Source organism: Peromyscus californicus, unplaced genomic scaffold, assembly GCF_007827085.1.
Source record: "Peromyscus californicus insignis strain IS unplaced genomic scaffold, ASM782708v3 Scaffold_1__1_contigs__length_55948999, whole genome shotgun sequence".
Taxonomy (NCBI): Eukaryota; Metazoa; Chordata; class Mammalia; order Rodentia; family Cricetidae; genus Peromyscus; species Peromyscus californicus.
The window spans coordinates 43,057,628-43,129,716 of NW_026294492.1; the positions used below are offsets into that span (position 1 = coordinate 43,057,628).

Here is a 72,089-nt window from a genome sequence, read left to right on the forward strand (position 1 = left end):
CTCTTCCCTTTGATATTGTTTACTTTGTCTAGTACCTCATATTTTAATCAAAATTAAAGTTGCACTGAAGTTTCAAATTTCAGCTTTTACACCATGATAAAGATAAAAACAAACATACAACTTGGCTGTCAGGTTTCTTGAGATGAATCCTTTATATTCTTCAATAAAATGCTACTCACTTGCTTCTCATTTTTCCTCCCACAACCCACTAATGAAAAGTTTTGACTAATTCTCAGAAGTCATATAATTGGATGTTCACTATTCATCTATTCTGTTGTGACCTAATAAGTCCTTGGAAGATGTTGGCTTATTCATCATTCTTTTATAGTGACTCACAATTATCAAAGTATGTGATATACTTGAATTAAGGAATAATTCAAGCCAGGATTGGTGTGAATGACTGTAACCCCAGTATTCAGGAGATTGAGACAGGTGATATGACAGTTTGAGATAACAGTGGGCTCCATAGCAAATTCTTGGCAAGGATGTATTCCATAGTGAGAGAGATTTTGCCTCAATAATACAAAAGATAATAAAAATAATACTTCACAAATTATTTTCCTGTTTGTTATTCCGTATAAATGCATTAAGCCTTACATTGCAACTGACTTTTAAATTTGGACTCCTTATTACACTATTAGAATTGAAGTAGTATTAAGAATTATAAGCAGCCGGGTGGCGGTGGTGCACGCCTTTGATCCCAGCACTTGGGAGGCAGAACCAGGTGGATCTCTGTGAGTTCGAGGCCAGCCTGGTCTACAGAGCAAGATCCAGGACAGACACCAAAACTACACAAAGAAACCCTGTCTCGAAAAACAAAAAACAAACAAACAAACAAAAAACACACACAGACAGAATGATTTCAGTGTTAATTTTAGAAGGCTGAAGGTTAATGTTTAAAATTCTGAAATGTGAGTATGTTGTTTGAATATTACATGCTAAATATTGAAATTGAAGCTTATAACTATACCAATGGCAACTTTGTGTCTAGCCTGTCAGCTCTCATACAGGGCTGTGAAAAGTGAAAGAATAATTATGCAACAATAGAACAAATCGTATTTTCTGAGTCTACTTACTCCTAATGAGCATCAACCTATGTGTGTGTTGAGAGTAACTGAACTGGTGCCATTTCTCCTAAAAACACTTGAAATATCAACAGTCTTTCCCAAAAGAAAAGGAATTTAATGAACATTAAATGAAATTTTAATAAAGTTAAGCTTGAAGTAGTGGACAACAATGCTATTGAAGTTTAAGGAAACTAAAAATAAATAAATGAATGAATAAATAAATAAATAAATAATAAAATAAGAAAGGAAGTTCTACATTCACAAGTTAATTTCATTTGAACACTGCATCAGTGAAACTATATGGCTCTTATAGAATATCTTGAATGGAAGAAGGAGACAAGTAAGAGAAAGTATTAAATGCAGCTATATGTTTGTAATGAGTCCAGGATTCCTGCCTACAATTCCAGATGCATCCTCATTTGTCTTTGTGTTCATGTCTTCTCCAGTTACTATTCAGTTGTGGGTCACTGAACACTCCATTATGCTCCATGTCTCTTAAGTGTTACCAAGTTACCTACTCTTTACCCCAGGTTTCCTAGGTCTAACCAGCTAGCCTCCCTTTCCTCTAATGCACAGATGAATCTACAGCACATATTTTACATAAACTTTTTCAGGGGACTGACCATTAAGCATTTTTCAGTCAACATTGTAGTGTTTAATTTATGTATCCATTTCTTCCCCTGGATTATGATATCCTAGGTAACAGAATTGTAGTCTCTAACTTCTTATCTCTACACTCAACTGTATCTCTGAAAAATTCACAGAAGTGTGCCTCTATGTCCAGTTTAGTTTGACATGTGCCATCTCTATATTCAGCATAAGAATTGAATGACTCCATATTCTCTTTCCAAAATGTCTGACATTTGGAAACTGTTCTCACTTTGGACTACTGATTTTTATTTCCAACATTATAAATTGCTAAGTGTGAAAAACAGCAAATAAGATTGATATAAAAGTCATAGCTGCCTCTACAGTGAAATATTCATTGTATGCCAACATTTAGTCCTTTCACAGCTAAGATTTTGTTTTGGGTTTGCAATTACATTATTTATTCATTTAAGAAACATTAACATTTTCCTCTGTTCTTGCTGGCCTATTTATTATGTTTAGATTTACAACTTTAATTCATTTTTTCCTAGCCCTGTTTTAGCAAGTATGCAGTTTTCATTTTATTGTTCTGAAGCACCATTGAGAAATAACATAAGGGGCTGACAATATGGCTCCACAGGTTAAATTGCTTGCCACATAATCCTAATGACCTGAGTTCAACCCCTTGAATCTCAGAAGTCCTGGTAGAAGGATGCATTCTTAGAATTGGACAATTATATCATTTTATTGTGGAAATAGCTTAGAGTATATGTGCATAAACTAATCACTATTATTAGGCAACACGATCCTGTGAAATTATATATATATATATATATATATATATATATATAAATTGAAATGCTACTATGGAGCAATATGCTTTTGTTAAATTGACTGTAGAATTATTCAGAACATAAAAACTGAGTATATAGTCCATTATGTTTTTGTTTTCTGTTTAATTTAAAAAAAGTTAAAACTCAACTTAAACTTGTAGAAAAGCATGTAATTCTTAACAGCTGAGTAGACTACATAAATAAATTCATCAGCCTCCAAATGGGCAAAAAGCACATTACCATCACCATGGTAGCCTCCATACCTAACACCTATCTCTTCCTTCAGAAATAGTCCTCTTGATTTTATATTAACTAATTTTGTCTACATTAAAAATCACAAAGATGGAACTAGAAAATGTCTTATTCTGTTTTTTCACTTAGCATAATATTTTTGAAATTGTGTGCAGTTGTGGATCAGTCATTCCCATAATTACATAGAAGCATGAATATGTATAACTATATTAACCCCTGATACTACAGATGTGTAATTTATACAACGCTTACCATTGTAATGCTTACCATTGACCATTGTAAATAGAATAATGAGGATTGGGGCTGGAGAGATGGCTCAGAGGTTAAGAGCACTGACTGCTCTTCCAGAGGTCCTGAGTTCAATTCCCAGCAACCACATGGTGGCTCACAACCATCTGTAATGAGATCTGGTGCCCTCTTCTGGCCTGCAGTCATACATGCTGTATACATAATAAATAAATAAATCTTAAAAAAAAAAAAAAAGAATAATGAGGATTATTCTGTTAAATGCCTTATAGTAATATATGCCCTTTAGTGGTTAATCTTGATTATCAACTTGTTAAGTTTTAGAATTATCATGGAAATAAAGCTCTGAGTTTCCTATGAGGAATGATCTAGATTATATTAATTGAGGTGGGAAGATCTACCCCAAATGAAGGCAGTATTAGTGTACAAACTAGGCTCCCTGGACTGAACAAAAATGGGAAAGTGCAGTAAGCACATGTATTCATCCCTCTATGCTTCCTGTTTATTGACCCAACATAATCAGCCAGCCACTTCTTGTTCCTGCGATTGTGCCTTTCCCACCATAATGGACTGTATCCTCTAAAGCTGTAGGCCAAAAGAAACATGTTCTTTCTTAAATCATTTAGACAAATAACTCACACACTTCTGTCTATGGAACATATCCCTAGAAGTTGAGTTGCTAAATTAAAGTTTGCATGTTCTAAGTTATAATGGAGCTAGACAAACCACTTTCTAGAGTAACAATATAAACTTGACACTTCAGCTGTATACTCATTAAGTATCACAGCTTAAAATTTTTAAAGTAAACCATGCTTTCAGTAGAAATTATAAAATTGCAACTTACTTGTTCTGCTGAAAATTGACTTAAACTGCCTGAAATAAACTTTCAAATATGAATTTTTTTTTTTAAATCACAGATTGGGAAGATTCAGTGTACAATGAGCTGCCCCTGAGGTTTGGGATCCTGTTATGAGGTAGTATATCATGCACAGGGCATGTTACAGAGTGAACTGTTTACCTCATGGCCAGGGTAGATAAGCTGTTGGCATTTGATGGTTACTAAGGGAGGGAGCATTAGTTTTTTTCAGGGACATGTCCTCTGATAGGCCGCCCATGATGTCTATACATCCATGAACTTATTAGTAACATTAAATGGACTCATTGGGTTAACACACACACACACACACACACACACACACACACACACACACACGTGCGCTCACATGGGATTGAAAGAGGAAAAATGGTGTGATTTGAGTATGGGAGGATTTGGGAGAGAAGGAAGAATGGAGGTTATTTAATTAAGTTATATATTGAGGTTCTTAGTTGTATGAGGCCCCATGTTTCATTGTTGACCATAACTACTAAACAAGTAGAGTCCTATTCAGAAACCCCTTTTTTTTAATCGATATACTGTATGGTATTATTTATATTTTTTACAGCCTATTTCAGCATTAAAGGTGTCACATTGGGGTCTTTGAGGCATTTGAAGTTGACTTTTGTGAGGGGTAATAGATATGGGTCTATTTCATTTCTGTTACGTGGGCATCAAGCTTTCCCAGTATCATTTGTTACTTGTTGAAGATGCTGTTGTTTCTCCAAAGTGAGTTGATTTTATTGTTTTGTTTGTCTTGTGTTTTCATTTCTTTTGTTGATGCTGTTGTTTTTATTTTCATCAAATATTAGTTGACTGTAATTACAAGTATTTATATTTGGGTCTTCTATTTGATGGCTTTGATATACATATCTGTTTTGTTTTTTTCTAAGTACTATGCAGCAAACAGAGATCATTATAGAAAGTCATAACTAGTCAAATTGTCAAGACTGTAGGGTACTGGTCATCAACTGATTCATATACAACACAAACCCTATTCATCCATTCAACTGTTAAGTATATAACACAATCCCTACATCCAAAGCCCAGGAAAAATCATGAAAGAGGGACAGAAAGATTTTAAAAGCCAGAGGAAAAGGATATCTGCAGAAAGACAGTTTCTTCTTAAAAAAAAAAAAAAAAAAACTAAAAGTGGACAATACATATTTTTTATGAAATTCCCCAAAACTTAATAAAAGCATTATCTCAAAAATGCATTATAGAGTTGCCACCAGGGGGCAGGGCTCCTGTGGGAAGGTTCCCCTTCTCCAAGACCCCCAAGCTGACCCTGCAATCTACATGCCCTGCCCCCAAACCCATCTGCCTGAGACCCTTGCCACTTCCTGAGACTTGGAGACCAACCCCCAGCTCCCATCTGGTCCAGAGAGCTCCCATCCAGCCCAAAGAAAGAGAGAGCTCTCATTGGACACAGAGCTGTCATTGGACCAAGAGTAAGCTCAAGAAACAGGGAATCTGTCAGCCCTGGTTAGACCAAGAGTGGCTTTCTGAGAAATAGAATTCACCACCTCTCATTGAACCAAGAGAGGCTTCCTAAAACGCAGAATCTATCAGCTCTGATTCGACCAAGAGCCCTGATAAGACCAAGGATGAATCTATGAGTCACAGAACCAGCTAGCTTGAGTTGACCCAAGAGCAGCTCACTGAGATACAGAAGCTGCCTGCTCCAATCAGACCAAAAGCTAAGATTAGACCCAAAAGGGCCCCCTGAAACACAGACACAATAAACACAGAGTGGACCAACAGGACTCACTCAGACACAGGTACCTCTTATACCTATTAGATGAGGAGATGGGCAGATGTCAAGGCAGAAGTACATGCAACAACATAAAGAGCAATACAGCATCACCAGAACCTAGCCCTCCTCCAACAGTAAAACCTGAACATCACAAGGTGGAAGAAGCAGAAGAAAGCAACCTTAAGAACAGCATCATGAAGATGCTAGAGGCCTTTTGAGAAAAAATGAAAAATGAAAATGAGGAAAAGATAAACAAAAAGTGGAGGAAATCAATAAAGAAAATGAGAAAAGGTCAAACAAAAATCAGAAGAATTCTATAAAGAACTAGAGGAAAAGACAAGTAAAAAAGTGGAAGGAGGGCTGGAGAGATGGCTCAGAGGTTAAGAGCACTGACTGCTCTTCCAGAGGTCCTGAGTTCAATTCCCAGCAACCACATGGTGGCTCACAACCATCTGTAATGAGACATGGTGTCCTCTTCTGGCCTGCAGTCATACATGCTGTATGCATAATTAATAAATAAATCTTTAAAAAAAAGTAGAAGGAAACAATAAATCCCTTAAAGAAAACATGAAAAAGCAATGAAACAGGAGAGGGAAACAGTTCAAGACCTGAAAAGGGAAATAGAAACAATGAAGAAGACACAAACAGAGGGAATGCTGGAAAGAGAAAATCTGAGTAAACAAACAGGAAACACAAATGGAAGCATAACCAACAGAATACAAGAGATGGAAGAGAGGATCTCTGGTGCAGAGGATACAATAGAGGAATTGGATTCGTCAGTTACAGAAAATACCAATGTCAAAAAGACATAACACAAAATGTTCAAGAAATCTGGGACACCATGAAAAGACCAAACCTAAGAATAATAGAGATAGAGAAAGGAGAAGAATACCAACTCAAAGGCACAGAAAATATATTCAACAAGATCATAGAAGAAAACTTTTCCAACTTAAAGAAGGAAATGCCTATGAAGATACAAGAAGCTTATAGAACACCAAACAGACTAGACCCCCAAAAAAAGCCCCCTCGCCACATAATAATTAAACAACTAAACGTAAAGAATAAAGAAAGAATATTAAGAGCAGCAAAGGGAAAAGGCCAAGTGACTTATAAAGGCAAACCCATCAGAATAACACCTGATTTCTCAATGGAGATTTTGAAAGCCAGAAGGACCTGGACAGATGTAATGAAGACGCTAAGAGACCATGGATTGCCAGCCTAGACTAATATACCCAGCAAAAATTTCAATCATCATAGACGGAGTGAACAAGACATTCCAAGACAAAGCCAGATTTAAACAATACTTATCCACAAACCCAGCCCTATAGAAAGCACTAGAAGGAAAATTCCAACCTAAGGAAGTAAGATACACCCACAAAAACACGGGCAATAGATAACACCACAGCAGTAAACCCCAAAGAAGAGAAGTACACACACACTACCACCAAAAGATAATAGGAATGAACAATCACTGGCCATTAATATCCCTTAGTATCAATGGACTTAATTCACTTATAAAAAGACACAGGCTAACAGAATGGATATGAATGCAGGACTATCTTTCTGCTGCATACAAGAAACATACCTCATATTCAAAGATAGACACTACCTAAGAATAAAAGGCTGGAGAAAGTTTTTCCAATCAAATGGTCTTAAGAAGCAAGCTGGTATAGCCATCCTAATATCCAGCAAAATAGACTTCAAACTAAAATCAATGAAAAGAGATCAAGAAGGGCATTACATACTCATCACAGGAAAGATCCACCAAGATGAAGTTTCAAATCTGAACATTTATGCCCCAAACACAAGGGCACCCACATATGTAAAAGAAACATTACTGAAGCTTAAATCACATATAAAACCCCACACATTAATAGTGGGAGACTTCAACACCCCACTCTCACCCTGGACAGATCTGCCAAATTGAAACCTAACAGAGAAATAAAGGACTTAACTGATGTTATGAATCAAATGTACTTAATAGATATTTACAAAACATTCCATCATAACAAAAAAGAATATACTTTCTTCTCAGCACCCCATGGAACCTTCTCTAAAATCTACCACATACTTGGCCACAAAGCAAATCTCAACAGATACAAAACAGTTGGAATAACCTCCTGTGTTCTATCAGACCACCATGGTTTAAAGTTAGATTTAAGCAACAACAAAAACTACAGAAAGCCTACAATCTCGTGGAAACTGAATAATGCTCAACTGACTCACCAAAGGGTCAAGGAAGAAATAAAGAAAGAAAATAAAGACTTCCTAGAGATCAATGAAAATGAATATACCACATACCCAATCTTATGGGACACTATGAAAGCAGTGCTAAGAGGGAAATTCATAGCATTAAATGCCCACATAAAGAAGTTGGAGAAATCTCACACTAGTGACTTAACAGCACACCTGAAAGCTCTAGAACAAGAAGAAGCAAAGTCTCCCAGGAAGAATAGACACCAGGAAATTATCAAATTGAGAGCTGAAATCAATAAAATAGAAACAAAGAGAACAATACAAAAAAAATTAATGAAACAAAGAGATGGTTCTTTGAGAAAATCAACAAGATAGACAAGTCCTTATCCAAACTAACCAAAAGACAGAGAGAGAGCATCCAAATCAACAAAATCAGAAATGAAAAGGGGGACATAACAACAGACAATGAGGAAATCCAGAGAATCCTCAGGTCATACTTCAAAAACCTCTACTCCACAAAACTGAAAAATCTAAAAGAAATGGATAATTTTCTGGATAGGTACTACATATCTATGTCAAATTAAGACCAGATAAATTATTTAAATAGTCCAATAACCCCTAAGGAAATAGAATCAGTCATTAAAAGTCTCCCAACCAAAAAAAAAGCCCAGGACCAGATGGTTTCAGTGCAGAATTCTATCAGATCTTCAAAGAAGAGTTAATTCCAATACTCTTTAAATTGTTCCACACAATAGAAACAGAAGGAACATAACCAAACTCCTTCTATGAGGCTACAATTACCCTGATTCTCAAGCCAAATAAAGATGCAACAAAGAAAGAGAACTACAGACAAATCTTCCTCATGAACATTGATGCAAAAATGCTCAATAAAATACTAGCAAACAGACTCCAAGAACACATCAAAACAATTATCCACCATGACCCAGGGATGCAAGGGTGGTTCAACATATGCAAGTCTGTCAATGTAATACACCATATAAACAAACTGAAAGAAAAAAAAGCACTTCATCATCTCACGAGATGCTGAAAAGACATTTGACAAAATCCAGCATCCCTTCATGATAAAGGTCTTGGAGGGATCAGGAATACATGGAACATACCTAAACATAATAAAGGCAATTTACAGCAAGCCAACAGCCAACATCAAAGTAAATGGAGAGAAACTCAAAGCTATTCCACTAAAATCAGGAACAGGACAAGGCTGTCCACTCTCCCCATGCTTATTCAATATAGTACTTGAAGTTCTAGCCAGAGCAATAAGACAACATAAAGAGATCAAGGGGATACAAATTGGAAAGGAAGAAGTCAAGCTTTTGCTATTTGCAGATGACATGATAATATACGTAAGTGACCCCAAAAATTAGACCAAGGAACTGATACAGCTTATAAACACCTTCAGGAATGTAGCAGGATACAAGATTAACTCAAAAAAAAATCAGTAGCGCTCCTATATACAATTGACAAACAGGCTGAGAAGGAAATCAGAGATACATCACCCTTTATAGCCACAAGTGATATAAAATACCTTGGGGTAACTCTAACTAAGCAAGTGAAGGACCTTTAGGATAAGAACTTTAAGTCCCTGAAAAAAAAATTGAAGAAGATGTCAGAAAATGAAAAGATCTCCCATGCTCATGGATAGGCAGGATTAACATAGTAAAAATGGCAATCTTGCCAAAAGCAATCTACAGATTCAGTGCAATCCCCATCAAAATCCCAACACAATTCTTCACAGACCTGGAAAAAGCAATTCTCAACTTCATATGTAAAAACAGAAGACCCAGGATAGCCAAAAGAATCCTGTACAATAAAACAACCTCTGGAGGCATCACGATCCCTGACTTCAAGCTCTACTATAGAGCTATAGTAATAAAAACAGCTTGGTACTGGCATAAAAACTGACATGTGGACCAATGGAATCGAATTGAAGACCCTGACATTAATTCACACACCTATGAACATATAATTTTTGACAAAGAAGCCAAAACTCTACAATGGAAAAAAGAAAGCATCTTCAACAAATGGTGCTTGCATAACTGGATGTCAACATGTAGAAGGCTGCAAATAGATTCATATCTGTCACTGTGAACAAAACTTAAGTCCAAGTGGATCAAAGACCTCAACATAAATCCATTTACTCTGAACCTAATAGAAGAGAAAGTAGGAAGTAGTCTTGAATGCACTGGCACCAGAGATCCCTTCCTAAATATAACACCAATAGCACAGACACTGAGAGAAACAATTAGTAAATGAGACCTCTTGAAACTGAGAACCTTTTGTAGAGCAAAGGACACAGTCAACAAGACAAAAAGACTGTTGCTAAAGTTTTCCTGCCTGGCCCACAGTCAGGACAAATCTCTCTCACCTGACAGTCCCACAGCCACTCAGACCCGACCAAGAAAACACAGAGACTTATATTGATTACAAACTGTATGACCGTGGCAGGCTTCTTGCTAACTGTTCTTACAGCTTAAATTAATCCATTTCCATTAATCTATACCTTGCCATGTGGCTCGTGGCTTACTGGCATCTTCACATGCTGTTTCTCATCATGGCAGCTGGCAGTGTCTCTCTCACCCAGCTTCCTGTTCTCTCAATTCTCCTGTTAGTCCCGCCTATACTTCCTGCCTGGCCACTGACCAATCAGTGATTTATTCATTGACCAATCAGCGACACATTTGACATACAGACCATCCCACAGCACTTCCCCTTTTCTTTTCTTAAAAAGGAAGGTTTTAACCTTTACACATCTCCAAAGTCAGCTTGGTATATTTGGGAATTTGGGCGTAGCTTCTCTTACTACTTCCTGCTGGAGGGGGGCGCTGTATCTTATGGGGACACAAAGAATATTTTAGGGTTATGGAGTAGTCCATGAGGGTGTATCATCTGAGCCAGTTGCCTTGAAACGGTTCTGGATGTTGGATCATCTGGGCCATGGTGTCATCGGAGACCTTTCAGGTGGTCTTGGCTGGTCAAACCTGATGTGTCTTAATCTGGAACAAATCCATAGCCTCTGGCTTTCTGTGGAAACAAAAGCAGAGCCTCCTTTCCAAAGCAACAAATCCTTACATCCAAATTTTGAAGTCAAGGTACCTTTAAAATATACATTTTGGCATAACTCAACAGCTTTTGTAATCAAATGTTTTTCTTCAGCTACGAATATCAAAGAGAACATAATCCGGATTCTCTGTGTGGTAGCCATCTTTACGTGGCTTACTTTTTTATATTAGTTTGAGCCTATTGCTTTAAACTGCAGCATTCTAAGCCTGAAAGGGTGCTGGCACTGCTGGCTCCACCCACTTCAGCTTCCCAACATGGCGGTGATACGTTTTCCACCAGCTCTGGGAGCCATCAACTCTCAGAAATATTGGGTCTATGCTTCTATCAAAGCAGCATGTAGCCCAGAAACCTCTTTTTTTTTGTTTTGTTTTGTACTAGCAAAGGCTAAATCCACCACACAGCTTAATGTGCCACTTGCAGAGGCCTCATTCCCGCCATACTGCAGGTCGAGCACACACGCTAGGAACCTGCCAGTAGCTCAAACCGGCAGCTGCCGCTCATTTGAGAGAGACAATTAGGAAGCTGTTTTTAGCTCCGTTTTAGAATCTTTTTACTCAGGTTTTAGGTGGAAACTCTTGCCAACACGTTGGGCGCCATTTGTTGCTTGAGTTTTCCTGCCTGGCCCACGGTCAGTGCAAATCTCTTACCTGCCAGTCCCACAGCCACTCAGACCCAACCAAGTAAACACAGAGACTTATATTGCTTACAAACTGTATGGCTGTGGCAGGCTTCTTGCTCACTTTTCTTACAGCTTAAATTAATCCATTTCTATTAATCTATACCTTGCCACATGGCTCGTGGCTTACCGGCATCTTCACACGTGGCTTGTCATGGTGGCGGCTGGCAGTGTCTCTCTGACTCAGTCTTCCACTTCCCAGCTCTATTCTCCTCCTTGTCCTACCTATACTTCCTGCCTGGCCACTGACCAATCAGTGATATATTCATTGACCAATCAGCAACACGTTTGACATACAGACCATCCCACAGCAAAAGACAGCCTACAGAGTGGGAAAAGATCTTCACCAACCCCACATCTGACAGAGGGCTGATATCCAGAATATATAAAGAACTTAAGAAATTAGACATCAAAATGCCCAACAGTCCAATTGAGAAATAGGCTACAGAGCTAAATAGAGAATTCTCAACAGAGGAAGCTGAAAGACATTTAAGGAATTGCTCAACATCCCTAATCATCAGGGAAGTGCAAATCAAAATGACTCTGAGAGACCATCTTACACCTGTCAGAATGGCTAAGATCAAAAACACTGAAGACAGTTTATGCTGGAGAGAATGTGGAACAAGGGGAATACTCCCACACTGTTGGTGGGAATGAAAACTTGTACAGTCATTTGGAAATCAATATGGCACTTTAAAAAAAATTGGGAAGCAATCTCCCCCAAGACCCAGCTATACCACTCTTGGGCATATACCCAATTAATGCTCAATCATACCACAAGGGCACATGCTCAGCTATGTTCATAGCAGCATTAATTGTAATAGCTAGAACCTGGAAACAACCTAGGTGCCCCTCAACTGAAGAATGGATAAAGAAAATGTGGTACATATACACAATGGAGTACTACTCAGCAGAGAAAAACAATGACATCATAACGTTTGCAGGCAAATGGATGAATCTAGAAAAAATCATCCTGAGTGAGGTAACCCAGCCTCAGAAAGACAAACATGGTATATACTCACTCATAGGAGGATACTAGATGTTGAACAAGGATGACTGGACTGCTACTCACAACTCCAGGGAGGCTACCTAGTAAAGAGGACCCTAAGAAAGACAGAGATCACCCAATGACAGAGAAATGGATGAGATCTACATGAGCAAACTGGACATGAGGGGGTGGGGTCTGGGGAAAGAGAGCTTAGGGGAGCTGGAGATCCCAGCTGGATCAAGAACAGAGAGGGAGAACAAGGAAAGAGATACCATAACAAATGAAGACCCCAATGTGAATAGGAAGAAGCAAAGTGCTAGAGAGGTCCCCAGAAATCCACAAAGATACCTCCACAATAGACTACTGGCAATAGCCGAGAGAAAGCCTGAACTGACCTACTCTTGTGATTGGATGGGCGAACACCCTAATTGTCGTAATAGAACTCTCATCCAGTGACTGATGGAGGCAGATGCAGAGGTCCATGACCAAGTCCCAGGTGGAGCTCCAGGAGTCCAATTGGCAAGAGAGAGGAGAGATTATATGAGCAAGAGATATTGAGACCATGACTGGAAAAAGCACAGGGACAAATAGCCAAACTAGTGGAAACACATGAACTATGAACCAATACCTGAGGAGCACCATGGAACTGGATCAGGCCCTCTGGATAAGTAAGACAGTTGATTTGCTTGAACTATTTAGGAGGCCCCCAGGCAGTGGGACCAGGACATGTCCTTAGTGTATGACCTGGCTTTTTGGAACCTAGGGCCTATGCTGGGACACTTTGCTCAGCCTAGGTGAAGGGAGGAGGGGACTGGACCTGCCTCAACTGAATCTACCAGGCTGAGCTGAATCCCCAGGGAAGTCGTTGCCTTGGAGGAGGTGTGAATGGGGGGTGCATTAAGGGGAAGGCTGGGGGCTGGGAGGAGGGAGGACAGGGAAATCCATGGCTGATATGTAAAATTAAATTAATTATAAATTTTTTTAAAAAAGAATGGAAAAGTAAAAAAAAAACACATTATATACACATATGAAATTTCCAATAAATTAAAAATTTCAAAACAAACAAAGCTACCTAAATAAATTAAATAATAATGAAAAAATATAGAGGAAGAGATCAGGATCCCATATCTATCCCCAAAGATAAATTTCCAATGATACAAGATCTCCCTATAGACTTCCAAATGGAGACTGAGTCTTTAACACTTAAAGATTTTAGGGACATTCCACTTCTAAACTATAACAGATCCTCACTTTTGAATTTACTACACCTGAACCCAGCAATATATTTTTTAAGATCAATGAGCATGTAAATGTATTGTCACTTCATTCATTGCCCAAAGTCTGTAATTCATGTAGAAATCATTGTTAGTATTGTATATTTTATGCAACTTTAATGTTGATTAGTTTTTAAAAAATTCAGATTCTCATAAAAATTAAAATGAACGTACAGATTTGTCGTATCCCCCTGTACTTACACAGGCAAACCTTCTCCCAGTATCAAAATTCTTCACCATTCTGGTTGTTATGTTTTTCAGTATTATTTATTAGTATGTATTTCAGTATATTATTTACTTTAATTTTTCTGAGAATATTGAGCATGATTTTATATATATTATACATATTTAGATACTTTTTGTGACATTCTTGTTCATCTTCATTCAAGTGATTCAATGAGTATTTTTCATATTTATTTGTAGAAATCACGTGTACAATAGGGATATGAATTATTTTAGATAAATGTATCAGAAACCTTCTGTCCAAAAGTTTCATGTTTATCCTATAACTTAAAACATCTGGGTTATTTGTGGCTCATTCCTATTATACATATATATGTGTGTGTGTATATATATATATATATTGTGGTTTTCTACATCATCTGGTCCAGCTTTCTGGCAATAAAGTAACTCTTTATTGAATATTGTATGCTGTCTATAAAAACTGCAATGGCAGTGAATGGCTGTTATGTTCCTCAAGGGAAGGTTTAATTTTCTTCTCTGTAGCAGATATAAAATGAGCAGATCACTTTGATTCCAGGAAAGCTGTCCTGTTTCTTTCTGCTTGATTTTGCTGTTGTTGTTTTGATTTGTTTTTTGTTTTGTTTTGTTTTGATGTTGTTGTTTTGTGTTTGCTCTAGAACAGTTTAATTGACTGTCTGTGGTATTTGCCTAGGCTTTAGCTCTAAGGATGGCCTCTTCTCTTCTCCTATTTTCTTCTCCCTAATATCACAAGGCCAGTAATTTTTCAGCTTACAGACTGAGCTTCTCAGACATTTGTGTTGTGCATAGTATCTGTCCCACCTGAAGCACATATAACACAAGGATGTAAAATAGCTTTGCGAAGAAACTTCACTTGAAGACTGTGGTGCCTTGTTGTCTAAGTCCCCTCTATTTGATAGCCTTGTACTAATTTTATCTTCCCAGATCAATGAAACAGCTACAATATCTAGGGATCCATGTTCTTTTCAGTTTCATACCATGTGCTAAAAATGGCAAATATGCTAATGGAGAAACATCATTATTAACTTGTATGGATTTGTAATTACCTAGGAGAAACAACTTTTTGCATGACTATGAGAAAATTTTCAGTGAAATTTAAATGTGGAGGAGAATCTCACCTTAAATGTGTGTGGCATCTGTACATGAGAACCAGCATTGAATAAAGGGAAGAGGGGAAAAAAACTGTGTGGATACCTATTTTCTGGTCACTGTCATGAATCAAACTATTGCCATCTTTTCTGTCTTGGTAGGCTGTAGTCTTCTGAACTATGATGCAAAAGAACCCCTTCTACCAATGTCCTGAGAACTTGGGTGTGTCTGCATTCTAAAGTAATGGACTAAGTTGGTTGGACAGAAAATTTCAGGAAATCATGACATTCAGTATGTGTCAGTAAGGAATATGGAATTTTCCCAAGTTCCTGCCCTAAGAAAATTATTCCCAGAGTCCTGGGAAAGACGCTACATATGGCATGAGATATCTGAGGGAAAGGAATCTCCATACACTATGCTCTTTTGTCCATAAACTTTATTCCTCCATGACAAAATTCTATTTATACAGTTTCAGCCCTGTCCTTGAATTCAGCTCCTCCCTGTGCCATTTTCCTGTTCTCATAGTTTCAGTAAGATTCTATGCTTTTGCCCTGATCTATGTCTTCTGTCCCTTCGTCCTCCATCTTGTCTTCCTAGCTCCTTACTCCTGGCTCTCAGAAAACTCTACCGAGATCTGCTTTACCCTCTACAGAACCTGTCTTCCTCTTCTCTCTCAGGTCATGCAGTTCTGTGTGTGTTGCTGGAATTCCACTCCAGTCCTTACTGCACCTGGTTTTGCAAAAAACCCTGTTGTCCCAAGTCAATCTCTCTGTCATGCCCCTAGCCTGAGGGAAGGAGATAATCTGAACTTCATTTGCATGAGAAACAAAGCTATGTGCCTAAAAGCCTGCTTGCCTCCTAGGCTCAGCAGGGGAGTTAGTTACCTAGTGGAACAGTGTCTGAGAAGCTTAGCTGTTTGCCAAAATAGTCTGGAAGTATTTGGGCACACAAGAATTTCATAGGAGAAGACAGTTGAAATATTAAAAACTGTATAACACCAAATATTCCATGATAAATGGCTTCCCATTTGATGAACCCTTGGCTGGTCAAAGTATAACTTTAACACACAACTGAATCTCTATGATATATTCTTGTGGCCGGCAAAATGTCAGGATTGCATTTCACTGCTTCTAACTAGATCTGTGGTGAAAGACAGAAGATGATGCAGAAGAATAATATGAAAAGTATTTAAAAGAAAGGAGTGTGAACTACTTTCCTTAACAGTTATATTCAGTGATATGCACTTTAAAGAGAAGGGCTTGAAATTAGGTAAAATTTGAGGATAGCTTAGAAAAAGTTGACATAATTTAGAAAGATATCTAGTAACATTATGGAAAAAAGTAGGACTTTGACTGTGGATGACTGGAATGGTGGCCTATACAAGCAACTACCCATCATTTCATTCTGTTGTGCCCAGATCATGACCCCCAGAGAGACCACCAAAGACGAGTATGCCGGAATGCAAAAGCAAGGTTTAATTCTGGATATCCAAAAGTAATACAAGCCTAGGCAGGGACTTCGTCCAATACATCCAACGCAGTGGAGGCTGGATGAAGCACCCGCCTGTCCACAAGCTCAGTTTTTAAAGGGAAAAATCACAAGGTTACATCATTTAGGGGTGCTAGTATGGGTACAATTCTGATTGGCTCGCTTCTAGGGGCTTCTAGAAATTACTTCTAAGGGAGTGGTTGCCCGCCACCATTTCTCATTGGCTGCCCTCAGGTGGGGGCATTTTTATGGTCAGTTACCTTGGAAACCAGGGAGAGGACATTCCATAGTCTGGCAGGCATTACCTTGTGACTATCTTGTGACTCTGTACTTTTATACTTCCTGGTTTCTGGAATCTGAACTGACTTGTTTCAGTAACTATTGGCCTATTCCTAGAAGGAAAAATCTTAGGCCTTAGTTTTTGGGTGAAGGCATTTTGGTCTTATTTCTAAGATGGCTCATTTTGGTCTCACAATTCTTCTATGGATAATGTGCTCCTATTTCCCACCCTGAAGTTACATAGAGGCCCTGGCAAAGTCTATGTTCTAGCAAAGTCAAGCTGCATCTCAAACTGACAACACATCTTGGTAGGATTCAGCGAGTACTCTTGCTGAATGTGTATAGAATACAAGAGACAGAAGGTCATGGATTCAAGGATATATAGAGATGAGAAGTCCACACAATGTGCAGAAGGGTGAGATTCTCTGCAAGAAGCCCTGAGATATGCTAAATCAAACTGTGAATTTGATGTTATAAATGGTGGAATTTAACAAGGAAAACTGCAAGCACATCATAGATCTGGTCCAAGAGAGAGGCTACATGACTTCCTGGTGATATCAGTTGAGTGGCAAAATTACCAAGACAGTTGTGCATAGATTGTTACTAAGAATACTAAATGCTAAACACAGAGCTTCAGGATTGATATCTGACATATTGCATTTATGTATGGCTTTGGTTCAACTTTTCCTAGATATGTTCCATACCTCCCTTTTGGAATGGGATGTTTATTCTGTGCGTGATACATTGAAAATACATAACACATGTTTGATTTTACAGGGATGCAGATTTTATAGTCAGCAGATTGCCTAGAGTCATAGAAAAGAATTTGCACTTTTGAAAATTGTGAAAACTATAAAGAATTTGTGGAGTCTCACATGAAATCTATCATGAGATGACTGTGAACCTCAGCGGACCAGTTTTTTAAAACACACTTTAGAGTGATTTGTTTGAGTGTAAGGTGACAAGGACTTTTAAATTCTGATGGCTAATCTTCATTGTCAACTCATGAGGCACACCTATATAAATAAATGTGAGAATATTTCCTGAGATACTAAATGAGGAAAGAACACATACCATGAATGTGAGGGTATTATCCCATGAACTAATATCCCCTACTATGACAAAGGGAAAAGAAGAAAGATGAACATCAGGATTCCAATTCTTCCAATTACAGGTCAGTACCATAACCCAGGTGATCCAGTTATTATGTTTTCACCACCACAATAGACTTATTAATCTGAATTGTGAATCAAGACAAACCCTTCTTTGCTTTAGTTTCTTTTTGTTTGGCATTTGGTCAAAACCACAAGAAAATAATGACTAATACATCTTAACCCTCATAACAACTAAGCAGGTGAATTGTACCTAATGGTTCATAAACACTGAATATAAAAGCATTAAAACATGAAAAATAAATGGCTCAATGTATTTAACAATTATAGCAGAATAAATTATAAGTGAATGAGTTTATGTGGTATAATCTTTTCTAACTCAGCCTGCCTAAATTCTCCCTGCTATATGAAACTCAGTCTGGTGGCACTTCTTCCATAATTTCTTTCTATATATCAGTTATTAATATTTAACATTCTATTCTTCATAAATTATTACTTCATTTACAGACTAAGAAAGCAATACTAGCCCAATGGTCATATACAACCTACTTTCTGAATTATGCTTTGCCTATCCTAGACAATAGAATTCCCTGGTCAAAAAACTGCAAACAATGTCAGATTTGGATGAACCCTTGGTCTAAATGCTTTACAGTGGAAAAGCAGAAACAACCATTCAGAGTATGAGCCAGCTGGCCTGAATTGTGAGCCATAGGGACTTGCTTGTAAATAGGATTATCAAATTAAAAGCAAGAAGTATCATAAATATAACGAAATAAATCATGAGATATATTAATTTTAAAAGACATTCTCGGAATTTTATATTCATATTTGTCAGAAATTCTTTTAAATTTGCTAAGTCTAGCAATCCTACTTGCAAGAGATGTCAACAAAAGTAATTTTGGAGGGATAAGGTGTTGATAGCCTCAAATTACAAGACAGATATGGGAGTGGAAAGAAAGTTAGCTAGGAATGTAAGCAGAACACAAGAAGTCCTTGAAGAGTCAGGGACCTGGCAAAGATGCTACCTGACCAGTTATGTTCCGGAATGAAATGCTAAGAAATCTGTGCATTTGGCCTTTGAATATAGTCCTCTAGATTATTATGGAACTATCTCTCAGAAGATTAAGGGATGGTCTATATTTAAATGAGATTTATAAATTTAATTAACTTGTCTACTTTAATAATTTATCCATTAATTTTTAATTATTAAATCTATATATTTATATATATGGGATCTCTGTATGGCATGGATTCCTTAATTTGTACAGCAGTCTAGACCATGTTAGGGCAGGATTGTTGCCTCTATCATTGTATTTACATCACATCAACTTCAGAATGAATTAATCTTCATAGTCTGTTCTGTTTCCTTTATTTAGTCATGCAAAGCATTTAAGATCCTTTGGAGCAAAATGTGACAGCTCTTCATGCTCACTGAAATGCTGAGCAGTTTACAGATGAGAAATTTGGACAAAGGGCATAAGTAAGTGAACACACACCCATGGACAGCCTGACTGGAAGCTGTGCATATCCAATAGATCTTGGACAGATTCCATGAATCACCTTAGTGCTTCGGTTGTCTTATTTATGAAATTATAAGAAGGAACAGGACTCTGTTTTTGGTTTTTAAAAAATTTAAAGAGGTTAATATTGTTAAAGCAAAAAAAAGATTGTTTAGCAGAAGACCAAGTCTAGTAAAATGTAATCTTTATCTGCAAGCAACAATGTAAACTCCTACAGAGATAGTCCTGACTGTGCATGATGCTATTATTATTAGAAACTCTGTTAAATCTATGTGCTTTTCAGAGAAAGACTGAAATTATTTCTTTATGACTCTGAAAATTGCCATTGTGTTTATCAGTACTTCAGAAATATTTCATGTACTCCACATGTAGAAAAAGAAGGGCTTGTACACAAATTAGGGGAACAAAAATCTCTGAAGAAAAGAAGATGTGGAAGTTTGAAAAGTCCCCATCTCAGTCATGTACCTGAGGAGTACAGCAAGGAAGTTTGAAAGAGGAAATATCTCTGCTTTACAGAAAATCACTTTGTACTCCGGGCTGTGTTCTTGCAATAATAGTGTTACATGGATATCCTAATGGGTTTCTTTGTGCTTTGACTAGAGCAGATTTCCAAATAGATAAGCATTTATTTAAAGAGACTAGAGCAGATTTCCAAATAGATAAACATTTATTTAAAGAGACAAATGGAAATTACACTTTAGTAGTTTCACAACCGACATACAGAAAACTTCCAGTGACTATTCTATGCTAGGATCTTGTCTTGCTTTTTTGGCTGGTGTCTAGAGAAATTCAAGCTTTGTTTTTATCAAGATTTCTGTCAGTCAGGAGATTGATTCTTTGACCTGGCAACCATCTAACAAATTCCCTGAAGCTGTAGCTATTTTGCAGATTCCATTAATTCTGAGAACAGCATCCATAGGGGATTTCCTTCTTCTACACACTGCTGCCCTCTTGTTCCAGTAGTATGCTAAATGTCAAGCAAGGGAATGGAGATTTAAACAAGCAAACAAAAAAAAAAGACAATTGTCTTTACCGTAAAGACCATATAGTCTAACTGAAAACTTGAAACATTTAATTCTGAAAGTAATTTTGGCTTAAACCAATGAGGATTTATGTAATTAATATTCATTGTCAGAAAATATTAACAGTATAGAAGTTAGTAGTAATGCTGATAATAGAGGTAATCCAAAATTTAATCTTTGAGTATTTACAATAGGCCAGTACCTAGTCTAAGCCTTAGTGCATCATTACGTTGGATGAAATAGTGTAGTAGGGCTTCTATTATGAAGTATCACAAACTAAATGCCTAAAACAATAGAAATGTTCTCTCATAGTTTTGGTAGGAAGATATCAGAAAGAGCAATCTCCTGTTCCTGATAGCTTTAGGAAAGAATATGTCTTTGAATCTTTCTACCATGTAGTGCTCCCACAGTCCTTCTCACTCCTTGGCTTGTAGGTGTATTATGCCAGTTGTTGCCTTAGTCACATGATCTTATGCCCTGGATTTGTGTGGCCTCTCTATTTTATGTAAGGGTAACAAATGGGTATTTAGACTCCATCCTAAGCCAGTGTGACCTCATCTGAATTAAAAAAGATTTATAAAGACTATTTCTTAATATTATATTCTGAGTTTCTAGGTAGATAATTTCTTTTTTGCATAAACGTGAATTAGTACACTACAGAGGCAAACTAATTAAGACAAAAATTGAATATGAATTCTACAACTTGAGGTGGAACCTCAAAGTGGAAGAGAGCTTGGGTTTCAATTCAACAAATACTTATTCAGCTGTGCAGGAGTGCTGCAAGCCATAGAAACACGTAATGGAATTCAGCTACTATCACAAAAGCTACTACTTGAAAAAGTCAAGGATTTCTCCAAAGGTCAAGCCATAGCTTAAGAAGTCTTGGTGATATTTTAGCTTTTGTTTATATATTAGCTGGTTTCTACATTGATTTTCTTGTATTGCTATGTGTGCTTCCAAGAATTCCTAACAGTCTATTTATCTAAAATACCTATCAAGCATCCAAGGCCAAACGAAACAACACCTGTCTCCAAGTCAGGAGGATAGCTTTATTTCTTGGGCTATTTAGGATGAGAACCTCCTTCCTTATAGCCTTACTAATAGACTTCTAATTTCTTACCTAACCATCTCTAGGAATGTAGATTGAGCACATAAATTCTCTTCTAGACTAACCAATCATTAGCACTCATTTGGGTTGTAGAAGAAAGCCTGACAGGCACTGCATGAGGAAAATTTTTACCTGCTTTATGACCCCATAAGAACTCAGGCCTGGTGACCTTGCTCTGCCAGAAGATCACTATGGTCTCTGAACACCTCAGAGACTGAGGGGAACTGAGATATAAGGAGAACAAAGAGAGGATATTGAGGATTTGGGCTGGAGAGGATTTTTGATTAGAGAACTGGTCAGGATGGAAGATGAGGAAGAGCCAGATGGGAAAGTACTAGATGGGTAAGAACGAACTGAGAAGGACCTAGATGAGGCAGAACTAAGTTAGAACTTAGAGGGGACAACAGATAAAGGCAGAGACAAATCAGGCAAGAAGTAGCTAGGCATGAGAGCAGAATAGAATCTGTGTAGAGAGAGAACTGACTGAGAAGAATAAAGTGTATGAACTAAGGAGTTTCCTGTATGTAGATTCATTTCATATTATCAGAGATTAAATTATCAGCTGGTTGTAGATTCTTCCCGGACCCTGGGAGGGGACTATCAAGGGGCTGGACCCCCGTAGCCCCCAATATAGGAGTAGAGAGATTCCACATCCAGTGTTAGTATTTATTGAAATAGAGATTTGTATTGCAAATACATACAAATTTAAGTAAGACTTTTTTTTCAGTAGAATAGCTTTATACAGTAGATGCCCAGAGCAGGTATGTTACCTCTGTGCTCTGTCCTTCACCTCACTCTCAGAACTGACATCTTCAGAGACAGAACAGGAAGGTTGAGAGAACAACCCTATTTCATTGGCAAAGGAACAGGTGATAAAAGAGACTCTTTTGGTAACTAACTCAGTATTCAGGAGTTTTTCCTGAGGCCTATCCCTTTTCATAAGTTAGCCATGTAACCACACTTAATTGCAAAGGACACCGATCTCATTGTATTATTACAAAACCAAAACCAAAAATTACAACTCTGTTACCAAGAATGGAGAATAGATGTTAGAACTCTGTTTTTCTACCCAGAGATACAGGAACTCAAAATATGTTTTGGAAAGAATATGTTATTATATGTATTAATTTTCTGTTGGTTGCCACTGTAACTGAATACCACAAAATTCTAGTCTTAAATTAATATTATTTCATTTTCTATCATTCAGGAGGACAGCCAAAATGATACTAGCAGAGATGTGTTTCTTACAGTGGTTCTCAATCTGTGTGTTGCAACTACAAATAGACCTTCGGAAAACACAGATATTTACATTACAATTCATAACATTAGCAAAATTGCAGGTATGAAGTAGCAACAAAAATAATTTTATGGTTGAACATCACCATAGCATGAAGAACTGTATTAAAGGGTCACAGAATTAGGAATATTGAGAACCCCTGTTTCTGGAGGTCCCAAAGAAAGACCTGTGTCAACCTCTTATCAATGTCTAGAAGGTATCTGCATTCAATACAACATGATCCCCATCCCTTCATCTCTGATGACAGCATGATTGCATCTTTCTTTTTGTTCTTCTGATTTTTCATGTCTCTGTCTGACTCTAAATTCATCTGGGAAAGTTCTTCTCTTAAGGTGTTAGTTTTGGTTCCTGTGGGTGATCCAAGAAACTTTCTCCATCTAATTAATTCTGAAAATAACCATGCATATTTCCACATAAATAATATGTACACAGACTCCAAAAATTAGGAAATGGACAATTATGACAGGGTAGTCATTTCTTTTTACTTGTCATTTGTGGATAGACAGTTAAAATGCCATTGGATAAGTCTTACAAAATAAGTGCAGGTTGGCATACAAAGAGAAGCTCAACTTCATAAATGGATATGATTTTCAGAGATGCTCCATGTTGTCCTTGTAGGGGTTGTCACTGCTTCAGTGAAACACCCTGGCCTAAGACAACTTGGGGAAGAAAGGGTTTATTCAGTTTATACTTCTAAATCACTGTTCATCATTGAAGGAAGTCAGGATAGGAACTCAAACAGGGCAGAAACCTGGAGGCAGGAGTTGATACAGAGTCCACGGAAGAGTACTACATACTAGTTGCTCCTCCTGGCTTGCTCAGCCTTTCTTAAAGAACCTAGGACCACCATGCCCGGGATGGCACCACCCATAATCGACTGGGCCCTCCCCCATCAATCACTAATAACAAATTGACCTATAGGTTTGCTTACAGCCCCAGCTTATGAAAGCATTTTCTTAATTGAGGTTTCCTCCTGTGAGATGACTTCAGCTTGTGTCAAGTTGACATTAAACTAGTCAGCACACATGTATAAAACAGAAACTTCATAGAAGGGATCACAAGAAATTTATGCATGATTGGAAAGTTAAGGAATATGATCATTACTGATTGCCAGCTTGACAGAACCTAAAATAATTTAGACAAGCTTCTGGGTACACCTATCAAGAATTATTGAGATTAGGTTAGACTGTGGGGAATGCCTATGAGGGATTATTTTGAATAGGTTAATTGATAGCAGATGATACACTTTTACACATTGACTGTATTTGGCACCATTACAAGAGCTGAGCTCCTGGACCGAATGTAAAAGAGAAAGCCTGCTGAGTGCCAGCACTTACTGCTCTCTGTTTCTCAATGGTGAGTTCAGTGTTATCAGCTGCTTCAAGCTCCTGTTGCACTGACATCCTTGCCACTGTAGACTGTGCCCTGGAACTATGAGACAAAATAAACTCTTCCTGCTTAGAATTTCTTTAGTCAGGGCATTTTATCAAGTGACAGGAGAAGCAAACAAGACAAGAGGCAAGTGTGCAGATTCCTAAGTGACAGGCCTAGGTATTGGATATGAATGTGCACACAAGGGAAAAGTAGAAGAAAATATTTTATTGAAGGAGTGATGAGAGGAAGACAACGATTGGGAAAGATAAATTTGTTCACATGAGCATGAAAAACAGCCAACAGATTAAAGGTCCACTCTAAAGATTCATATGCAAATGAAAAGATTTTCATTAAGCTTGAGAGGGAAAAGGAAAAAAATATTTTTTTGTCATGAATAATGGAAAGAGCAGAACAATCCAGTGAAAATTGATTCTGAGATTTTTAAATATGAGCAAAGAAGAATGCAGAGAGAAATAGTTTACAAAGCAGGGAAATCAAATTGTCATATCAAATATATATATACTTATGGTAACATTAATCCTCATCTAGAAATATATATACTGTTAGGTAGTATTGTAGAAAAAATAAAAAGCCTCGATTTTTGCATTTAATGAATGAAGAATGGTCATAAAATATTGAGTTATCTGGACTTCTTTAATTCATATTATTGGGCTGCCTGTTCATTTTTTTCCTTTGAAGATGAGAAACATTTCTTCCTATCAATAAAATAAATATACCAATTTCCTGTCAGCAGACAAAGGCCATGAAGACAATGAAGTCCTTTTTATATACACACAGTAAAATACAACTGAAGTGGGAACATTTTAAATCTGCTCTATAGGATGGGTGGAGACTAGGCTGCCATTGTTGCAAAGGTCAACTACAGAGAACACTGGTGTCAGGGAGAAAAGAAAAACAATTTATTTGATAAAAATTATTTGCATTAAACTGAAGTTTTAATAGATTTCTATAGAGTATTACATTACCAGAAGAAATTGAGTGAGATCAAAATTGTATCTGTTAGAAGTTCTTGTTGGGATCATCCTCAAGTCTTGCCGGGGTCTTTTATGCTTTAACATCCACGAAGATTTCTGAACACAGTATAAATAAGGAACAGGTCTCAGAGCAGCATCAAAAGTTGACCTATAACCGTTGTATTTGTGATTTTCCAATAATCTCTCTTCCTCAACTTCATCACTCAGGAAATTACAGCTTCAGCATTGAGTGAGCTCAGGATAACACACATGGGAATTACTACCAGAGCAAGAGCAGGCTATGTTGTTTGTGGTGCAGAGAAGGTGAAGAACCCTGGAACAATCAAACACCATGCATATTTGTGAGAACACATAAAACATTTATCAAGACTTCTAAACTAGTGTTTATTCTGATAGAGGCCATAAACCATAGGAAGCTGGCCAATTTCCTATAGTCTGAAGTCATCTATAGCCTCAGGACTAGGTATTATAAAAGAATTAGATAGTAATACAAAAACACACACTGCTACCTAGATGAATACACATAGTGATGGCAAAACCTATTTTGATTATGTCTTTAAGGAAAGAGGGACCATTACTTTGAATTTCTATGTGTATGTTTATGTAAATGTGGAGGTACTTGTATAGTTAAGTGCATATGATGTCAGAGGTCAATCTCAAAGGCCACTCCACAGGAACTGGGATCTGGGGATTGAGCTGAGGTTCTCATGCCTGCACAGCCAGGGCTCTGCCAACATAGCAATCCCCCTGCCTCCATGCTCTCTAAAGCCAAATTCCAAATAAACCATACCTCTTTCATAGTTTATAGCAGCTTCAAATATCAATTTCTCTATTATGAGCCTGAATTTGGGCAAGTTACCAAGCTTCTCAATGCCTCTGTGTACCCATTTAAAAAAGGAAATAAGAAGCATATGTTCTCACAGGTTTTATTTTTATGAGGTTTTAAAGAGACAACCCCTGTAAAATACTTAGTGAAGTCTTGAAAAGACAATACAATAGTCGAAAACAAATGTGAAAGAGAAAAATAAAATCTGCCATAGAAGTTTAAGACAAAGTTCCTCATAGAAATACTACTGTGCATTAAAGAGACAGTTAAAGTCAAAGACAAAGAAATATAGAGGAACACAAAAAAGCTATGCTCATTCTGCCACCTTGTTTTACTCAGCAGCTAACTCATCCCTAGCTAGAAGCCTCCTGTATCCTCAGTGACAAAGCTGACAGCTGGTAGCCTACAGATGTGGAGCTCATGAGAAATGCTTTCCTGTCAGCACAAGTGAATGTTTACCTGCCCATGTCTGTGGCATCTTGTGGCAAGGGCATTCAGGAGTAAATATTGGTTTTACCTTCTAGAACTACAGGTTATAATTATAAAGCAGGGATTCCATATAACTTAAATGAGCAGTTTAATTAATTAGAAAGCCTTTTTAAAAGTCAAGCCTGCTTTTATATTAAATAGCTATCATATGGACTCATAATTTATTTGAGAAGAGAGATTCTTCTCCCCCATCCCTGCCCCTTTGTTTAGTTATTGACTAATTCTTACCCAAGGACAGCATAAACATTAACCAATTTGCCACTGGTAAAGAAGGGAGAAAGAATATTTTAGTGTTATGATTAGCATCATATTATGGCTTCAGTATCCCTTGGTGTTAGGAAACACAAGATTCCATCATAATTTATCACTTTCACTTTTAATGAGTTACTAGAAAAATAGGTACTTGATGATCAATGAGCTGTTCCAAAGAGTGAAGCCAAGGTCTTTTATCTTTGGTTGAATGAAGAGTTCTAATAGCCATGCTGTAAAAAGGTGGAGTAGACTAATGAGCACGCACACAACAATAGTGAAGGGCTCTACACAACTCCTTGAGAAAAAGTTGGAAGTATACTGTCAAACTGCTTGCCCAATTCAGAGAAAGTAAAATCCTTAGAATAAATGAATAAATAAATATAATTTTGAAGGGCTCATAATGTACTTCAGGTGGTAGAGAGTTTATCTGGCATGCTTGAAATCCTGGTTTCAATGCCCAACACCCAGAACTTCATGAACAAAGAATGGTGGTGTTGTCCTGAAATCCCAGCACATAGGAAGTGAAAACAACAAGTATATATGCAGAGGGATGTTGAGTCAATTGGGCATAATCCTATGTATTTAGGAATATTTATGTATACATACTTGCATGCATATATATTTGCATGTACCAATTAGTGAAAAAGAAGAAATGGATTTGAAAGAAATTAATGAGGGTTACATAGAAAGGTTTAGAGGAAGGAAATTAAAAGGGTAAATGATGTAACTATATTCTCCAAAAATATAAGAAGTGATAAAAATTACACTTTCTTAAACACTTGAAGAACAAGTAAGAGTCAACAGCCCTGGCAGCTTTACCAGAGGCGAGGCTGTTCCTTGGGACCCCAAGTAAGACACCATCAAACACCCAGTAACACTCCTTAAAGCCTACCCAACAACCCCTGCACCCCCTTCTCTGGACTTCATCTTCCTACCTACCACTTCAGAAGAAGACTTAGGCTCTACCAGAGGTCAGGCTGTTCCCAGGGACCCCAGGTAAGACACCTATCTGCTGCCCATTAACCCTTTTTAAAGTCTGCTCAACATTTTTAAGAAAAATCAACAGATAAACAGGTCTTTAGCAAAAATAATTAAAAGGTAGAGAGAAAATATCCAAATCAACAAAATCAGAAATGAAAAAGGGGACATAACAACAGACACTGAGGAAATCCAGAGAATCATTAGTTCATACTTCAAAAACTCAGAAAAATCTAAAAGAAATGGACAAATTTCTTGGTATAAACCACATAGCAAAATTAAATGAAGATAAGATAAAATATTTAAAGAGACCCATAAGCCCTAAGGAAATAGAAGCACTCATGAAAAGTATATCTTGACAGAGTGAACCATTGAGGGGTTAGGGGAAAATCTGGAGTACAGGAAATCTTCAGGAACTCACAAGGATGTCCCCAGCTAAGACTCATAGCAATGGTGGACAGGGTGTTTGAACTTGCCTTCCCCTGTACTCAGATTGGTGTCTACCCTAAATGTCATCATAGAAGCCACATCCAGTGACTGATGGAAACAGATGAAGAAACCCACAGCCAAGCAACTTGAACTCCTGGAGTTCAGTTGAAGAGAGGAGGAGGAATTATAGGAGCAAGGTGGGTCAGGGTCATGATGGGAAAAACCACAGAGATAGCTGACGCAAGCTAGTGGGAGCTCATGGACTCTGGACTGACAGCAGGGGAGCCTGCATGGGACCACACTAGGCTCTCTGAATGTGGTTGACAATTATGTGGTTTGATGTCTTTCTGGGTACCCTGGCAATGAGACCAGGACTTATCCCAGGCACACCAACTAGTTATTTAAAGCCAGTTCACTATGATGCAATGCCTTACTCAGCTGTGATGTAGTGCTGAGGGACCTGCCCCAACTTGGTATGCCAGCCTGTGTTGACTACCCAAGGGAGGACTTACCCCCTATGAGGAGAGAATAGGGGTATGATAGGAAAGAGAATAGGGGTATGAGAGGGAGCAGGAGAAGGGGAAAGAGGGAGAACAGGGATTGGCAAGTAAAATAAAAAATAAATAAATAAATAATAAGTCTACCAAGCAAACTAGCACAGAGTCAGATGGTTTCAGCACAGAATTCTACTAGACTTTCAAAGAAGAGCTAATACTAATATTCTTCAAATAATTCTACAAAACAGAAACTGAAGAAATATTGCCAATTTAGTTTTATGAGGTCACAGTCACCCTGATACCCAAACTACACAAAGACTCAACAAAGAAAAAAAATTACAGGCCAATTTCTTCATGAACTTTCATGCAAAAATACTCAATAAAATCTCACAATCCAAATCCATAAATGAATCAAAAAGATCATCCACTATATCATATAAGCTTCATCTTAGAGATACAGGTTCAACATATGAAAATCTGTAAATGTAACCCACCATATAAACAAACTGAAAGAAAAAAATCCATATGATCATCTCATTACATGCTCAAAAATTCTCTGACAAAATCCAACAACCCCTCATGAGAAAAGTTGGAAAGATTCAAGGACCATATCTAAACATAATAGAATCAATAAATAAAAATACAGCAAGCCAACAGCCAACATCAAATTAAATGGAGAGAAACTTAAAGCAATTCCACTAAAATTAGGAACAAGAAAAGACTGCCCACTCTCTCCATATTTATTCAATATAGTACTTGAAGATCTAGCTGGAGCAATAAAAAAAACTAATGGAGATAAAGAGAAATTGAATTAGAAAGGAAGAAGTCAAAAGTATCATTATTTACAGATGATATGAAGCATACATAAAAGGCCCCAAAAATTCTCACAGAGAACTTCTACAACTGATAAAGACCTTTAGTGAAGTGGCTGGATACAAGATTAACTCCAAACAAACAAACAAAAAAAAATCAGGCTGAGAAAGAAATCAGAGAAACAATACCCTTCACAATACTCATAAATAATATACAACATCTTGGTGTAACTCAAACAAAGCAAGTGAAAGACCTGTATGGCAAGAATTCCAAGTCTCTGATAAAAGAAATTAGAAAAGATATCAGAAAATGCAAAGATCTCCCATGCTCATGGATCAGTCCATCTTACCAAAAACTATCTACAAATTCACTGCAATCTCCATTAAAACCCCAACATATTTCTTCTTTACAGACCTTCAAAGAACAATACTCAACATTTTATGGAAAAACAAAAAAAAATAGATTAAAAAAATCCTATAAAATAAAAGAGCTAAAGATATCACAATCCCTGATTTCAAGCTCTACTACAGATCTATAGTAATAAAAACAGTATAGCATTGGTATAAAAATCATACAGGTGTCTCAATGGAATCTACATGCTTATGAACATTGGATTTTTGACAAAGAAGCTAAAATTATACAGTAGAAAAAAGAAAGCATCTTCAACAAATGATGCTGGAATAAATGGATGTTGACATATAGAAGAATGAAAATAGATCTCTCTCTCTCCATATATATATATATGTGTGTGTGTGTGTGTGTGTGTGTGTGTGTGTGTGTGTGTGTGCGCGCGCATAAAACCCTGCACAAGGCCGGGCGGTGGTGGCGCACGCCTTTAATCCCAGCACTCGGGAGGCAGAGCCAGGCGGATCTCTGTGAGTTCGAGGCCAGCCTGGTCTCCAAAGTGAGTTCCAGGAAAGGCGCAAAGCTACACAGAGAAACCCTGTCTCGAAAAACCAAAAAAAAAAAAAAAAAAACCCTGTACAAAACTCAAGTCCAAGTGGATCAAAGACATCAAAATAAATCTAGTTACACCGAACCTGATAGAAGAGAAACTGAATGCACTGGCATGAGAGACTACTACTTCTTGGATATTATTCCAGTAGCATAGATACTAAGATCAACAATTAATGAAAGGGACCTCCTGAAAATGAAGAGCTTCTGTAAGGCAAAGTATACTGTCAATGGGACAAAACAGCAGTGTACACAGTGGGAAAAGATCTTCATCAACCCCATATTTGACAGAGGGCTAATTTCCAAAATATATAAAGAACTCAATAAATTAGTCATCAAAATGCCAAATACTACAATTAAAAATGAGGTACAGATCTAAACAGAGGATTCTCAATAGAAGACTCTCAAATGGCTGGAGAACAGTTAAAGAAATGTTCAGTATCCTTAGCCATAGGGGAAATGCAAATCAGAATGAATCTGAGATTCCATCTTAAACTGGTCACAATGGCTAAGATCAAAAATACAAATGACAGCTTATGCTGGAAAGGATGTGGAGCAAGTGGAACACACCTCCAGTGCTGCTGGGAGTGCAAACTTCTACAACCACTTTGAAAATCAATATGGTGGTTTCTTTTAAAATTGGAAATCGTTCTACCTCAAGACCTAGTTATGTCACTCTTAGGCATATAACCAAAAGATGCTCAATCACACCACAAGGACACTAGCTCAGCTATGTTCATAACAGCTTTATTTGTAATAACCAGAGCCTAGAATCAATCTAGATACATTTCAACTAAAGAATGAATAAAGAAAATGTAGTACATTTACACAATGGAGCATTATTAAGCTGTTAAAAACAATGACAACAAAAAATTTTAAGCCAAATGGATGAAACTAGAAAAAAAAAGTCTGTAGTGAAATAACTCAGACCCAGAAAGATTAACATGATATGTATTCACTTATAAGTGGATACTAGCTGTAAAGTAGAGGATAACCATGCTACAATTCACAAACTAGAGAGGCTTGGTAACAAAAGGGGGCTCAAAAGGCTTTCCCTAGGAAGGAAAAATAGAGATCTCATGGGTGGACTAGAGGCAGGTGGGGATGAGAACATGAGGAATCAGGTTGGTGGTGGCTGGATGGGGAGAGTACTGAAAGAGATGATGACAAAGGGGTACATTTTAGGTTTAGATAGGCACCTGGTGCAAGGAATACTCCCAGGAATCTACAAGGATAACCTCAGCTAATATTCCTAGCAATACTGGATATGTTGCCTGAACTGGTCATCTCCTGTGACCAAGCAAGACTTCCAGGGGAGGAATTGGGATACTGTTGCTATTCTGGCTCTACTGACACATGTACCCTGGGGGCAGGGAGTGAGAAGATGCAAAGTCAATGACAGACTCTGGGAGTTGCAAGCAAGCTTGTTTATTAAACAAAGGAATGAGGTATTTATGTGTGGGCTGTTTGGCGGGCTTTGCTTCCATAGCTATTGTGGCTTTTCTTGATTTGGCCCTGGGTCAGCAGTTGTCGTCTTGGGGGTCCAGTTTCAGGTTCCTCTGGATCAAGGTGCTACTGCGAATGTCACAGCTTTTTTTGCTTGAGGCTTAGTCAGTTCATTTGGCATGTGGGCCTTATCTGCCTCAGGATACCAGCCCAGCCACATAATCTTCAATCTACAGTCTGTCCTGCCTATGGGATTTGCTGGATTAGGGATAGTGTAGAGATTGTGGGAGTGGCCAAACAATGACTAGTCCAGCCTGAGACCCAGGTCATGAGAGTGAGCCCACCCTTGGTACTGCCTGGAGTGCCAGGACCCAGAGTCTGAAATGCCCAAAGATGTAGGATAGAATCAAACTCAATTGGAGAAAAAAAAATTGTCCGTATAATGATAACTAACAATATTCTGCTATACTCATAGATTGGTTCCTACCCCAATTGTTATCAGAGAGGCCTCCTTCAGCAACTGATAGAAACAGACATAGAGACTCACAGCCAAACATTAGGCAGACACCAGGGAGTTCTGCTGAAGAGAAGGAGGAAGGACTATAAGAGCCAGAGGGGTCAAGGATATCACAAGAAAACTCACAAAATCAACTAAACTTGGCTCATGGGAGCTCACAGAGGCTGAACCAACAACCAGAGAGCCAGCACAGACCAACGGAGGCCCTCTACATATACGTGAGAGTTGTATATAGCTTGGTCTACTTGTGGGAATCCTAACAGTGGGAGCAGGGGCTGTCTCTAATGCTTTGGCTGGCTTTTGGGAATCTATTCCTCATACTGGGTTGCCTTGCCCAGTCTTAATAATAGAGAAGGTGTTTAGTCCTACCTCAACTTGATATGCCATGGTTTTTTTGGTATCCATGGCAGGCCTGGCACTTTCTGAACAAAAACAGAGGAGGAGTTAATTAGGGGTCTGGTGGGGAGGGGCGGCAGAGAGGAAGTGGGGAGATGGACTGGGGGAGAGAAGGGAGGGGAAACTACAGTCGAGTTGTAAAATAAGTAAATTTAATTAATAGAAGAAAAAAAGAAGTGGAATTTCAAAAGTGTATAACTGAAAATGACCATAGTAAAAATACACTTCAAATAAAGTAATGATGGCCCTCTGTAACAATGAGAAAATGAGAAGAAGCTAAACCCAAAATTAGTAAAAAAGCAACAACAGCAAACCAATAAAGATTAAGGTAGAAATTTGAAAGGTAGAAATGAGAAAAAAAATTATCAATAGAGCCAGAAGTTGAGTCGTTATGAAATAAGATAGAGAAGTATTTAGTCAAACTAAACAAATGAGAAAAATGAGCAAATAAAGTTAAAATTGTAAATTAAGAAAATATAACAAAGACCATGAAATTTCAGATCATTAAGACATATTTGAAAGACTTTCTCCTAATTAACTGGAAAATTAAAAAATCTGATAAATTTCTAGACACAGGTGACCTTCCAAAATTAATTCAAAAGGACATAGCCATCTTAAGTATATTACAACAAACAATAAAATTCAAGCACTAGTTAAACCTCTCTTCTGAACCTAACAAAGGAAGTGAGACATCTACAATGAAAATTTTTAAATGCTGAAGAAATTAAAGAAGACCATAGAAGATGAAAGGGTTTTTATGTTCATGAATCAACAGAATTCATATTGTGAAAAAGATTAAGTTGCTAGATGGAATCCATAGTTTCAGTGCAAATCTCCATTGATTTTCAGAAACAACAACAACAACAACAAACAATCCTCAAATTTATAGGGATGAAAGTAAAATCCTGAATAGCCAAACCAATCCTTCACAAAATGAATAATAATAGAGGGATCACCATATCTGATTTCAAGTCATAAAACAATAGTATGTGAGTGGCACCAAGTAAGTTGTGACTATGATCAGAACAGAATAAGAGGAGTAAGATGCAAACTGTATATATGAAGACCTGATTTGTACAGCACCAGTAACATTTTCTCATAATATTTTTATATTTTAGGCTTGAATATTTTCATCTACAGGCCATTTTGAAGTAATGTTTGTGTTTATTACAGGGGAAAGAATAAGGTAATTTTTTTCATTTATCTATCTAATAGTATCTCCCATTTACTTTTCTTGCCTGTAATATTCTAAATAAAGCGATCATATATGTGAGCATTTCTTTTTTTAGATTCTGTTTTCTAGACCATCACCAGTTTTTGCTTAAAACTGGTGAGCAGTCATGTATAGCCTGTGCTCAGGTATCTATATGTATGTCTGTATCTATGTAGATACAGATAGATGATAAAGACAGATAGATAGATGATAGATAGATAGATAGATAGCCTTATATACAGCAGATAAAAACAAGGTAAACAGGCAATTCTTAAATTCTTTTGTTTTGCAGCAAAATATATTTCCCTGTGAAAAATTCACATGTGTAATTTAGAAGACATGCTGCCCAGTAGCCCTTTTACATGACACTATTGAGCTGATATGCAGATTTTCATCACCAGAATCTGTCCTACACAAATTCTATAAGATTTAGCATCAACAAAATTACTAGTGAGGGAAAGTAATTGGTCAATTATTGGATTTCCCTTGTCTGTAAGGTGCCACTTAACACACTTTATTATACACATTATATTTTCAAGATTAAGCAAACTGAAGCTACATCTAATCCACTTACTTCAATCATGCCATTGAAAGGGATACAGGTGGCACTCATGATAATGCAGAAAGCTTCATTTTTTCACTTTGATGCAATTACCAAGAAAATTTCCCAATTTTGTGACTATGCTCCAATAATTTACATTTTTTGAATTGTTATCATTTTATGGACATTTACAAACTCACAATTTCTTACCTACAATTATAAATTAAAAAAAAATCTGAAAATTAAAAGTGCTTAACAACTTTCTTGGTAACAAAACTTAACTTGAACTGGCATTTATATAACTTTTAAAAATCTAACTTCATGTGGTTTCAACCAGCACAGGAGATATAACTCAGAAGTTAAGAGTACTTGCTGCTCTTCCAGAGGACTTGGCTTCAGTTTTTAGTATCTACTTTGGTTGTCTCTCAACTTTTTGACAACTCCAACTCCATGGTATCTGAAATCCTCTTTTGGCTTCCTCAGGTATCCTCACATGTGACATAAACATAGACATAAATATAATTAAATCTTAAAAATATTTCATTGTCTACAGTTGAGGCCTCATGGTCTTTCTCTTGTTCAATTTAACATGTACAACTGTTTTTGTTGGTCAGCTCGTGTTTTGATAGTCATGCTGGTGAGACTTTAAGGCAACTAGAGAATGCTGATAGTAGGAAAGAGCACACCAATTGGTTATCCATTACCAAATGGTGAACCCTGAAAACATACATATAAGTAGCCTTACGCACACTGAGAAGGTTGTATTTAGGGATTTATATGTATATACATGTGTATATATGTATAAAATAACAATTAAAGAAAAAGAGGCCATGAATTTGAAAAAAATAAAGAAAGGGTATATGGGAGGTTTTGGAGGGGGGAAAGAGAAGAGATAATTGATGTAATTATACTAAAAAAACCAGAATTAATAAAAGTTATTTTTACTGTATTTCAAGGTGATTGATTTGGGGATCTATATGGAGTTATTTGAAATTCCCCAATTTCTCATTTATTTAATAAGAATAATCTTAACAAATGATAGAATTCAGAGAAAAATAGTCTATAAACTCTATTTTAATTTGTATTATAAAGTAACTTGTAACCTAGAGATAATTTATTCACAAATTCAGATAATTTCAAATTAAATGAATCTAAATACTTAATATTGACTTGCAGCTTATGATTTTTTCACTGTCCATACATATTTGGCTTATTATTAATAGTTTATTATTTAACTGATTAATAGAAATTTGGACAATTGATATTTATTTTGCTTAGGATGTAAGTACACAGGAACTAGCAGCCAAATGATTTTTAGATCAGAAATTTTCTTTTCACTTAACCACTCTGACAATGTGACTGTAGCTGATGCAGTATTATAGGCTGGTGCTGTGGACCTTGAAGAGAGCAAATGAGTATCGACTGTAGCGATGGGGATGACATGTCTCATGGGGATCACAGTGTTCACAGGAGACAGAGACTGAGAAGTAATGACATCAGCATCACTCTATGAATGTAATGAGGCTGTGGGATGTCAGGAGAGGATGTGGGTTGCTAACTGTATATTGCACCCTCCATGGTTAAAAGGAAAGGAAGTTATCTTTGAGAGTGAGCTCTCCATCTGAGAAATGAGAGCGCTGGTCTGGAAGCCCAGAAATTACAATGCTGTAAAACTTCACCTGGGGGTCACAGTTCTAAAGAAGGCCTCTGAACAGAAGAAATTAAACAGCTTTCAACATTCTCAGCAAATAGAAACTGATAGTGATTTTTAGATACTTACTCACTAACTTGTGGAAACACAAAATTGATTTTTTTGGAAAGGCAACTCAGTTAAAAGAACACTATGGATTTGGATTTTATTTATTTATTTAATTACTTGATACCCCTTCTTGGAATTTTAAAAGCAATTATTTGCTGCCAATAAAATTGATTAAGTGTGACTAACTCTTGTGTGCATCATTGAATTGATACTTAAGTGTTTTTTGTTTTTCTGTTTTTTTTTCTTTTTGGCATCAGCCCTGTGGGTAATGAGTTAATGGAACAACCACACACAAAAAGAATCTCAATTGTCCAGAGTTATTCCTAATATAAAAGCTGGCTATAGGAACAGATTCTATGTTCTCTCTAGATTTTAAATCAGGACAATACGATTTTTAAGTAGCCTTATTATTCACCTCACCTTTATTTATTTAGTTTTATTTATTTATTTATTTATTTATTTATTTATTTATTTATTTATTTATTTATTTAGTCAGTTAGCTAGTTAGTTTTTCTATAGGCATTCTGAACATATCTTTTGCAGTCAGATATCCACAAGCTAGCTGGAAATCCCCAATTATGCTCAGTATGAGTATCCACTGCCTTTTACAGATGTCTATGTGGTTCTTAAACCATGACCTGGAAATTTTATATAACTTCTTAGACTCCATTAGAGGCATTTTGATTTCAGAATTATGACTGGGACCTAAGTAATGTGTAGCTGAGCAAATCTTCCAGGTAAAGAGGCATGCTCAGATTTGAAATCCCCTACCTGGTTTCACGGAATTTTATTGAAGTTAGGGGTTTGCATCAAGAAATTACCTGACTGGTAGAGTTATTTGCCAGTTTATCACTCTTCTTGTATAATAACCCAGAATAGGTTCGATTGAAGCCATCCTCCACTTTATAGAATCCTGGCCAAATCCATGAACAAAAATTGTCATCCTTCTCTGAATGAGGTATGTATATTTCATGAAGGACCAAGATAAATCCAGAAAGATGCCCCAGCACAGCAGCAAGCAGAAGATCCATTTCTTCAAAGCTGTAGTCTATGGTTCTGGAGGAAAAACTACTTAATTTGCAAACTAGCTAGTGATAGTCTTTGTAAATTCTGTAACTACTGTTTAAGTATCCATTATCATTTGTAATATTATTTTGAAAGTTTCTGCCTGTCTTTAGATACCAAATAGAGATGGAAATCACAGTATGATAAAGAGCCTCATGATCCTGGGCCAGGAGAGCAGTCACATGAAAATCATGCTACTAAATACTAAGGTGAAGACAACATTCAAGAAGACTGGTGTCACAAAGTAAGTGACTATGATTTACCAGATTTTTAAACCTATGTCCAACCATGTCTTTTCCCATATTTGTCTTATTTTTAGCTGAGCAACATTCCCCTACATCTGACAAGGTCCAGAAAAACCTACATTCCACAGTAATGAGGGCCAATCAGCTTTAGCATTACAATGAAGTAGTATTCTGGTAAAGCAACTAGGCTAGAGGGTAAATGACGTGGCCTTACCTGTAAGTAGAGAGCAGGCCGGGTTCTCAGTTCACTGTGAATTCATTCCACCAACATCTGTGGCTGCTTGGTGAACATCAGACCTTTCTCTATGCGACTGGTTTCAATCTGACTAAGAAAAGAAATGAGACTGAACCTTTAATGAAAGTTCACAAAGACAAAATCATGGGGAAAGAAGTCACCTTAAAAAGTGGAGCAGCCTTGGGCCACTTTCTTTCAGGATATATAAAACTGTCATGCCAAAACGACCTCAACTATTATCATATCACATAAGAGCAAAATAACACTTTTATAATAATGTTACTTCTTCCACAGAAAGTGATGAGAGGTAAAAATTAAAATGTGAAATCAGACAGGAGTACTGTAGCTCAAATTTAGGTTCTAAAATAATTTATGTTTTAGAAAATTATGGTTTTAAAATCTTAAACTATAAGAATGATCTTGGTATATGTCAGGATTCTCTAGAGGAACAGAATCGAAGAATATAACTATGTTTGATTATAGGGGAAGATGTGTTAGATTGGCTGACCCCCTCAGAAGCCAAATAGTCCCATAGTGACCATATTCAGGTGAAAGAGCTAGGGAAAACGTTATCTGCTCAGTACAGAAGCTGACAGCCTCAGAGTGAGAGACACCAGTAGTTCTGCCCAATCTAAGCAGAAAGCATTTTGAGAAGAAACTGTGAGAACCTGGATGTTAACCACTGAAAAATCTGGAGTCTGATGTGCATGGGAAATACAATCACATAAAAGAAAAAATAACTCATTTAAAGAATAGAACTTTAAGACATGCAAAACAAACTTTCCTTTTCTTCCACTTATTATTAAAGCCAAGCCCAGCCTCGTATACATTGCTGCCCACATTAGGGACTGTCTTCTCCACTCAGTTTTCTGTGCCATATGTCAATCTTCTCTGGCCACACTTCTCTGAGAGTATGTTCAAAGAAGATTGATGTACACACCCAGAAATGTGCTTTGCTAGTTTTGTTTTATTTGCTTGCTTTTTTGTTTGTTTTCAGAGACAGGGTTTCTCTGTGCAGACTTATGTGTCCTAGAACTCTCTCTGTGGACCAGATTGGTCTCTGAGTACTGGGATTAAAGACATATGCCACCACCATCCTGTAGCTTTGTTAGTGATCTATACATCCTTCTACACAATCACGTTAACAAGAAAAATAATTGTTTCATGCTATGTCAAGAAATTAAGATATTCAAAACAAGCTGTAAATATCAATGTAAAATCATGACCATAACCAGAATATTTCCGAATTGTCATTGATTTTCCTAGCTTTAAGTATTTTATCTAGTCCTAATAGGCATACACATTTTTCTACATGGTTTTCTTCTTTAATTCATTTTCTCTTAAAAGAAATCACTGATCTTTCAGGAGTTGTTTCCATGTACTTAAAAGGAATAAAAATCTAGATGGTCTTGGAACATTTTTGTGATTGTCATAAAGTCAACAAAATAATAAGGTTTAACACTACTTGAAAATGTATCAAAAGGAGAAATAAAATAAAATAAATGAATGTTCATCTACTAACCAACTTACCAATTTAAATGTATATTAATTAGAGTAGTTATTTGGGTAAAAGATTCCAGTCAACATGATATAACATGATAAGTATAACATATAACATAACAAATGTTATATAGTTCATGAAAAAAGTACAGAATAAATGTTTCAAAATATATTCACACACATAAATTATATTCAATTCAAATCACAGCCCTCCTCATCTAGGAGAAAGTCCAAGAATTTCAACAATACTAAAATCTACACTTATGTAGGTTCCCTATGATAAAGTGGAGAGCATTTGCAAGTAACAGGTATACTCTCTCATATGTTTAAAACTGTTTCTGGTTCACTTATAGTACCCAATATTAATTACTATGTAAGTAGTTGCAATAGTGCATTATTTATAGAATAATTACAAGAAAAATCTATTTATGATCAGTACAGCCTTTTCTATATATTTTCTATCAGTATTTGATTTAATCCATGTATTAAACCAATAGATATTTAAGGAAAAACACATCCCAATTAGTTTACGACTAGTACTATAAAAAATCTTCAGTGATTAACTGAAATCAGGAAACCCCAGAAAGTAAAACATTCTTGATTTAATATTATTCAGTCTGAAAGAGAACTCTTTCTTCCCAGGGATTAGTAACATTTCTGTGACAAATGTACATCCACATATAAAACCAATTCAATGACAATAATATTTATGTTTCAAATCTACTTGAGATAAAGAAATAATATAGTTTATGAGTTTCATAAGACTTTATAAAAGGTGGTGGCGCACGCCTTTAATCTCAGCACTTGGGAGGCAGAGGCAGGCAGATCTCTGTGAGTTCGAGGCCAGCCTGGTCTACAAAGTGAGTTCCAGGAAAGGCACAAAACTACACAGAGAAACCCTGTCTCGAAAAACCAAAAAAAAAAAAAAAATACATTTTATAAAATAAAATACTAATTATAAACTACATTAAATATTTGTACTTTTCATTAATAGTTTTACAATAGTTCATTTTCAAGAGTTTTTAAATTTAAAAACAAATAAGACATACTTGTGGCTTTAGCAAAATGTGATTTAATTAGTTTAATGTTTAAAGTATAAATGTCACAGAAAAACTGATTCATTGGCTACATAACCACAATTTTTTAAAAAAAAATTTTACTTATTACTTATTGAAACTACAGAACTAGTTCATTGGCCACATGATGGTTTAGAAGGCACTGTGGAAATCCCTCCCCTATGAACAGAAAACCGTGAGGCAAAGACCTGAACAATAAAGAGGAGCTCTAAATCCCTATAGCTGCTGTTTCAAAGATGTTAAAAAGTAAGGTATGTTTGTAAAGAAATAATTCCTAGAAAAAGAAACCAAAGCAGATTTGTGAATCTTAAAGAAGTTTGTGTCAATTATTGAAAAATTCATAATTATGAAACACTTTGTTCCCTACAGCATGGTATAAACTTGGTTTACAGAAGCTACCTTATAATTGTGTTTTTTTAAATCAGTCTATTCATCTGAAATGATTAAAAAGTTCCTATAACATTTTCCAGAACTGTTCTGGATTTCTAGACAATGTGTACGGACTCTGAAAAGCACCAGTATTACAAATGAGAAGAAAACATATTCTCCTGTTCTTATAAAATCATTGCAATCCAATAACCTCACTCTAAAGATGTAGCAAAAACAATGAGATAAGGAAAGTTGAGTTATTTATTCATGCTTTTCCAGCTAGTTACTAAAGAGCATCTGAGCACCACAGGACTCCCAATCTCTTGACCAGAAGTCCTTGTCTTAGTTTCTATGCTGCTTTCATTTCATTACGATTCTTCTTCACTCTATTGACAAAAGAAAAGAACACACACCGTGAGAAAATATGTATTGTTCAAGAAACTGGAAATCTTCAGTTGGGTTATAAACCTCCTCAATTTCATGTTTAAACTTCCTTTAAAAAATGATGTAATCATAATAGTAATCAGAGTAATGATGATTTCTGTCAGTTTCTTGTACCATGCACTGTGTTATTTCCACACATTCACATTTCTGGTATCCGTAATTTGATTTTAGCCTCCAAAATTTCCTATAAGATACCAGACAAAACCTTCATCACCAGTTTATAGATGAAACAGAAGTTAGTGACCTTTCAGAATGGAGACTCCAGATTCAAATATCTCTAGAGACACAGAGACAGAAACAAATATGCAGCAATGCCAACTGAAAGAAAAAAGGATATGGTGTAAGTTTGAAACCTGAAGAATTTGTGAGAATAAAGAAAAATTTAGCTTTATTAAATAAAGTTGTATGTATGGATGCATGTGTATATATACATATACACATTTATATAACTCATCAAATACACTTGTTTAAATTAACATAAGTAAATAAACACCATTCGGGCTGAATGCAGCATTTCACAGATGATCTTGTTGGATGTCAGAAAGGACTATATTAAAAAGCAGTTTTCAGTGTTTGTTTGTTTTTCTCCAAAATATTATGCACTGAGCAAGCAAAATGTTTCAGTTTGTTAAGGCCAAACCTGACAACCTGGGTTCTGTCCTTGGAATCTGCATGGTGGGAGGAAAGAAATGACTCCTCTGACCTTGACACCTATGCCACTGCATGCATGCATGCATGCATGTGTGCGCGTGCGCGCAAACACACACACACACACACACACACACACACACACACACACACACACACAGTCAAGATAAATAAGTACAACAAAATTCTTTTTACATATTGAAGATCCCTTAAATCTTAAAATGTACTGAAGACTCCAAAGTGCTTTGGTCTATACAAGTTATAGCTGTTCATAATTTATGAAAATAAAATATAAGCAAAGACTATATATATTTAAGATGAATAATCAACAAGCTTCAATATAAAGAAAAATGACATTTTATAAAAATTAACAGTAATTTCAAAAACAAAAAAAAGAAAAATTTCATGGTTTATATTTTTGAAAGTATCATTAAAATTTGTTTTAATATAAAGTAGATTTTTCACATTTGCTTCTATATACAGTCTTATTTTTTGTTTGTTTGTTTGACATATATGAAAAATTGTCCTCATATGATAGTTGATAAAAGGAAGACTTACCCACCCCTGAACATGTCTCTTGGAACCCTTGAACATTCTACGTAGCTCTCAGGAATTTCCGGTCACATATGAAGAGCAAAACCAAAGCAAAACTTCCTGTTACCACAGAGCAGCTTTGGATACGCACCCTGAACTTTTGGAATGGTTCAGATGAAAATCACAATTGATGGCACACACGTGGCACCTTTTAACTGATTTGGAGTCAGGTCTACCACAAGCCCGGATCTTCCTGAAGCCTTTCTGCTATGTTTGAGACTCTGATAATCCACAGTTGCTGCTGCCTGAGCATCTCAGAATCTCTAGGTCCACAACTGCCTCTGTCTCTTCATCGTCATCTAACCTCAGAGCTGTAAAGAGTAGACTGTAAACTAGGATGGGGTTTTGCATATCTTTTAGATAGAATGCCTCTGTACCGCACACTCTGATTTCATTGATAATAGCTCTGCTAAAGTGAAGATGTAACAAAATGAGCAGCTGAAGGATGACAGCTTAAATGCATATTGCAGTGAATGCAATTACAGTCTTTTATCATCAAAATCCATCGCTCTGTTAAAGATGATAGAGTGAGTCTATGAATACAGTACAGAGGAGTTGGCTACCGTGTCAAAAGTCAGGCAAGCTCATAGTCTTACTCTTTCTGTTAAGGCTTTATTATGACAGCCACAATTACATGCTTTCTAGGTCTCAGTCAAGGCTGTAAGCCTTCCTGTAAAGATGAGCTATAAGAAAATTCAAAGCTGCTCAGAGACTGCAACAGCTTGTTTCAATTCCTTTTCATCCGAATAGACCATGCTTGACAAAGAAATAGGATATAGGTCTACTTCTAGACTACACACACACACACACACACACACACACACACACACATACACACACACACACACACACACACACACACACACACACGTACCTACAAACATACACATCTCACACTTAAACAACCTTTGGTGCTTTCATCTTGGGCTGAAATATCAATTCCTTAAAATAAAAACTGTCTCTAGATGTTACTCTGTAAGTTTTAGACATCAAGGGTTAGCCAGCATTTCAACAAAGTGTATTTGTCATTGTCAAACCTGTTTACATGAATCAAGCAGCAATGTTACTGCAGAAGAGCTGACATTTTTATTTCCCCTTCTTCCATTCCTGCTTTGCATACTGCATCTATAATACTGAGACGACCTTTCTTCTGACTTAAAAGGATGTATATTTTTTGTTGGTTTGTTTTTCCAAAGTGTGTGGAATTTAATTTCATCTCCCAACTGTCAGACTCTTGCTTCTGTATGGGCAGAATGTGCCTGTCTACAGAGGTAGGTAATATGTAGCATGCTTGCAAAAGATTATGCATTTGTATTTGTTCAGCTGGGCTGACACATCATATTTTTACTTAATTACCTTTGTATTCTTTTGTAAATATATAAAGAAGTGCAAATAACTCATACATGCAGATTTTGCAAGCTACTACTAAATGAAGATTATTAATTTATTAAATCTGACGAGGAAGAAAATTCTCAGCATGTTTGGGTGATGTGTAAAATATGCCTATGATACAGTATTTCTCTGGCATTTTATATGACCTGAAATAATTGTCCAAAAATGTTCAAAACATATTTGTCAAACATAGAATTTGACTGTTTTCCTTAAAGTATATAAAATGACAATTTTTAAATTCAAGGATACATAGACTTTTTATCATTTTAGATAAATTTTGTGTTTGACAAAAATTACAGATATAAATGTATAAAGAAATAATACTTGGCATTACATTATTTTTTGAGAGAGAATGTTTTTGGTCCACTCTGTATTTTGAATATTAATTTATTTCAAGTCAAATAGACATTCATAATAATAATTAGTTTTTTTCCTCAAGTAATTTAATAGTATTGAGGTAAATATCTGTGACCCCTATGTATGTTACTTATGCTACTTAGTAGACACTTGACTTCAGACAATAATAATAGATTGAGCAACTATAATGTGCTTATGGCATAGAAATTCTGTTTTATTCATTATTTTTGCCTATTTGTATATTTTGTTTGCTACTGTCAGACAAAATACAGAAGGTTCGTTTAAATTTGAATTCCATGAGAACCATCTTTTCAGTATTTATGCCTCTAGCACATTTTTATTTACCACATCAAACAACTCTATTGTGGAGATAATTTTGACTGAAAAGTCAATGCAGTCTTACAATACTACCACTCTACTTGTGGTCTCAAAACCTCAGTATTCAATTCCTAGTTAGAATAAAATAAAATAAAATACAGTAGGATGGGCCTAATTATCAGAATCTTCCATTTATTAGAAATGAGATCTGATGAGGGTAACATGAACTAGTTCTACAACACTCAGAATGACCATATTAGTCATAGTTATTGGTGGTAATCAATAGAATCCATCTTACTTAGCTATCTAAGCAGGGAGAGAATGCAAAGACAGTTTAGAGGAAATCTCAGAACTCACAACATGAGGCTTTGGGGCTATAAAACCAGGAATAGTCCTCAAATCCATCATTGTGACTACCTTGTGAAGTCTGTAGTGACACAGCCACTGAGACAATGCTCTGCAACCTGTAAGGTCAACACCAGCACAAGACATCCCTGCAGACATGGTCACAGATGCCTCTGCAAGTGCTCTGTGTTCCCACCACGCCTTCCCTCCTCAGAAGAATGAATTTTATACACAGCCTACTTCTGTATAGCGTGCTTCTCTAAATTGAAATCTCCTGCTATATCAAAGTGTTATTGCTAAGATCCTATTCCTATGTCTAAACTCAGAGGAGACCTGGGAAAGTATTTGTCTTTTATGCTACACAGGCAAAATTTGCCCTGTGGAAAATCCTAACACTTAGAAAAGGTGTTCAGTAAAATTCAGTAAACTGAGAAAGTGTGCCCCAAGATGACCTTAGAGGCACTTTAATGCTGTTAACTCCTGGCCAGAATTATTGTGCTCATTGTCACAACAGCAAACATATTTATTGAAACCACATACTGGAAAAGACCAGCTACCAAACAAGCATTGAGAGACATTTCCTTTCTTCTCAGATCCTCAGAAAGATTGATATTTTACTACACAATGAATCCTTATCTGTATAGTGCCAGCTAGTTATTTCACATTGCTATCCATTCTATTCCAATAGCAGTGAATAACCCACAAAGTTTAGAATTATCTCCTGGATAAACAAATCTTAATTCTATAAAGAGTAGGAATATCCTGTCCTAGGAAAAGTCTAATCACTTTAAATTCCAATACCCCGTGCAAGTTCTTTGCTTTTCAGTCAGAATCAAGAAACACTATTAAAAGAACTGACAGTTGGAAATTTTAATAAATTATGAATAAAATATACATTTTAGATATAAAGCTAGGGAGTTTTTCTATGTAAAATATACTCTGAAAGCTCCTGTGGTTTTATTTTACCTAATACTGATATTGTAAGAGCCATAGATAGGTTATAAGAACAGAGAAAGGACACATTCATTTTAATGTAAGAAAAAAAAAGCAAGCAAAGACTGCCTTCTTTCTGTATAAACCACCAACTCATCTCCCACTTGTCTTCAGCAAGTTGCTCCCCAATAACCCAAAACTACTTTACTTTCCCCCTGATGTTGATGTGAAGTGCTTTGGTTGAATGATTTCAATATTTAAAGAAGATCCATGGACATTATGAAAGTAAACTTCAAAAGCCACATGTTGACATAAAACCAAAAGCTCTCATCTTAAAGGGAATAAGATATAGTTTATTCTGGAGTCATTTTGAGTGAATATGACTCTGGAAAACAAATTTATGTTACCCCTGTTTCTATGTTGCAACATGAAAGTATTTTGATGAAGTTGTATAGCTCTGCAGAACTAAGAAAGTAATAAATCAAGTCATTTTAAAAAATACATTGATGGGTACATTAAAGAGGTAGGCACATCAAGATGGAGAAAGATTTTCCTACAGGCTCAAGTTCCTATCTGATGGCATTCTTGGGTATGGGGATGGTGGAAGCTAATGGTCTGCTAAGTTAATAGATTCTGAATGGTTTTTAATCCATTAGTCACAGGATGCTAGTGCTAACACCGAGGTGGGCAAGGGAATGACTGTTCTAGAGGGCTATAATGAGCCTAAGTTGAAGTAATTAGCCTCTGAACCTGCAACATTGCATCCTCTCCACAGTGCTTCATTTCTAGTCAGTCAATCAGTCTCTGCAGACACAGCTTCTCTCCTGAAATTGTCTTTCACATGTACATATATTTTGGTGAATTTTATCTAACTAAAATTAATTTTTGATTCCTAAAACTATACTAGGAAATATATGTATCTGAGAAAGCACAAAGCAATTTCTTACAAAAACATGCACAATTCTCTTCAATGTGTCTTTATTTATGGTATAAAATACTGAGTACTGAGTACAGTATCCCCTATCATTAAAACATACTCAAAGTCAATGATACTTAGGGAAAAATCCTAGTCTTATTCATAGCCTTATTTTACCAATTTTGATATGGGTATAAAAAGTAGAATAATTGCATTCTATATTTTTGAAGGTGGGTACATTTTGTCTATGAATAAAAGAAAAAAAAAAGACCACTACTTAGCTCAGTTAGTAAACCATTTCTTTTAGTATCTCTAATTCAATGGGAAATAGCCACCGAATTACTCCCATGTAAGTGCTTCTTTTAAATGCATTTCTATTCTTGTCATGCACAGCTGCAAGTTAGCACTCCAACACATAACCATTCCCTATAAAACATGGGATTTGTCATGTTTGTTTCCTTTTTCAAGTGCAAAATGGAGTTTAAAAAATTATTTTACGCATTTTTTATTCATTTGAATCATATAATCCTTTAGGACAAGCAAGTTCAATAAATTTCACAAAAAATTTTATTCCTCAAGATGATCTTGAATTAAAAAAATTTGAAGAGAGTCTTGATGACAGAAAATGTTTTAGAAAAAATCACCAGTCTTTTATTTTATTTGCTAGACTATACAATTTTTTTTAGTTTAACATTTTCTGAGTATTTTTGTTTTCATTTTTTTGTTTTACTTTTGAAAGTTTTGAGTTTGAGGCCAGCCTGGTCTACAAAGCGAGATCTAGGACAGGCACCAAAACTACACAGAGAAACCCTGTCTTTAAAAACAAACAAACAAGGGGGCGCTGCCCTCGGGCGCCCGCCACCCATGCCGCCCAGCCGCTCTGCCGCCCGCCGCTGAGCCCGCGTCCACCCTTCAGCTCTCAAGATGTGGCACAATGTGGGGCTGACCCTGCTGGTGTTCGTGGCCACGCTGCTGATCGTCCTGCTGCTGATGGTGTGCGGTTGGTATTTTGTATGGCATCTCTTTTTATCTAAATTCAAGTTTCTACGGGAACTGGTGGGAGACACAGGATCCCAGGAAGGAGATCATGAGCCTTCAGGGTCTGAAACAGAAGAGGACCCTTCAGCTTCACCACACAGGATCAGATCTGCTCGTCAGAGGAGGGCGCCCACTGATGAAGGCCACTGACCAGACACCTGCCACACTAGAATATGGTCTAAGGCAGTTATGAGCCTCTGTCTTTAGTGACCTAGCTTTGAAAGTTATTAAGTGACTGAGGAACATTTGTAATTGGATTTATATCCAGTTCAAAAAAGATTTACATGTAAGCCATATAGAAATAAAAGGAATTTAAATCAAATTGGACCATTACAGATTTCATCTTGGATATTTTGCTTCACTGGGTCTACTTAACATACTTACTCTTTGGCTTATTTTTTTTTGCACTGGTGTAAATCTGTAAACATTTTAGGCTTGAAAAAACATGTTATTAGTCATAAAATGTACCCTTTTCTTGACACTTTGACTTCTCATAAATTGGGGAGCATCTCATTACTGTCAACCAGGTGATGGTCTTGTCATTATTCCAGTTCATGCATGTGTGAATTTGCAGCTTGTTACAATGTCATTACCTCAGCTGATGTGGATATTGTTGGTATCAAATATATCGGGTTTAATTGACATTTTTAAAATATCTTCAAAAGTACTATGAATCGGCATTGAAACGGAAGGTTGTTGTATATGCAGAAAACCATGCAGACAGCAGTGGAACGTGTTTGATGTGAATGATGCCAACATTTGCTGCTGGAGAAATGATCACAATTCTGTATTCCCTTGCAAAGAAACAACAAAAAGCTTTACAGGACTGAAGAAAGGAAGATACCCACAAGTTGACGAAGCTATGCTACATTTTGTCAGTGGGGCACTTGCAAAACAGTTGCCTGTCTTCTTCCCGCCAAGCAATTGCAGTCGAAGGCAGGAGAAATTGCCAAAATCCTCAGAAATGATATATCAGAATTCAAAGCAAGGAGAGACTGGTGTGGCTACTTCATGGAGAGGACTGCCATTAAGACCTCAAACGTTTTCTCCGAAGCTGCCTGCTGGTGTTAGACGGAAGGCAGTGGTAAGCACCCCTTCAGGAAATGCCGAATTGCCAGCACTCTTGACATGTTTGGGAAAATATGCAGATCCCTATGACTAATTTGAAAAATGGTTGGGAAGAAGGGGACTTGGAATGTGAAGTTATAGTTATAACTTAACCAGTTTATTTCACACATTCTTTACATAGGCATAAGATTTATGTGATAAAAATATTTTAGAACACGAATAAATACAAAATAAAACTTTTTTCTGTGATACAAGGCAAAAAACAAACAAACAAAAAAAACAAAGAAGAAAGAAAGAAAGAGAGAGAGAGAGAAAAGAAACACAGTATTCCAGCAAACTCCTGATTCTCTAGCTCTTAACAATCTTCCTCTTGCTCTTACTATAATGTTCCCTGAGCCTTAGATGGAAGGGTTGTTTTATAGATGTATCCATTAGGACTTGCATTTAAAACTCTTCATTTTAGTTTGCTAAGCTTTTTTGAAAAGAGATGTTTTCTTAATGAAGGGTGAGATATAAGGACAAATATGTAGAGTGTAGTAAAATGGTGGTTGTAAATTATCCATGGTGGTTGTAAGGTCCATGTCTTCACTAGCACAGAGAAGTTGATATCTAGTTTGATATTCATGTTTTTCCTCGTTGAGTCAAAAATCCAATTAGAAAGCTGTTGGTTACTGTGAAAGTACTTGTGACACAATTGCATCTTTAGGGTTATTGTGCCATCATAGCTAATTAGCACTGTTAGTCACATCCCTTCTTTGCTAGCATGCATGGCATCTTCTGGTACCATGAAAACTGGTCTCCAGGGAGGAGGCATTAAGGTTAGCTTCAGCTTAGAGATCTCTGGGCCCTGTTTCTTGAGTGTACAGTGTCTTCAGTCAGGATTACCTCCAACTTCTAGGGGCTAACCAACGACAAGACAAATAGTCTATAACATATGGGGAGCTTCTTGGCCAATACTAAGGAACCACTCAAAAGAGGGCCTCTCAAGATAGAGAACACTAATAAAACAAGGCCCTGTAAACCAGCATAATCAAAGCTCATATGAACTCAGAGGCTGCAGCTTCAGGCACAAAGTCTGCAAATGTCTTGCACCAGGTCATCTGTGCTTATATTACAGCTTTCAGTGTAGTGTTTTTATGGCATTCCTGAATGTGCAAATGAGTGAGTCTTTCACTCTTTTTTTCTCTTGGGCTCTTTCCTGATGCCCTGCTGCCAGTTTCCTTCTTCCTGAAGGCTCACTGGAGGTTCTTTGTTTGTGTATCCTGCATTTGGTGTAAACAGCTTAGATGCAAGTATGTAGAACATCGGTAGTGAACTTCTGCCCTCCGGGGATCCTCCATTGTGCTGTAAGCCTGTATTTAAGGTTTCTTCCCTCTTTCAATATATGGCATTCGGCATTCTGCTGAGACAAATGACCCGATGTCTTCTCTCTGTTTTTTGATCCACAGCCCCTCCCTCGGACATGGTAAACGGGTGGTGGTAGCACAGGCATTATCGCTACATTGTTCAATTCCAATATGTTCATTTTTGTTTTATTAAATTTTACTATAGTATTATCCCATAGGAGCCTGTTTGTTTACTAATGAGGGACAAAAAGGGAGTGGATCTGGACAAAAGGGTAGATGATGAGGAACAGGGAGGTGCAGAGATATGGGAAACTATAAAAAGGATATGTTATGTGAGAAAAATAATCGATTTTCAATAAAAGGGAAAAAAGAGGTCTCTCTACCCTTGATTTGGAGCCTTTGTCTCTTAGAGGCAGCATTACCAGATGAAAAGAAAATTGTTTAAACTGTACATGTATATTTATTCATAGATTTGTGTGTTTTCTTTTTAAGTTAATAGTATTGTTTCTTTTTGTGCTTATTTACTTACACATATGTATAGATGTATACTTTTTCATACAGTCACCTGATATTTAATTTTTATTTAAGGGCTTATAATAAAATAAAATAAGATAAAAAAAATCTGTCAGTTATAATAGGACAAAACACACCAATAGAATGAATTGAGTTCAAGAGAAGGCAAAAGAAACAGAAATCCACTCCTCCAACACCTAGAAATGCAATAAAAACACTGAACTAGAAACCATAATATGTACACAAAGGAAATATAGGCTAAATAGAAAAAAGAAAAATAAACAAACAAAATGAAATAAAAATTTAACAAATAATAATATAAAAATTTTAAATAGGGTGAGGAGCCTAGGCACAACATTATGAGACATGGAATCTAAGAAGATGCTGTTGAGTTTGTTTTCTGTTGAGCATCTAGTGCTCAGCTTATAGCCTACCCTTAAAAGTAGTTTGTTCACCAGTGAAATTCCCTTGGAGGAAACTAAATATTCATTTTAAAGTGCTTAGCGACTAGGGATTGCTTCTGAGTTAGGGATGGGAACATGTCTCAGCCCTTTGACACCATCTGGTACAGACCCATGCAGGCTCTGTACATGTTGCCATAATTTCTGTGAGTTTATATGAAGTTTGAGCTTGTTGATTTAGAGAGTCTTGTTTTCTTAATGCCATCAATACCTTCTAGCTTTTTTAAAAAAAAAATATTATTCTTTGCCATTAACTCTTCCACAGGATTCATGAGCCCTTAGGAGAGAGATTCAATGGAGAGTTTTCCAAGGTCCTTTGCTCTCTACATATCTGACTGTGGATCTCTAAGTTTGTTCATATCTGCTTCAGGAGGAAGCTTCTCTGATGATGGTTGAGCAAAGCACTAAGGTATGGTATAGCAGAATGTCATTAGGAGTCATTTAATCCTTTTTATTTCTGTTCCTTCCTTCCCTCCTTCTTTCCTTCCTTCCTTGCTTTCTTATTTGATTTTAGACCCTAGATACCTGGACTATTTAGTTTCAGGTTCTCAGTCAAACCAGCAGGTGTGGGTTCTGACTTCTTCAGATATCCTGTTAATTAACACTCCCCCCTCCTTCTCCTGTATTTATCTCCCTTCCCTCCCTCCCTCCCTAAACAGATTTTCCTCATTTTTTGCCATCTCTATGATCATAATAATTGTACACTATTGTTCCCCTCTCAATTGACCCCTCTAAACTCTCTACCCCTGCAGTGGTCCTTTGTTGCTTTCCTGATTTCTGTAGTTACTACAGGATATATACTCACATCTCAAAATTTGGAGCTAGGAGATTGAGAATGTGTGACATCTCTTTCTCTGTCTGTATCACCTCACTCAATATGATTTTTTCTAGTTACATCAATTTAGCTACAAAATCCATGATTTCATTTTCCATTACAGCTAGAGAGTATTCCATAGTGTATATGTATGGCATTTTCATTATACACTCATGAATTGAAATACATTTAGTTTGTTTCTATTTCCTTACTATTATGAACAGAGCAGCAGGCTGTGGAGTTGGATGTTGAGTCCTTGGACACAATCCAAGGAGTTGGTATTGCTAGGTCATATGGCACATTAAGCTTTTGGAGAATTCTCCACACTGGTTTCCATAGTAGCAGCATTAGTTTGCAATCTCGCCAACAATGAATGAGGGTCCCTTTTTCCCCATATCTCTTCCAGTATTTGTTGTTGGTTATTTTGTTGATTTTTCCCCATTCTAATTGGATTTTGATGAAATTTCAGTTATTTTTATTTGCTTTTCCTTAATAGCTAGGGAAAATGAACATTTCTTGAGATATTCATGGGTCCTTTTCTTGAGAGTCACTACTGTTTAACATGCTACATAGCCAAATATTTTTATTGGAACATATAGTAGAGGGATCATTGTTATGGACTGATAATATGAGTTATCAACAAATGTCTTTGTTACCTGTGGTATCCTGAGCTGCTCTCTACTCCACAGGTGTTTATATATATCAGATAATTTCCAGGGATATCTTCACAAAAACATCTTGCAAAATAGCACACAATAAAAACCATACATGTAAATTTGTTTTCCTGCAAACATTTGACATAAGGTCTTTATTTATGAAGTTATGTATTATAAAAGAGAGATGTAGGTTCCACAACCGTCCTATGTAAAACCAAGAACTTTAGAAAGTAAAGGTTCTTAGGAAGTATCATTTCTATATCACTTGAGTACTCTACCTTCTCAGATATATTTATTGGTAATTTTTTCTTGACTTTGCTGTATTTTCAGAAAATATCACAAATTACCCCAAAAGCAACTAAAAATATAATTTAATCACTAATACCTGCCAATATTTACTTTATTGTCATATTGCCAGACATATATAGAGAGGTTACAACTATGTATCTAACAAAACACATTCCTGTTCAAGGAGCAATCTGGAATTAAAAAAGATTACTACACTATGGTGATGTTTTATTTGTGCTGAAATGTGATTTTATTTGTATATTAATAAATAAAGTTCCCTGGGGGTCAGAGATAATAGCAAGCTATTTAGCAGAAGTCTGGCAGTGGTAGCACATGCCCTTAATCCCAATCACATGACAGGCACATCTCTGTGTGTTCAAGGATACAGCCAGCATGGAGACACACGCCTTTAATCTCAATACCAACCATGGAGACCTGGAGGTCTGTATATAGACAGGTGGTGACAAGGAGGTCATGTGGTTGGGTTTACAACCAATGAGAAGGCAGAACAGAAAGTCAATAAAAAGACAGACACACAGGAAGTGGGTCTCTTTCTAAGGGGAAGGATGGCAGCGGCAGCAGGTGGTAAGAAGGCAGTCTTGGTCTCAGCTCTTAGCTACTGCTCTCTGGCCTCTGGGGCTTTTAACGCTGCATTTGGCTCTGTGTTTCTTATTTAATAAAATCATTCAGAATTACATCTACACTACACATTCTAATAGACAATGACAGACAGCTAAACACATTTGAGCACATCAAGCTTAGGCACTATGGAAAGAATTTAATACTGGGACAGCATCCCATTTCTGAAGTTGGATAATTCATTTGAACTTCTACAGGTTTTGTCATTAATAATTTTTCTACATAAATACTGAGAAGAGTGTGTATATTTTTGTTTAGACTGGCAAAAGTAATTCAAGCTACATTCAATATATCTCTTTAAATATGTGAAAGGAATGCTGCTATGTAGTGTATCCAAAGAGACTAACAGTACACTATGTTTCACAGGGACATGCAGGGAGATGCAGTGGTAGGTAGCCAGTCTTTTGTATTCAATATTTCTATGAAGGAGGGACAAGTGCTGATTGATTTTTAACTGCAAAGTCCTGATTTCCTGTGCCTCTCAGTCATTTGTCTAACTATCCCAGCTCAGTGTTTATCAATTCCTTGAAAGTGAAAGACCTGATTGAATGTGCATTAGAGAAAGCTTTGGAGATTATTAAAGTCCAATTGTCAGCTCATAAATCACGCTAAGTTTTTATATTACATGACTCTGAGGCTTCCATGCTGCTAATTGTGGATTTCCTTTCCAAAGCTTCTGTGATAGCCAATGTGTGATTCTCAATCTGTCTGTGACTTATTCTGTCATTTAGAAGCTGAGTAATGTCATCAGGCAGGTTTTAAAATGTTAAATTTGTCAAGAAGCCTAGGCATATTGTTGGGAGAAAGAAGCTCTGTGTACCCACAGATCTCCAGGGAAACCAGGAATGTTAGACATGTTTAGAAGAATGTTCTTCCCTCTGGAAGAGTCGGAATTGGAGGTGATTAACAGCCTGATCATTTGGTCCAGGCCATATCAAGATGCTACAACCAGGACAGGGGTTGGCCATTAGTCTAAATGACCTTTGCATTATCTGTATAATCAGGGGCTCCCACAACCAGGACCTGAGGTGGATAATAGTCGAAAGGACCTCTAAGCTACATGTATGACCAAGACCAGGCCAGATCCTTCCTTAGGCCCTTAAGCTAATACAGGTAGCTCATTGCTAGAACCCATCTTCTTGGTAGAAATGACATGTACTTTCAGGTGTAATTATGCCTCCTTGGGCTCCACAGATTGTGTTACACCAGAAAACTCTTTTTTTCTCCTCAAATTGTAATGTGTTTAAATATGGTGGCAATAAACCGCCTGGCATCAGACTCTTAAAGTTTGATTTAGCCTGCTAAAGTCAGGCTGATCTGAGTTTTCATTCTCACCTGTTTGTGGTTTGTTTCTCCTGCAGTGACACCTGCAGGGACCCCACAGCATATCAGGACTATTTCCCTGCCTTCGGTGACACCTGCAGGGTTCCCCATGGCTAATGGAATATCATGACTAATTGGAATACCAGTCACCCAATCTCTCAATAATTCACATTATTAGTTGTATAACTAGAACCATCATGCTATTTTCTGTCTTTTTATTTTTCTTTCAATTATTCCTGAGGCTTATGACTTTTTACTTTTCCTTAAAATATTTATTAACACAATATCATGTTATTCAAGGTAATTTAAATTATAGTCAGTAAACATTCATTAAAGTAGAGTATGTTCTAGGCAATGTCCTGGGATAGAACTGTTTACGAAGCAAAATATTATAAATGTTTATTTCATTGCCTGGCAGATAATAGTTCAATAACCTTTCATTGAAAGATTGGTTGATGCTAATTATCTTTTAAACATAATAGCTGTTCATTACAGGAGGATGAGAAACTGAAGGAGTTATAAAAATTTAACAATTAAGTAAATATTAGGAAGACAGAGTAGTAGGAGAGGTGGCTTCAGAGCCACAAGCACAGACACACACACACACACACACACACACACACACACACACACACTATAAGATCCCAAAAGTTTGGGGAGTAACAACAATAATAAATGGACCATGATCTATATCTCAAACATAGGAGAGTTAAGACTGAGAGTGTCTGCAGAATTGATTACTGTATTCATAAATCTGTAATATATAAACTAAATAAAATCAGAATATATTATTATGCAAATTAAAATTGCAAAGATGTCTTCAAGACTTATTTTGTGATTAGATGGTCGACTTCATTGTCTTCCAACATAATAAAGCTAGGACTATTCCCAACGTCTAAATTCATGGGCCAAATTAGAGTACAGGTTAGAGTAAAAACTGTCAGCTGAAGCACACAAATAACATTATATGGACTCAACCAGTTGTGTTTAGAAATATATATTTATATACATATACAATATGAATCCACTAACAATTATTAGCAAAAGATGATGTGAATATGAAGGACAATGGGAAGGGGTATATTGCAGGGATTTGAGGGAAGAAAGGAAAGGGATAGATAGTGTAATTAAGTTATAACCACAAAAAGAAAAAATGTTAAGGGCTAAGGTCTTTTAATCAGAATGTCTGGACACAGTAGATGAGATTCAAGGAAGAAACAGATGAGTATAGAACACTGCCAAAGAAAACTCTTATAAGGGACTGTCCCTACCTGTTCTTACCAAGCAATGATGGTGTCACTTACTATGCTTCTCATGCTATCCAGGTTCAGAAAGGCCTCTTTCTCATGGTGGATAGAAATCAATAAAAGCTTCTGATAATTTATGGAGGCTTATGGATGACTTCTCAGTATCCATTCAATTTGGATAAACTTATGCTAAAGCACAGCATTGAATGTAGCCAATATTTATAGTGTATTGCCTCTATGTCATGCACAACTCAATGTAACAGTAGAGAAGGAAGTAAAATACTTACTCTCTAGAATGTAATATGTGTACATTAGAAAAAGAAGTTTTAAACATCTTCAAACACATAAACTGAGCAAAACAATTTTTTAATATTACATGTTAAACTGAAAAAAGTGATAAAGTGGTGAAGAAAAAGGACTGCTTAAGTTGAGAATGTCAGGAGAAGTGATGCTGACGAGTTCAAATGCTACAGAGAACTAGTGGATAACAAGGAAGCAGCCATATGTGAAAGGCAGAGGTCACAGAGGGAGCAGAGTTCCCTAGGCAGGAATGAATGTTTAGGGTGGCTAGGTCACAGCAAAGAGCATGTAAGAGGGTAATGTGCTTGAGGAAGAGTGAACAAGGTGGAAAGGAGTGTGAGATAAGGGCAAAGGAAAGACAGAAAATCATTTCTGAAAGGCTGTGCAGCCTATGATAAATGGTCTGAATATTGTCCTACCTGAAATAGGAAGCTGCTGAAGGTTCCAGCAGAGGTGTGATATCATCTGATTTATATGTCAGGTTGTGACTTTTATTTGAGAAAAGACTCAGAGAAGAAATAAGGAGACTATTATTAGGCAGTGTGACAGTAGTTCAAAGGACAGTTCCCCTGTCTGAAAATGGTGAGGGGTGTGAACAAAAATGAGTGAACTGAAAATGTATTCAGAGATTGAGAACTGAAAGGATTTTGCAATTGTTTAGGTAGGGAAAGGACAAAAAGTGAGAAATTAAAACACAATTTCAATGTTTTATTTTGATAAGGGTTTAATTTTGATGGGAGGAAAGCTAGCCCAGTTCTTCCAAAGAATGTTGAACCCAAAAGGTAAAAAGGGTTCAGCAACAGGAACACAAAATTCCATCACAAGTAGAGTGAACAAAATATAATTGTGAGCAGAAGTTCTTTTCAATGCTTACCTTGTGAGATTAAACTTTGCTCTAAGCATATTCTTGTGCTTTTTCATCTAACAAACCCAGCATCATACCCAGCTATGTGGACTTGACTTAAAAAGGTCCCAGAAGTATGTACATTCTTATATGCTGTCATTGGTCTGTTCAGTCTTTGCTAGGCCATTGCTTAGCACCCTCAAAAATGTTTCCCCTTCGAAATTGCTAAGCATTGCCAGAGTCAGCTTTATAAACCAAAGTTTGCATAAATGTAGAATAGGAATCAGATAAGAGCTGTTTCAACTCCTAAGTTATTAGAAGTTAAGACTCAATTTCCAGGTCTGTAATAAAAATAGATTTTTTTCCAAAGTACAATGCCAATCTCTGACAAATTTTACTGATCTAAGATAGAATGATAAAAATAAGACAATACTATTTTGACCCCAACATCTATGTATATATCTTTTTTTTCCAATTTAGTTCTATACTTTTGCCAATTTTCATTTCTTGAAAAGGTCTGGACATTATTTTGATATTATGTCCTTTGGCCCTGTTCAAGACTCCAAGTGCCTGCTGAGAGAGAAGATATACCCTATTAGTAAATGTCATATCTACGGGAGTTTGAAGAATCTGGTAATAAGTGATCTCAAAGAATGACACTACTCTAGTCATAGATGATACAGGAAAGAATGACCCCAATTAACAGAGAAGTTTTTATTAAAAGAATGTGCCCAATTCTGGAAATGTCTCTTTCTGAGACACTTAAAGACCATGGGAGTCCAGGCCATCCAACTAGGGGGTGTGTGTGTGTGTGTGTGTGTGTGTGTGTGTGTGTGTGTGTGTTTATGCATGTCATCTGAAATCTGAAAGGACCAAGCAGATGCCATAACAGGCTGCTCAGTCTTCTCTCAGAGATCAGGCTTCAATTTCAGTTTCCTGAGACTTGAGCAAGCAGTCTCTGGGAGGGCCGTGAACAAAAGACATAGTCCTTGCAATAGCTCCCTTTCTGCATGTACTCTGACTGCTCAAATTTCAGCCAGATGTTTACTGTCTGTGACCCCTCGCCAACTTAGAGTTATGTGCATGAGTCAAGGACAGAGCCTAGACCACTGAGCCAGCCCCCACAGTCAGTACGTGCTAGGCCAGCCAGCCCCCATGGCAGCTCAAGGACAAAGCCTGGGACTTGTGCTGGACTGCCCCCAAAATGATAATTGTAACCCCCAACCAGTAAATAAACTAATCAGAGTTGCACCCATGCCAAACCCCCCCAACCACCCTAAAGGGCTTGTGGGTTTTGCCTTTAAATAGCTAGCCTCACAAAGAAAGGGCAACTTCTCCCTGCCTCACTGTATTGAGTGTAGGAATGAGTTCCCTGTCTAGACTTGTATCTACAGAATAAACCTTGCTGTTGCATTCTGGACACCTTGGTCTTCGGTGGTCTCTTTGGGGTTGTGATCTGGGCATAACAAAATCCTGTTTTAGTAGATTATTATATTTTCAGAATATAGTCAATCACTTTATAACAAATCAGCAAAGGTGAGCCTTGTTATCAAATATAATGCCCAATCTTTCCAAAATGGCAAGACATCAAATAATGCTCATAAATAATAAACCTATAAGAAATTATAGAAAAGCCTTCCTGAAATTAAAACAAAATAGGCTTTGAATACTTACAAATTTGTTCCTAAGTTAACTTCACAAAATTGTCTTCAACTGAGAATTTCATAGTCACTCCCACAATGGGTACACATGGCAGCCACACCAGATAATTTGCATCTTTCAGAATTATATATAATTGAAACCAGATTCAGGTATTATAGTAAAATTTTTTACTCTTGAGTCTGACTTTAATCTCAAAGTCTATGGATTGCCCAGAGTTCAGGGAAGACACTATGTCTGGTGAAGGATATCAGAGGGAAAAAAAAAATCTATGTACTCTATGCTCTTATGTCTGTTAACTTTACTCCTCTAAGACAAAATTCTATTTATACAGCTACAGCTCTCTCAGGAATTCAGGGCAGGAATAAATCTAGATACACCAAACTCTGTCTGTCTACTTTATTTCTCTGGGATGAAATCCTGTCTACATAGCTTCAGTTCCGTCCTGACACTCAGTTCCTCTTTGTCCCCTCTTTCACTGCCCTCTCATAGTCCTGCTAACAACTAAGCTCTTATGCTTCCAGCCCCATCTTCATCCTCTATTTCTTCACCCTCCATCTCCACTTGCTCTATACTCCTGGCTTGGATGAACTCAACAAGAGTTGTGCCTTACTATCTACAAAGCCTCTGTGTTCTTCCCTTCTCCCTGGTCATGCCCTTCTGTCTGCCTCTACAGAAAACACCTGTCTCTTCTCCCCCTGGCCACACGGTTCTCTGCCTCCTCAGGAATGTTGCTCCACCCTACCTTCCACCTTGATATTTACAAATCTTTTATGTTCTCAGTCAATTTCTCTTGAGAGCCACTAGGCCTCAAGGCAAGGAGATGGTCTGAGCTTCATTTGCACAAGAAACAAAGTTATGCATCTACAGCCTGCTTGGCTTTACCTACAGGACCTTATCCAAGTATTGGCTCCAGCAGGAAGCTCACACACACACATTCTATGGGAATTGTGAGCATAGAAATTCACAACAAGGCACAGCTGTGTAACACCAAACAGTCCATGCTAGATGGCTTCCTACTTGACTGACCCTTGGCCTGGTCAAGGTATAGCTTTAATACACAGCTGGACTCCTTATAACATATTCTTGTGACTCATCACAAAAGTCTAATTATCTAATCAGAGCAGTTACCAGTGTTGAATGAACCCATTATCTAATGGAAGATTTGGCAAATGCCAGTCATCCACCACATATTGACTGAAAAAAAAATCTAACCTTGGATATGAAGTCACTTTTCTAAAATTCATCTTCAGGTACAGAAAATCCACTTAAAAACTTAGTGGAAGTGGAGATTATAACCATCAAACACAAAATTTCTCTACACAACTTAGCAGGATGGCACAGAAAGCACTTCCCATTTTTATATCTTTATGCCAGCCAAAAGTGTAAAGGAAATTTGCATTCAGAATGTACAGTCACAGAAGCAATATGATCTAAAGTCTTGTCATGTGTTAAATAGCTGAGAGTGTTTTGCAGACAATAGGAAGCTGCACTTACATGAAGTACTGGAATTAATGCATCAAGTTAGATGACAATTATTAAGCTGATATATACATCAAGAAACTGAACTTCTCATAACCAATGTATCATACTTGATTATGTTTTGAGAAAATTCCCCACATACCAATGTGACTTTGTTTATTAAATATAACATATTAAATGTAGCCTGCCACTAAAATTGTTCCTATTTGTTTATAGGAGAGCATATTTCTATAAAATATATAGTGGAGAATAATTTAATTAATATTAAGTATGAAGAATTTGGAGAAAATATTTATTATAGGTTGCATTAAAATGCTACAATATCAGAGAAGCTTAAAACAAATAATTTGATGGAGTTGTACTTTCTTGTAAATCCATTTTACATGATGCAGAATAAATATTATCATAAAATATTTTCTCTTGAACAGACCAACTCAATCTTAAGAGTGTTTTAATTTTGACATTCTGAGATTATTCATTCAGGCTAAAGACAAAAACTAAGACAGGAAATTGAGTCATGGGTTCCGAGGGCAGGAGAAATTGCCACTGCATACTCGCAGAGCAGTTACATTAAAAAACAACTCTGAGTTTGCCAAGCTTTAGAGAATTGTGCATATGTGGACAAAGGGACGAAGAATGTGAGGCAATCTCAGAAGTAGGTCAGATACACAGCAGCCTTTCAAAGGAAGAGGGATTGACTTATAAACAATAGTAAATTATTAATAGATGTAAATAACAAATATTGAGGCAGCATTTGGGTGTGTAAGGTAAAGAGCAAGGAGACCTGCTGTGACTCAACCTTAAACTAGAGAAGCACAAAGGAATAGGGCTATGGTGTGAAAAAGCAAAAGAGACCAGCGAACTGATTTTTACCTAGTTACTCCTCAAATCACTCCAGTCCATGAAGTTAATAAATGCAGAGTGTCAGCTAAGTTCAATGTATTAAGAGAAGATGTGGCCGGGTGGTGGTAGCGCACAACTTTAATCCTAGCACTTGGGAGGCAGAAGCAGGTGGATTTTTGTGAGTTCGAGGCCAGCCTGGTCTACAGAGTGAGATCCAGGAAAGGCGCAAAGCTACACAGAGAAAGCCTGTCTCGGAAAAAAAAAAAAAAAAAGAGAAAGAGAGAGAAGATGTGTAAGCATATTCAGGACAGTTTTGCCAAGTAAAGGATATGCTACTTGAACTTAGAGGTTGAATACAAAAGTCAAATTAGCACTTACCTTTGTAATTTTATTTCTATTTGTATTTTGTTAATGCTCCTGATGTTGATCTATATCACAGAGACTGAAGACAGGACCGTTATCTTCTTGAAGGAGCCTTCATGTGATTTGGGGGCTTGTTGGGGTGGCTCACGGAATTGCTGGCTGTAAAGGCTTTCTAGGTATAAGGTCCTTCCTCATGGCTACACTTTAAAGACTCTGATGATTTTATAAAGGCTGATTATTTAATGGGATATGCGAGAATTATGAAAGCTCCCACCCCTGTAATTCTCATGAGCCATTGTGGCAGCCTAGTGTCACTATCTTGGAGAACATCTAGGGAGTAGAAGGCAGCTCAATAACTAAGGAGTTCTCTAAGAGACTAGGTCATATAATCAGCAATGGTGTAAACCAGCCCTGATGGAAAGTAAAAGTTGTAATTAATAGAAAAGAATAACAAAGACTCACATATTTGAAAATTGAAAAGCTTAAATCTCTTCAGCGTCCAGTTAGATGGTGTTCATGATAAAGATGAAAGCAGTGGTAGCAGTTAAATCTGTGTTTTCTATAAGTATGTGACAAACAAGAATGAGATAGGGATCATTACAGATACAGGGATAGAAATACAAAGACTGAAACAGAGAAAGATTTCTTGTGACTGTGGACACAAATGTGGATGCAGAGGTAGACGTAGATGTGCATAGGGTACCAGCTGTGGCAGTGCTTGTCGATAAAGCTGTGATAGCCTATTAGCTGTGGCTGTGGCTATGGACATAGACGCACTTGCACCTATGGATGTGGCTAAGGATCGGATATGGATCTAATATAGATATGAACATTATTAGCAAAACGGAAAGACAAGTTTGGAAGAACAGCCTTATTAATACACAATTTCTGATGCATCAAACATTTGAGTGTTATCCCCTAAACAAAACAGCCACTTCCTCATTAGACCATGTGGACTGCTTTCATAGATCCCATACACTTGTTGAGATACTCCTCCCAGACATTTGCATCCAAATTGGCTCTTATTGCCCTTGGCCTCATAGTCTCAGGTAAGTACTAGATTATAGGTTTGGAGAAGATAATTGAGAGAGTATCCCTCTATATGGCTATTCAGGAGCGTGGCATTATGCTGAGTATCGCCTTTCATATACTTTAGGGTCACCCATATTCCTGCCAGAAACTACTCACCCATGCTTTTCAAGTAAGACCAAAGAACTCACTGGGACACTAGGGTGAACTTTAGTAGAAGTATACTTCACTTTGGTAGACATGGTTTACATATCCAAAGGGAAGGAATTCTTATAATAGAAAAACTTAAAAGAAAAAGATAATAAATGAAACACAATATTTAGAAAGAGTAACAAACACAAGCAAGAGAAAAGCAACAGAAAAACTAAGGAATATGAAAAACTAAAATGAAATGCAAACACAATACAAGAAATGATTTGACAATTCAATAAATATAGAGAGGAAAAAACACAGAAAGAAAAGCACTCTAGGGAGAAATCACTCTTCTCAATTTCAGAGGAGATTCTGATTAAAATGAGAACTCTGTCCCCTGCTTGATGAGGAGCCAGAATTAGTAATACAAGCGCAATCTTTATTAGCAGGTGCCAAGGGAGTCGGCAGCCCTTCCACACATGTTAATCTTTTAATCTCCAAACTGAAGCACCTTAGCTTGAAGGACAAGTAAGCAAGAGTCAATGGGTACATGTTCCTCTAAGAGCAATTTAGAAGGATGAATCTTGCAGAATCTAATCATTTCTTAATCTCTGAATGTAGTAACCAGGATTTGTTCTCTGACAGACTTGCCTACAGTTCCAAAGTCTGTAAACTTTCAATTGGAAATAGCTTTGACTCCACGGTCTATCTACAGCCCCAAGGTCATTTGAGATTTTCATAATTAACAATTCTAATTTATTTTTTCTTCAAAACTCAGAGTTGTGATAAAAATAGAAGTATAATATTCTTGTTCTTCAAATAGTTTTTCATTCTGGTTTGCAATTGTTTTTAGGTACTAGAAGAGTGTAATAATTAGGACCCATTATCAAGACAATTGGAACACTGAATCACTATAATGGCTTTTGTCTAAATAAATCATGGTGGTACATTCATATAAATGATAGTTTTATAGCCATTTCTGCAATCTAAACTCAAGGAAGCAAAATAATGCTATCTGCTGAGACAGCTTCCAGCTCTAAGAATATTAAATGGAATTGGCTTTTCTAGGAAAGAAGTTCCAAGTATTTTCCTTCAGAGTGGCAAGTTCAATGATCGTAAACACACAGGCTCAGCAAATGGAGGGGCCCACCCTACCATATGCTCCAATATCCCTGATACCTAGTGAGAAAGGAGACAGAAGCTCTGTATATGGTTTACAGGTTTTTCCATTCAATCTCCAACCTTTCCAAACCTACAGCCCATTTTCTCTCTGGGGAATAAGCAATAATAGAAAGTCTTGTGAAGAACAATTTTCCTTTGCCCTTTTTTCCAGGAGCTGCACAAGGTGAAATGTGAGTTTCTACTTGAAATTTTTTCTTTTGATTTGTTTTCTGTCCTGGCCACTCACTCATCTTATTTTAATTTTTGCCACAGATCTTTATTTTGGAATTCATTAGAGATGCCTTCCCCTTAGGATAGTTGGGAAAGATAAACAAACATGGGCAGAACCGCCCACCATACAATTCCACCTGATGCCATTGCTCTCTATTGAGTCCCACTCACTTTCTTCCATGCTAGCCAGAGTTTAGAATAGATATTTGGAGTTCACTCAAACAGTGTACTCATGTGACAAGGCTTTGGCAAGGCTACAGATCATCCAAACAGGCTGCCCTCATTTCCAGGAAGATCATGCACATAATTAGTCTGAAGCAAACTAGTTTTTAACAGTTTTCCTGAATGTTTATTCATTAAATGTCTTTGCTATGGTAAATTGTTTCTGCCTAGACAGCAAACTACATATGACCCTAAGTTATGTTTTCTCATTTTAATGCCATCTCTCAGGTATATCTACACCATCACTGTAGCATATGTCTCAGGGTATCAGATATTGTTGATATATTGGGAGAACATTAAAAGAAAAAGATAGAAATTAAAGAACTAAAGTGAAATCCTACATATGATTTCCTTTACATTCCAGAGGGAAAACACTGAAGTTTTCCTGGGGATACAACCCATTTTTACTGTTGTCACCACGGTCTTAAGAGAATACTTTTTTTTCTTACTTAGTTTTTATTCATAATCATAAACTTAACTCTGCAATCCAGCTAGACTTGGGAGGGGAATGAGGAGAATATGGAACCCAGAGAACTTCAGTGAGAGCAGAGATTACAGGGTACTATGAGCAGATGGGGTGGGGGTGCTCTCCTGAGCTACAGAAGGAATGGTCTGGTGGGTAAGAAGCCAGCAAGTTGAAAGAATTAGAGTTGTCCACAGTCGGAAATGGTGATCTTCTTGCTGGTCTTGCCATTCCTGGACCCAAAACGCTCCATGGCTTCCACGATATCCATGCCTTCTTTCACCTTCCCAAAGACCACATGTTTGCCATCCAGCCACTCAGTCTTGGTGGTGCAGATGAAAAACTGGGAACCATTTGTGTTTGGTCCAGCATTTGCCATGGACAAGATGCCAGGACCTGTATGCTTCAGGACGAAGTTCTCATCCTCAAATTTCTCTCCGTAGATGGATCTGCCACCAGTGCCATTATGGTGTGTGAAGTCACCACCCTGGCACATGAATCCTGGAATAATCCTGTGAAAGGAGGAACCCTTGTATCCAAATCCTTTCTCTCCAGTGCTCAGGGCGCGGAAGTTTTCTGCTGTCTTTGGAATTTTGTCTGCAAATAACTCAAAGGAGACGCGGCCCAAGGGCTCGCTATCTGCCGTTATGTCGAAGAACACGGTGGGGTTGACCATGGCTGCAGTAAGCAGCAACAAGGGGACAGCGGTGTCTGCAAAGCCAAGAGAACACTCTTAAGAGAACACTGTTTAGCCCAAACAGTGGCTCTCAGTGCACGAATGTGGTATTCATGTAGGGCTGGGTGAGTGTCCACCAACTATTTTTTTTTATTTAACTTGTTTGTTTTGTTTTACTTTTGAGGGTATAATATAATTACATCATTTTGCTCCTCCCTTCCTTCCCTCTAAACACTTCCATATACCCTTCCTTAATCTCTTTCCAATTCATAGCTTCTTTTTAATTAATTTTTATTACTTGAATATGTATATATGTATAGACATACACATTTGTAAATATAACCTGCTCAGTCTATATAATGGCATCAACTTCTTTTATAAATATATAAACAGTAATAGTGCAAGAGCTTAACTTACCTTTCATACAAAACATATGAAAGAATTCATTACAGATTTCCCAGGCTCCTCTCCAACAATGCTGCATAATGGGATCTTACCATACAGAAACCCTGGACCCTCTACTTTCCACACCCCTCCGCATTGCCAAATTCCATACACATATTTATTAGCCATATTCTCATTGTGTTTTATCTCTCTCCTCCCTGTATTCATTCATTACCAGGGTATTTATGAATTTCTGTACTTTCCCAAGACTCATTTTCTTTAATATATTAAGAAATTATCACTTGAGAGTAAGGATTTTGCATACATTATGGAGATACCAGTTGATCAGTCCAGCACAATCTCAATGTATTAACTTCTGTTTCTTTTGAAGACTTCTTCCCAGTAAGAATTTACATTCTTATTTTTGTAAAGTCATAGAAAATAATAATTAGGATATATATCCAAAGACATACTCACAGAAAACCATCTCAACACAGTTGCCAGTTCTCTGAACCAATACATTCTAAATTAAAAAGGAGAAAAAAATACATTCCCAACTGCCCTACAATTAGTAAGACATCTGAATGCCTACAGTGAAGAAGGAATACTTTATACGTTTTGCTGAGTGATGTTGCTTACGGTTTCCTATCCTGCTCATTTTTGAAGTGTGTCCATTCTAGATCTGCAAAGAAGGAGAAGCAAACAGATAAACAAGCGTAAATGCACTCAACTATGAATACTTCTACCAGATTCAAAGTTTCAGATGATAGCTGAAGTTCCATGTTTGAAGACTGGAAAAGTGAACATGAAGCTTTCTTCTCCAGACTCTGTCCAGGGCTAATGATTGTGGGTATGCAAAGGAGCACATGTGGGGCTGCAAAAGCCAAAGATGGCTCTGAGAGGAAGTGAGCTGGGCGGGGACCTAACTTGTTTACCAAAAATTATCATTGGCTCTTGGGATCAGGAGAGATGACATAGGTACTTGGCCTCCTAGTGATCATCATGCTGAGCTATGCCTGGAGAGGCTCATGGATACTTGACCTTTGTTGTGATTGGTAGAAGGAAAGCTGGTTCGTGGTTTGGTGCTTTATAAAGGGTGTGCTGATGCTTAATAAACAAGTTCCTGCTTGACACGGCTCCCCACTGCATCTGATTGTCTCCAGGTACCGGGAGGCTGGGTGACAGGCCAATGGTGCACTACCCCGCCTCAGTCAAGGTCTGCTGTGGGTGGTGGGCCTAATTCTTCGGAACCCCACAAATGATGACTTTCTCTTTTTATAATTTTGGGTAAGGTAAAAACATCTTGCAATCATTTCCTCTTTGCCTTTGCTAGTTCTGTGTTTTAGATTCCATTTAAATTGTACCTACTTTTTCACATATCTGTATTGCATAGAAGCTTATGTGTAGTCACCAAACAGTACCGTGAAAGAAAACTTCCTGAGTTAGTGAGGAAACTGCAAAAATACAATACATAAAATGTATGTCCAAATGGCTGAGGCTACCCACTTATTAAGCAGAAATTTTCTTTCCACCAAAGAAAGTGATTCACTATGACAAAGTGAACAAACCCAAGAAGATAGGTGTAACATGAATCTTAAAAGGTCTTATAATAAAAAACCCAGAGCCAGAGATATTAGGATGAAAGCTGAAAAGTCAGAGAAGCAGAATAGCCAGCCACTAGCTTACCTCATGAAATCCTCAGTCTAAAGAGACTGAGTTCCTGTTTCCTCACACCTTATATACCTTTCTCTGCCCAGACATCACTTCCTATAATTAAAGGCTTGTGTGCTTCCCAGTACTAGGATTAAAGTTGTGTGCCACCACTGCCAGGCTCTATTTCCAGTGTGGCCTTGAACTCACAGAGATCCAAATGGATCTCTGCCTCCCCGAGTGATAGGATTAAGGGTTGCGCCACCACTCTCTGGCCTCTATGTCTAATCTAGTGGCTGGCTCTGTCCTCTGATCCCCAGGTAAGCTTTATTGGGGTACACAATTTATCACCACAGACAGGAATTGATATCCTGTGTCAATTACTTCTCTGTAACACTGGCCAAAACTAAACCTGTTGGTTTTGTTCAACCCACTCATCCTTGGAAAAATATATTTTGTGACCAATGTTTGTTGCTCCTCTGTTGCATTGCATACAGTAAATCACTGAGCCTTCTGAGGTTCAGAGGACTTAGTGAACCCCAAAACAGCTTTCATTTTTTTCTTACTAAGTTTCCATGGATACCACCTAAGCTCCTAGCTAGAAAATCTCTTCTATATTATAGCAATGTTCACTGGCCTTCTTGTCTAGTTTCTTCAAGCTTAAAGTTACCTTTTCAGATTTCCCAAATTGATGTTTTAATATATAAAAATGACCATCTATTCAATCTCCTTGAGGTTAACACTGACTTTCTCTTGCATAAAGAGTGATTTCTAGTTCATTTGTATGATATTGTCCTTATTTGATCCTTATTTTTCTACTTTTCTCAACAGAATTCAATAAAACTCTGCACTAAGTTAGTAGTTGTTCCCACCTGTGTGCCTCACATTTGCTCAAGCCTTTAAGCTATTTGCATTTGAAAAAATTCCCGTTTGTTTACTCAACCATTGATCTTAAATTTTCTTTCAAACTCAGCAGGGAATATTATAACAGAGTTTATTGCCCAGTCCCTCATAATAATAAACTATAATAAATAAATTAACTGTACCAGTATGCAATGATCTATTTAAACAATTTCTCCCTCTGGAACAAGTGTTTTGTTTTCCCATCTTCTCACTTAGCATCTAGCTCATATCCAGCCATGTGGCCTATATTAGATGAACACCTGAGTAAATGAGCAGGTTGGAATGGAAACATTCATTTATCTAAACTGACATGTGTCACAAGTATCACTGTAAAAATGGGGCTGGTGTAGAAAAAGTGCTGTGGACTCTTAAACCAAAAAGAGGAAAGAAAATATAGCATAAAATACCATACCGTAAAATCAATGTTAAAATGAGTTTGTGGTGTTTAAGTGTGGCCAACTTGTTTGGTTCTGGGAGATTTTAATGTTGAGCTTTTCAAAACCATGTGTCTATAAAAGAACACACAGGACTGCCATTGGTTGACTTTGGATAAACTTCTAGAAAACCGATTGTTAGTGGGTAGACCACCAATGGCTCAAAAGCTAGGGTGATCATCATTCAACAGATACTTATCTAAGAACCCTATAAATATCAGACACTTTTTCCATAAAAATTACTGTGTTCTACGGAACTAATCATCATTCATATCCCTATGGCTACATCATAAAATACCCCAAAGTAACATATCGACTAATTATTGGCATACTTACATTATTTATGTATTAATTTCCTCATGGACCTGAACATAAAACATCTCTCCAGGGAAGATGATATGGCAAGACTGCCCTCTGACTAGTTCTCAAACAAAGAAAATATGTTACATCAGGATGTCATTGTGTTTGTGGTCCCTAAGACCACTACTCAATGCCTTAGTAACCTCTTCTCTTTTTTTAGTGATAATACACTTAATAAGAATATACCTTTACATGAGGTGGCTGTTAAGCATCAATCACAATAGATAAGGATCCTCTACAGATAATAAACTCTTACACTGTAGCAGGAGTAAACAAGCTATGGCCTTAAGACCAAATATAGTCCAATGTTTGTTTTTGTAAATGAAGTTTTATTGAACGTCAATGAATTTCCATTTGTTCATATATCATCTTTGGTTGCCTCCCTTTCCCAACGGAAAAAGTGAATAATTGTGTCAGTTTACAGCTTGAAATGCCTAAACCATTCAGTATTTGTCACTTTATGAAAGTTTTCCAATCTGCTACTCTAGGAGCCATGCTGAGTTTGGTTTAGAATACTATTTCATAACACAAAGTATATCTATATATAATATCAATAGACAAAATTATAAGTATGTCTTATAAGTATTATACAATTTACCTAGTACATAAAACTTAAATACAATATAAAAAAACTACAAAAAAAGCTCTTCCTTTAGGTAGTGTATTTCTGAAAGAGTAAAAGGAGCCAAGAATCTGTTCAAGAACAATTGCTATGCACAATGCCTACATTCCAAGTCAAACCTTTGTTATGGTTCCAAAAAAATAACAAAAGTTTTGAGAATATATAATGGACTTGACATCCATTTTTGAAGTACTAAATTATAGTACTTCCTTTTTCATGTACTGACATATTTTCCCTTGTCTTCTCTAACTAACTTGGTTGAAGGTAACCAAGTTCTTAGATAAATATACTCGTTTTGTGGACCCTATTGTGTTACTGGTAATTTCTTGAAGTTCTTTCAGTAAGTATGATTTTTCTAAGAACTCAGAGAAACAGTCAAGCCATGCAGGGGTGGATAGGGGGTCCTCATTCTTAAGTCCTTTTGTCAGGCTTGCTGCTTATTGTGAATTTAGCATTTCAGGGATCTTTGCTGTGACCCAAGTTCTCCCTTCTATAACAGCCTTTCAAGTCAGCCTTCTGTAGCCTGTTAATTTTATTGTAATCACTATATATCAGAATGGTGCATCAGTAAAGCAACAGGAAATCCTTCTTTCACTAAACCAAAGCTCAGAAGTCCTGCTCACGTATTTTTGGCATCATCACACTTTTCCAGCTTGGCGTGTATTCAGCCACAGTAGAATGAGATCTTTATGTCACTCTTCCCACAAACTCCACGCTTCTGCCATAGCTCCCCACTGACAGGTCTTGGTTGGCAGTTTTCTCTGGGATTCACACCACCTGAGAGGCTCCTTCACATGAGTCTAAGTAAACAGCCATTTAGCTTAACACATGTAACCTCTGATTTTTGGAGGAGCTCAATGCTCCTTTTCTTAGCATGTGCACATCTTTCAAAATTATTGCAATTTTGGAACACCCAATAGAAAACAATATCCATGAGAAGACCATGGACAAAATTTCATTGCATGTAATTATAAACAAATCTTATGGCATAATCACAGAGATTCCACTGAATGTTTAGTATTTTAAGAAAAATCATTTATCTATACAGCAAACACAGTGTCAATAATGATGTTAACAACAATGTCAGTAAAATTCACTAAGTCTTTACTCTGCTAATTACTATATTACAGATGTCTGATGTATAGATCAAAAGACTACAAGTTATGATCTACATGGCTAGGTGCTCCATTTTGTGAATAAAATTCCATTAGAAATTGGTACAGTTGTTTTCATGTATGACTGTTTTTTTTATATGCCTGTTTACATATCATAATTGCAATGGATAGCATATGACCAATTATATCTAAAGTGCATTCTGGTTCTTCACAGAAAAAGAGCTAGCCCATGATATAAGTTATCTTAAATAGTTCTTATGAGAACTTTGTTTATAAATATTATTATTACTTTCATAAAATTGATGACAATAAAATTAAAGGGACACAATATGTTTTTGTGATCACATAAAAAAAAGTAAGAATTTGAAATGTACCCTCGTGGCAACTTAATCAGGACTCTCAAGGTTTTATTATAACTTTAGGCAAATCGTCTCACTTCCCTGACAATCATCTCTGTTCTGTACCAAAAATGGCTCTAGATTCAATATCAGCCATGACATTTACTTAACTACAACTTTAATTATGTCCAGCCTGCTTTCCCATTTCACATAACAAAGAGGAAATCCCAAGTTGCCACAGGAAACATAATACATAATTATACCAAAGGAGATTTTTCCAAATACCTCCCAGGAAAGTGACTTACTTCTAAGAAGTAAGTCAAGGAGCAAATCATCACTACCTTAGCAAGAAATGATTCCAAGGACTCTGTTTTTCTATCAGCAAGTTATGTAATGTCTTAGTTCTTAAAAGCATCATGAATGAAGCTATTGAGGACAACATCTCCAAGCACCAGCTCTAAATATGAAAACTAGCCTTGACTGAATATGAGGTGCATCATTAGTAAATCTTCTGATGTCTGACCAAGCCATATGACACCTCTTTGATGTGAGGAGGTATAGTTTCCTAAAAACTACTTTTGATCACATAGGCTACTTTGTG

The 72,089-nt window shown here is 36.9% G+C and overlaps 2 protein-coding genes and 1 long non-coding RNA gene across 8 annotated transcripts; 1 reads left to right on the forward strand and 2 right to left on the reverse strand.

The window, feature by feature from the left end:
* Window positions 1–24,547: 24,547 nt before the first annotated feature.
* On the reverse strand, window positions 24,548–43,170 carry LOC128115656 (uncharacterized). 6 transcript variants are annotated; one of them, XR_008220250.1, is made up of 4 exons: window positions 42,588–43,170; window positions 41,626–41,699; window positions 37,972–41,323; window positions 24,548–25,650 (listed from the first exon to the last, which is right to left on the reverse strand). It is a non-coding gene; the product is annotated as an uncharacterized LOC128115656 (long non-coding RNA). The 6 variants fall into 6 exon arrangements; XR_008220251.1 differs by lacking the exon at window positions 41,626–41,699 and having other exon boundaries at window positions 42,592–43,170; XR_008220248.1 differs by lacking the exon at window positions 41,626–41,699.
* Window positions 43,171–47,724: 4,554 nt separating this feature from the next.
* Window positions 47,725–49,221, forward strand: LOC128115200 (small integral membrane protein 13). The gene has a single exon (XM_052745677.1). The coding sequence runs from the start codon at window positions 47,809–47,811 to the stop codon at window positions 48,070–48,072; it is 264 nt and encodes an 87-aa protein (XP_052601637.1). The 5' UTR covers window positions 47,725–47,808; the 3' UTR covers window positions 48,073–49,221.
* A 15,764-nt stretch (window positions 49,222–64,985) lies between these two features.
* LOC128115201 (peptidyl-prolyl cis-trans isomerase A-like) lies at window positions 64,986–65,691 on the reverse strand. The gene has a single exon (XM_052745678.1). It carries the CDS (start codon window positions 65,680–65,682, stop codon window positions 65,188–65,190), a length of 495 nt encoding a protein of 164 aa, XP_052601638.1. The 5' UTR covers window positions 65,683–65,691; the 3' UTR covers window positions 64,986–65,187.
* Between the last annotated feature and the right edge of the window lie 6,398 nt (window positions 65,692–72,089).

Excerpts from the sequence above, each read along its gene's own strand:
- LOC128115200 (XM_052745677.1), top strand. The coding sequence starts at position 47,809 with ATGTGGCACAATGTGGGGCTGACCCTGCTGGTGTTCGTGGCCACGCTG.
- LOC128115201 (XM_052745678.1), bottom strand. The coding sequence starts at position 65,682 with ATGGTCAACCCCACCGTGTTCTTCGACATAACGGCAGATAGCGAGCCC.